We start from the raw sequence: 66,485 nt of genomic DNA, 5'->3' as shown, positions 1-66,485 counted from the left end.
GAGAGGGATGAAGAGGGGGAGAGAGAGGTATGGGAATGAAGATGGGAGGATAGAGAAGGATGTGGATGAAGGGGGGGAGAGAGGGATGGGGATGAAGAGGGGAGGAGAGAGAGGGATGGGGATGAAGAGGGGAAGAGAGAGGGATGGGGGTGAAGAGGGGAGGAGAGAGAAAGATGGGGGTGAAGAGGGAGGAGAGAGAAGGATGAGGGTGAAGAGGGTGGAGAGAGAGGGATGGGGTATTCAAAAAGAATTAATCAAGCTGGGACCTAGTCCCCTCCCACAAGAGGAGGACGTCATCTATATACCTCGCCCCAAAATGTCAAAAATGGGCTACGGTTTTTATAGATGACGTCCTCCTCCCACCTCGCCATAAAAAGGTTCACCAAGCTTGGGGCATACTTGGCCCCCATTGCTACTCCCCGAACCTGTTTATAGTATTTCTGTTCAAACCAAAAATAATTGTGGCTTGCAGCAAACTCGAGTAAATTGATAACAAACTGTTGTTGTTGTACTGGCAAGGTGGACATGGTATTCAAATAGTGTGTCACAGCCGCAACACCCAATTCGTGTGGTATAATCGTGTACAGAGATGTCACATCAGCTGTCACTAATAGAGTCTGTTCACTAGGTCTCAGCTCAGAAAGTAAATTAATCACATGCCTCGTATCTTTCAGATAAGAGGGCATTTCCTGAACTAGCGGCTGAAGAAAAAAATCGATATATTTCCCCACCCGGGACGTAACAGAGTCAATCCCACTCACTATCGGACGTCCCGGGGGGGAAATAAGGCTCTTGTGAATCTTTGCAAGTAGTACAACACCGGAGTCCTTGGTGCCTTAGGGACAAGAAATGTTTTCTCTTTTTCATTCAGTATCTTAGACTGAAACCCTATATCAACCAAAGACTGTAAGGCCCTTTTATACTGAGTAGTAGGGTCTCCTGGCAATATGACATATGTATCAGTGTCATCCACTATGTTATGCATCTCTCTAATATAATCCTGGCGGTCCAGGATCACTATGCCACCACCCTTGTCCGCCGGGCGTATGACTACATTTTTATTATTGCATAGTGAATCCAGACCTTCCTCCATATTTTTATTCATTCTGCATTTAGCAATTTTAATCTGTTCTAAATCTCTCAATACCATGTCTTTAAAGACTTTTAACGAGGGGGCTATTGTTCCAGGGGGATTAAAAGTTGAAGCATTTGATAGTCCCGAGTGCATTATCTCTTGGGATGCTATGTCACATTGTTTAGTGGGCTGGGTTGCAAAATGCCTCTTTATGTTGACCCTACGGACGAATTTATGCACATCCATATAAGTCTGAAACTTATCAAGTTTCTTCGGTGGGGCAAATTTCAGACCATTATTGAGTAAAATCGTTTCTGATTTAGTGAGGGTCTGGGAACTGAGATTAAAAATTCCCTCCCCCTTTACCTCTTTAACCTTTTTTGATTGTACTCTCCTCCCCCCTCTGATTCCTCTTTGCTTTCTACGGGTCTTTTTACTCCTTGGGCACCCCTGGGAAAACCCCAATTTTGTTGTGTCTGGTCCCAGACATTAGACCTCCCATTGGTGTTCCCAAGTGGTTCCCTAATTCGGCCATCCTGTTCAGAATCGTTATAACCCCAACTGGGGGGGCCCACTCTATCCCTTAGTGGAAAAAAACGGTTATGTGTATCTACATTATAATCGTAATCCAACATATCATCTTCCCTATTAGGCTGGGACCTATTGTCATACGTTGGGCCCTGATAGTTTGATACATTGTGCCCATAATTGTCATAATTCCCCCTGGGAGGACCCCTATTAAAAGGGGGATTCCTTCTAGGGTAAGGTGACTGTGTGTACTCATATTGTGGGCCATAACCCCGATCATTACTGGTCCAATTCCCCTGTGGGTACGGTTGATTCCAGCCGGGGTTCGCAATAGGTTGCCCAATTCTCGCTGTTCCTGATGGCCTCCTAGGTGGCTGATGTGTCACATTCTTCCCCTCTTTCCCTATTTTGTTAAACGTTTTTTTAGGGGTCCTTGGGGGTTGTTTCCCGGTGGGTAGATGTTGAATGTGTGTAACACACTCTTCCCGGGGTTCCTCTCCTTGAGTGATAGCTGATTGTTCGCATAGCAATTTCTTTTGCCATTCGAATACCATTGATGCCTGATAATCAGCAAAATCCCTATTATATTTTTTCCTTTTTTTAATCTTTTGCTCCTTCTCCTCTTTATCTAAAACTTTTAAAAGATTATTAGACCTCTCTTTATATTCCTCTTTATCTTTATGTGGAAGAATGTTATCTCTGAGAGCCTTAATTTCACCATCCAATCTTACTAATTTGCTATTTTTTCGAGCAACTAAAAATTGTAGGAACTTAACCCCTGCATCGTTAAAATAGTGGAACCACTCCTCCAATTCAGTTTCTCCTTTTTGAGGGTAAACTTCCCACCGTAGGCTCCTGGGGACCATATTTAATTTAATATATGTCTCCAGGAAAGCCACATCCCACTGTGTGTGAATCTCTGAGATGGTGAGATTTTTCAATCTCATGAACAACCCACTCAGATCACTATCACTTTCTTTATACATCTCAAACACCCCTTCCGTATTGACTATTTTGGATACTCTATATTCAAAGATATCCATAACATTAAATTAATTCTGTGTTCACCTTAATCACAGTTTAAATATATATAATTGACAATAATAACCACAGTGAATGTGTGCCTTGCTGCTATTAATTTTGTATCTCTAAACAATCTATAAAACCTTCGAAAAACAGCGCTGGTCTGAATAAAGTGCTAAAAAAATATACATAAAAAATCAAGTGTAAATGAAACAAAACCTGATATTAGTGTTAATACTGACAATAGTAAGTTCTTGCTGCAACCCAATGCGAGACACACACAATATACAATAATCAAAAAAATATAGCTGCGCTAAAACTTATAAAACAAAATTATAAAGTGACATAATCTATCTGATTTGCAAAAATCCCAAAAACATGCAAAATAGTGCCAAAGTAATGATTTCCAGGCATATAAGCAGTCCAAAGAAAAGGAAAGATGGATAGGATGCTGAATCTTAATCCGTTTTCGGTGACTCTCAAAACCACCCTTTACACATGTAGCAGGTGCACCCAGAGGAGAAAGAGATTATCCACCACCAAATTAGAGGAGGCTTACCAGCTGTCAAGATCTCTTTTTTAAGGAGATCATACGGGCTTGTAAAATGATACGTTCCTGGTCCCCTCACTGGGCTCTGTTGATAACACCAATCTATCTGCTCCCTCTTTATGGTATATCTCGTTCCACCACAATCATTTAGTAGGGCAAAGAAAGAAAGAAAGAGAAGCTCCCATAGCATAATTCCGTAAAGATTTATTAAAATATAAAAAGTAAAGTAACAACTCACGAATTCCCAGCAGAGTATAAGCGTATAGCGTATAAAAAACACGAGCCGGCCGGCTCTCTCTTGTTTGCACTGCCCGCCCTTCCTGGTTAACGTGGAAATGCGGTGACGTCAGCACGCCGCTCCCCCTACGTCGTTTCGTCAAAAGTGACTTCTTCCTGGGGTACGAGCGGCGTGCTGACCCACCGCCATAAAATACTCACTGGTGATTGTAACCGCCCATTTCCGAGCTCTTGGTCACAGTTCCCAATTCGCCATCTTAGGATAGGGCAATGTTTAAGCATCTGCCCATACTGGATCGTCGCCTGTTCCAAAGGGAAAAGGAAGCCATTTCCCAAATGGAAATAGCAAGTTTACACCTACACTGGAACAATATACCTAAGAAACCAATTTGTTTATTTATTTAATTGGTCAACAAAGGCGTCTGTATCCGAACGCGCAACCTCCTTATGCGCAAGCTATTTAACGGTCACATACTTCCTAACTGAATAAGGGGTATGCATCAAGAACCAGTAATTAAATTGTTACACCAGTCCATACAACCAATAAAATCAATAAAAATCTACAACCCATATTAAAAAACATTCCTCCTCCTAGGGTATAGTCAAAAATATACCACTATCGGGAGCTATTAAAAAATAAAGATAAAGATAAATTCTTGTCTTAAACTGTATATTGAATAAGTTTATTTATACCCCCCAAAAATAAAATAAAGGGAATCAGAACACCCCCCCAATTGCCACTACCGTAATTGCCAAAAAGGCAGGGCTTTTACTTACCCATATAGGCAAAGTGTATTACTACATCCATACGGATGTTAATATTACTTAACCTCATCCTAGAGGGAGGAATAGTATTTTTATGTTTAACCGTTACTCCCCCTTAGTAAATAAACCCAGGGATGACCGGACCCATCTCAAATATCGTACCGAGGTCCCTCCGATGGGTCTAACCACACCCCGGGATCAATACCCTATATCCCAAGGGACGTGCATATCTAAATTATAATCAATGCACTGATTCCAAAAGTTGTAAAAATCTCCCATACCACCTCCTCCCTAAAGGCAACATGAGTTAAATGGAAACAGCGACTATCACCTTATAAACCATATGTCTTAACGACACTTATGTTATTAAAGAGTGTATTATAAATAAAGTCGCTTATCAGAATGACTTCAAGATTAATTGATGGATCCAGACCAGGAACTCGAAAATAGTTCACAAAAAGAAGAACAAAAAGAAGAGGCATTTTGCAACCCAGCCCACTAAACAATGTGACATAGCATCCCAAGAGATAATGCCCTCGGGACTATCAAATGCTTCAACTTTTAATCCCCCTGGAACAATAGCCCCCTCGTTAAAAGTCTTTAAAGACGTGGTATTGAGAGATTTAGAACAGATTAAAATTGCTAAATGCAGAATGAATAAAAATATGGAGGAAGGTCTGGATTCACTATGCAATAATAAAAATTTAGTCATACGCCCGGCGGACAAGGGTGGTGGCATAGTGATCCTGGACCGCCAGGATTATATTAGAGAGATGCATAACATAGTGGATGACACTGATACATATGTCATATTGCCAGGAGACCCTACTACTCAGTATAAAAGGGCCTTACAGTCTTTGGTTGATATAGGGTTTCAGTCTAAGATACTGAATGAAAAAGAGAAAACATTTCTTGTCCCTAAGGCACCAAGGACTCCGGTGTTGTACTACTTGCCAAAGATTCACAAGAGCCTTATTTCCCCCCCGGGACGTCCGATAGTGAGTGGGATTGACTCTGTTACGTCCCGGGTGGGGAAATATATTGATTTTTTTCTTCAGCCGCTAGTTCAGGAAATGCCCTCTTATCTGAAAGATACGAGGCATGTGATTAATTTACTTTCTGAGCTGAGACCTAGTGAACAGACTCTATTAGTGACAGCTGATGTGACATCTCTGTACACGATTATACCACACGAATTGGGTGTTGCGGCTGTGACACACTATTTGAATACCATGTCCACCTTGCTCGCTTGGTTCTCCCTATGTACTGGAGCCCGCATGGACATTGCAGGAGGTATACTACACCCTTAGAGCTACATGTTATAAAAGAATCGATTTTATGTTCCTTTTGGGTGCTGGTAGCAACAAATGATTCAGTTTTCTTCTTTTTACTCTTATTTAGTGTACAAATCTGGCACCGTCGGCACTGATGGTATCCAGTTAATTGTTGAAAGAAAGAAACTTTCTTGGTAGGGGGGTCTATTACATTAGGGGCCAACCTATGTCTCAAGGAAGGGACCCCTCTAAAAATGATTTCTGGATTTACTGGAAGAAAAGTACGGATAATTCTATCATTTGATAGAAGATACCAATGTTTTCGTAGCATCTTTCTGACCAGATAATGTTGGGTAGAAAAGGTTGTAACGAAAGGAATGATAGACTTTTTCATTTCCTTACCTGGACCAGCCTTCAACAGGGAGGTTCTATCAACCTCAGCTATTTGTTCTATAGTTGCATCCATGGACTCGACATCATACCCCTTATTTCCTAATCTCCCTTTCAGGATGTTGGCCGGCAGTCTAAAATCCCCAATATCAGAACAATTCCTCCTCATTCTTATAAATTGACTTTTGGGGATCGATTTTAGCCATGAATCATGATGGCAGCTGCCTATGGGTATGAAGGAATTCCTGTCTGTTTTCTTGAAGTAAGACATGGTTTTAAATCCCCCTTCTGATTTACTAATTGTCAGATCCAAAAAGTTGATACTGTCCAAGCTGGCTTCCACTGAAAACCTTATGCCCCTATCATTACGATTAATATTCAAAAAGAATTCATCAAGCTGGGACCTAGTCCCCTCCCACAAGAGGAGGACGTCATCTATATACCTCGCCCAAAATGTCAAAAATGGGCTACGGTTTTTATAGATGACGTCCTCCTCCCACCTCACCATAAAAAGGTTCGCCAAGCTTGGGGCATACTTGGCCCCCATTGCTACTCCCCGAACCTGTTTATAGTATTTCTGTTCAAACCAAAAATAATTGTGGCTTGCAGCAAACTCGAGTAAATTGATAACAAACTGTTGTTGTTGTACTGGCAAGGTGGACATGGTATTCAAATAGTGTGTCACAGCCGCAACACCCAATTCGTGTGGTATAATCGTGTACAGAGATGTCACATCAACTGTCACTAATAGAGTCTGTTCACTAGGTCTCAGCTCAGAAAGTAAATTAATCACATGCCTCGTATCTTTCAGATAAGAGGGCATTTCCTGAACTAGCGGCTGAAGAAAAAAATCGATATATTTCCCCACCCGGGACGTAACAGAGTCAATCCCACTCACTATCGGACGTCCCGGGGGGGAAATAAGGCTCTTGTGAATCTTTGGCAAGTAGTACAACACCGGAGTCCATGGTGCCTTAGGGACAAGAAATGTTTTCTCTTTTTCATTCAGTATCTTAGACTGAAACCCTATATCAACCAAAGACTGTAAGGCCCTTTTATACTGAGTAGTAGGGTCTCCTGGCAATATGACATATGTATCAGTGTCATCCACTATGTTATGCATCTCTCTAATATAATCCTGGCGGTCCAGGATCACTATGCCACCACCCTTGTCCGCCGGGCGTATGACTAAATTTTTATTATTGCATAGTGAATCCAGACCTTCCTCCATATTTTTATTCATTCTGCATTTAGCAATTTTAATCTGTTCTAAATCTCTCAATACCACGTCTTTAAAGACTTTTAACGAGGGGGCTATTGTTCCAGGGGGATTAAAAGTTGAAGCATTTGATAGTCCCGAGGGCTAGTGATGGCCGAACGGTTCGCCCGGCGGTCGTTTCGCGGCGAATTTCCGACATTCGCGGTCCGCACGTTCGAACGCCTTTTTCCGTCGTTCGCCGCGGCGGACTTACGTGTTTAATGTATACAAGAACTTTAACCTTTGGTGACACGTTTATCATGTGATACAGGACAGCCAATTGAGACATGACAGCACATGGACACTTGTACATTCCCCCTAACCTATAAATACACCCGATCCGGTGGCCATTTTACATTCTTTCTTCTGTTAAGATAGGGACAGGTTCCTGTGTGGAGTAGGGAGAGATAAACCACTAGCTATTTGGTACACAAAAGTTCTTTTCAGGACTGGTATAGGTGTTAGGTGTTGATAGGTTTGCTGTGCTGCTGATTCTTGCAGCAGCCTGAGTGTCTTTTGTTAGTTTAGAGAAAGGGAAAGGACGGTGTATGCTACAGGGACAGCCAGATTAGTCTTTCATCATCATCATCATCATCATCATCATTAGCTGTTACTATCAAGGTCCACAAAAGAGCTGTTCCAGTAACCACTAATCGTTCTCTTTTTTTGCCAATTTGTATAGGGACAGGAAGGAAGCAGTGTTGTCAGGCAGTGAGGGTAATTTTAAAGACTTGCTGTTATTATTAGTTCCACAAAGGTTCTTTTCAGGACTGGTATCAGTGGTACAGTAATAGGCTTGTACATGTATAATATTCTTTCTTCCAAATATAGAAAGGATATTATACTTGACTGCTGCCCTTCTGCTGCAGTCTGCTAAACATTCACAACTCACTTGTTCCACAAAAGTTCTTATAAGGACTGGTAACTTGGTATAGGGTGCTACGGTACATAGGCTTGAGTGCGGTACAGTCTGCTGTTCTGTAAGGACCGCTATCGGTCCACAATAGATAGGGTTGACGTGCACCACTGCTGACCGCTCACCTATACTGCAGCAGTCCTTCAGCGGTATAGGGACTGACGTACAGTCTGCTAATCACTAACACACAACCTGCTTGTTCCACAAAAGTTCTTATAAGGACTGGTAACTTGGTATAGGGTGCTACGGTACATAGGCTTGAGTGCGGTACAGTCTGCTGTTCTGTAAGGACCGCTATCGGTCCACAATAGATAGGGTTGACGTGCACCACTGCTGACCGCTGCCCTATACTGCAGCAGTCCTTCAGCGGTATAGGGACTGACGTACAGTCTGCTAAACACTAATACACAACCTGCTTGGTCCACAAAAGTTCTTATAAGGACTGGTAACTTGGTATAGGGTGCTACGGTACATAGGCTTGAGTGCGGTACAGTCTGCTGTTCTGTAAGGACCGCTATCGGTCCACAATAGATAGGGTTGACGTGCACCACTGCTGACCGCTCACCTATACTGCAGCAGTCCTTCAGCGGTATAGGGACTGACGTACAGTCTGCTAATCACTAACACACAACCTGCTTGTTCCACAAAAGTTCTTATAAGGACTGGTAACTTGGTATAGGGTGCTACGGTACATAGGCTTGAGTGCGGTACAGTCTGCTGTTCTGTAAGGACCGCTATCGGTCCACAATAGATAGGGTTGACGTGCACCACTGCTGACCGCTGCCCTATACTGCAGCAGTCCTTCAGCGGTATAGGGACTGACGTACAGTCTGCTAAACACTAATACACAACCTGCTTGGTCCACAAAAGTTCTTATAAGGACTGGTAACTTGGTATAGGGTGCTACGGTACATAGGCTTGAGTGCGGTACAGTCTGCTGTTCTGTAAGGACCGCTATCGGTCCACAATAGATAGGGTTGACGTGCACCACTGCTGACCGCTCACCTATACTGCAGCAGTCCTTCAGCGGTATAGGGACTGACGTACAGTCTGCTAATCACTAACACACAACCTGCTTGTTCCACAAAAGTTCTTATAAGGACTGGTAACTTGGTATAGGGTGCTACGGTACATAGGCTTGAGTGCGGTACAGTCTGCTGTTCTGTAAGGACCGCTATCGGTCCACAATAGATAGGGTTGACGTGCACCACTGCTGACCGCTGCCCTATACTGCAGCAGTCCTTCAGCGGTATAGGGACTGACGTACAGTCTGCTAAACACTAATACACAACCTGCTTGGTCCACAAAAGTTCTTATAAGGACTGGTAACTTGGTATAGGGTGCTACGGTACATAGGCTTGAGTGCGGTACAGTCTGCTGTTCTGTAAGGACCGCTATCGGTCCACAATAGATAGGGTTGACGTGCACCACTGCTGACCGCTCACCTATACTGCAGCAGTCCTTCAGCGGTATAGGGACTGACGTACAGTCTGCTAATCACTAACACACAACCTGCTTGTTCCACAAAAGTTCTTATAAGGACTGGTAACTTGGTATAGGGTGCTACGGTACATAGGCTTGAGTGCGGTACAGTCTGCTGTTCTGTAAGGACCGCTATCGGTCCACAATAGATAGGGTTGACGTGCACCACTGCTGACCGCTGCCCTATACTGCAGCAGTCCTTCAGCGGTATAGGGACTGACGTACAGTCTGCTAAACACTAATACACAACCTGCTTGGTCCACAAAAGTTCTTATAAGGACTGGTAACTTGGTATAGGGTGCTACGGTACATAGGCTTGAGTGCGGTACAGTCTGCTGTTCTGTAAGGACCGCTATAGGTCCACAATAGATAGGGTTGACGTGCACCACTGCTGACCGCTCACCTATACTGCAGCAGTCCTTCAGCGGTATAGGGACTAAGAGTTTTGTCACAGGGTCATTTAAAAAATGACATGCAGAGGAAGAGGCAGGCCCTTCCGCAGGGGTGGTAGGGGTAGGGCAGGAGCAACAGGCTTGAGCCAAAGTGGGAAGTTGCAGAAGGTGCGTTCAATTACTTTAAAGGATGCACCAGACTTGGTTGAGTGGCTCGCTCAGCCTTACTCTTCTGCACCCTCCTCATCCTCTCGATCTGCACCCTCTTCTTCACTCTCTGCTATGTGCACCCCCAAAGACACTACCACCAACAACACGACCACCACCACCACATACCTTCCGCTTGAGTCACTGGAATTATTTTCCGATCCATATCAAGAGGACATTTCTGATGCGCAGCCACTCTTGGTATTGGATCAGGAAGAGGAGGTAGCAACAAGCGCTACTCAGCAGTCTGACGCCAGTACCCAGATCAGCCCAAGGAGGAGGTTGGTCCCCGGTGTTGCTGCCTACTCCGAGATCTCTACTTATAGCGGTGGGGAAGGTGACGTTGATGATGACGTGTCTAGTGATGTCACGTGGGTGCCCACAAGAGAGGAAGAGGAGGGGAGTTCAGAGGGAGATATGGACCAGCAGATAGGGAGGAGAAGCAGCAATGACTTACATTGCACAGCAGGGACAAAGCAGACTGCAAATGTATCAGGAGCGAGTCATCGACCATGTACGGTCACATCTGGCGCTCCCAGGACACCGGCACATGGCTCCGCAGTGTGGGCTTTTTTTAACGTGTCCGCTGCTGACAATAGCGTTGCCATCTGCAATCTTTGCAGTCAACGCGTTAGTCGCGGTAAGCCCAATACTCACCTAGGGACGACCGCCTTAAGAAGGCACATGAGCAGCCATCACCGAGCCCAGTGGGAGCAACGGAACACACAAAGCCACACTGCAGGCTCTCACCGTCCAGCCTCGTCTTCTACTTCTCCTTCTCCTCTCTCCTCACAATTGTCCTCCACTCCACCTTCCATCACGCCAAGCTCACATTTTTCTGCAAAAAGGCAGGCTTCCGTGGGCCTAATGTTTGAGCGTAAAAAAATGATGATGCCGGATAACCCTCTTGCCCAACGGTTGGCGGCTGGCTTGTCAGAACTCATAGCCCGCCAACTACTGCCATATAAACTGGTGGACTCGGAGGCCTTTCGCAAATTTGTGGCCATTGGAACACCACAATGGAAGGTCCCAGGAAGGAAGTATTTCTCAGAGAAGGGCATCCCAGAGCTATATGGCCATGTTCAGCGGCAAGTGAATGTATCTCTGGCACACAGTGTCGGTGCCAAGATACATCTGACCACAGACACGTGGTCTAGCAAACACGGGCAGGGAAGGTATATCAGTTTTACTGCCCACTGGGTGAACCTTCTGACGGCCGTCAAGCATGTAACCCGTGGCACCCGTGTAGATTTGGTTTTACCGCCACGGATTGCATGCAGGCCTGACTCTTCTTCTCCTCCTCCTACTCCATCCTCCTCCCTCTCCTCCTCAGCTGCCTCCTCCTTTTCCGCTGCTAGCGTCTCTTCCACTGCACCGCCCAAGCTCCCCAGAACCTATTCCACATGCCAGGTGAGACGTTGCCATGCCGTGCTGCGTCTGTTGTGCCTGGAAGCAAAGAGCCACACTGGCCCGGCACTCCTTTCAGCTTTGCGTTCACAGGCAGATGAGTGGCTAACACCGCTCAATTTGACAGTTGGTAAAGTGGTGTGTGACAACGGTGCCAATCTGCTTAGCGCATTGAAACAGGGCAAAATCACGCACGTGCCGTGCATGGCACACGTCTTAAACTTGGTCGTGCAGCGATTCCTTGTCAAATACCCTGGGGTCCAGGACATCTTGCGGCAGGCAAGGAAAATCTCGGCCCATTTCAGAAGATCTTACACGGCCATGGCTCGCCTTGCTGACATTCAGCGGCGACACCATCTGCCGGTCAGACGTCTTATTTGCGATTGCCCGACGCGATGGAACTCAACCTTCTATATGCTTGATAGGCTGCTCCAGCAGAAACGTGCAGTTAACGTCTACCTGTATGAACTCTGCGAAAGAAACGGTTCTGGGGAGCTGGGTTTTTTTTCACCGCGCCAGTGGCTGCTCATGCGCGACACATGCAGACTTCTGCGGCCATTTGAGGAGATCACCAAACTGGTCAGTCGCAGCCATGGCGCCATCAGTGACATGGTACCTTATGCCTTCTTTCTGGAGCGTGCATTGCGTCGTGTCATTGATCAGGCTGTGGAGGAGCAGGAGCGGGAAGATGAGGAAGTCGCAATGCTGGATGAATTCCCAGGGGGGGCTACTCTATCTGAGACAAGTCAACAACAGGAGTCTGATGAGGAGTCAGAGGAGGATGGTGCCGGGGCGGATGAGCAGGAGCAAGAAGAGCATGCTTTAAACCTTTCTGGGATCCCTGTTGTGCGAGGATGGGGAGAGGAGAATGAAGAGGACGACATTATCCTGGATGATGAGCAGGAGCCAGGCCACCACACCGCTTCCACTTTAGTGCAAATGGGGGCCTTCATGCTCCAGTGTTTTAATAGGGACCCCCGTATAAAAAGCATGAGGGTCAAGGACCAGTACTGGGTGGCAACGTACTTAGACCCCCGGTACAAACACAAAATGGCGGAAATGTTACCGCCGTCGCAGAGGGCTGTCAGAATGCAGCACTTCCAGGCCTTGCTTCGAGAAATGCTGCATTCTGCTTTTGCGTGCGCTGGCAGAGGAGCAATTCCCACTCCCAGAGAAGGATTTGCGGGTACCAATCCAACAGCGCCTGCAAGAAGAGGCCGGTTTGAAGATGTGTTGGTGACTTCGGATATGAGGTCATTCTTTCAGCCGACCCATCGACAGGTGTCATCCGGATCCAGCATCAGGGAACGCCTAGACCGTCAGGTGTCCGACTACATTGGGTTAACGGCCGATGTGGACGCTCTGAGGAGTGATGAACCCCTAGACTACTGGGTGGGCAGGCTTGACCTCTGGCCAGAGCTTGCCCAATTTGCAATCGAACTGTTGGCTTGCCCCTCATCCAGTGTCCTGTCCGAAAGGACGTTCAGCGCAGCAGGGGGGATTGTGACCGATAAGCGTACTCGCCTAGCTCACCACAGTGTTAACTACCTCACATTTCTAAAAATGAATGAGGCATGGATCTCGGAGGAATTCAACACATGTGACCAGTAGACCATGTATATGTCTATAAACTATTTTTTTAATCAAGCACACAGACCTTCTTAATTCATTTGGCTCACTTCCTTGACCCAAAAAAGCACACCGTACTATATGCCCCTACCCTCCTCTTTGAAGAGGTTGAGCGGTGTCATATTTCTACTGGGGCTGCTTATGATATCCCTGTGCTGTGCTGACTTCCTCCTGGGGGTTCTTATTATGAAGGGATCACACTATCCCTGTGCTGTGCTGACTTCCTCCTGGGGGTTCTTATTATGAGGGGATCACACCATCCCTGTGCTGTGCTGACTTCCTCCTGGGGCTGCTTACGGTGCTGCTGTCAGTGCTGTATGTCACGGTGCTGCTGTCAGCGCTGTATGTCACGGTGCTGCTGTCAGCGCTGTATGTCACGGTGCTGCTGTCAGCGCTGTATGTCACGGTGCTGCTGTCAGCGCTGTATGTCACGGTGCTGCTGTCAGCGCTGTATGTCACGGTGCTGCTGTCAGCGCTGTATGTCACGGTGCTGCTGTCAGCGCTGTATGCCACGGTGCTGCTGTCAGCGCTGTATGTCACGGTGCTGCTGTCAGCGCTGTATGTCACGGTGCTGCTGTCAGCGCTGTATGTCACGGTGCTGCTGTCAGCGCTGTATGTCACGGTGCTGCTGTCAGCGCTGTATGTCACGGTGCTGCTGTCAGCGCTGTATGTCACGGTGCTGCTGTCAGCGCTGTATGTCACGGTGCTGCTGTCAGCGCTGTATGTCACGGTGCTGCTGTCAGTGCTCTGTATTACGGTGCTGCTGTCAGATGCCTCTATCACGGTGCATGTGTCATTCCGGTATGTCACGCTGCTGGTGATCATCTCCTGCACCCTCTTCTTTGCCTACCCTGGTCCCTGACCTTCCCTCTCCTCCATTGCCTTCATTAGCTCCATAGTCCTGAATTGTTAGAACAATTTCCCAAATAAAATAAAAATGCTTGTAGTTATCGATCCCAAATTCACCTCATACATGTATTATGTCATTGTCCAGATGGTGGGACTACGTTTTACCCCCTAATAATTACCACGTGGCCGCAAATTCGACATGAAGGTTTGCAAAGTTCGCCTCCCATTGAAGTCAATGGGGCCCGCGGCGAACGGTCGGTTTCGCGAACGTTTGGGTCCGTTCGCATTTCGCGTTCGCGAAACGTCCCGTCGGAAGTTCGTCCATCACTACCGAGGGCATTATCTCTTGGGATGCTATGTCACATTGTTTAGTGGGCTGGGTTGCAAAATGCCTCTTCTTTTTGTTCTTCTTTTTGTTCTTCTTTTTGTGAACTATTTTCGAGTTCCTGGTCTGGATCCATCAATTAATCTTGAAGTCATTCTGATAAGCGACTTTATTTATAATACACTCTTTAATAACATAAGTGTCGTTAAGACATATGGTTTATAAGGTGATAGTCGCTGTTTCCATTTAACTCATGTTGCCTTTAGGGAGGAGGTGGTATGGGAGATTTTTACAACTTTTGGAATCAGTGCATAGATTATAATTTAGATATGCACGTCCCTTGGGATATAGGGTATTGATCCCGGGGTGTGGTTAGACCCATCGGAGGGACCTCGGTACGATATTTGAGATGGGTCCGGTCATCCCTGGGTTTATTTACTAAGGGGGAGTAACGGTTAAACATAAAAATACTATTCCTCCCTCTAGGATGAGGTTAAGTAATATTAACATCCGTATGGATGTAGTAATACACTTTGCCTATATGGGTAAGTAAAAGCCCTGCCTTTTTGGCAATTACGGTAGTGGCAATTGGGGGGGTGTTCTGATTCCCTTTATTTTATTTTTGGGGGGTATAAATAAACTTATTCAATATACAGTTTAAGACAAGAATTTATCTTTATCTTTATTTTTTAATAGCTCCCGATAGTGGTATATTTTTGACTATACCCTAGGAGGAGGAATGTTTTTTAATATGGGTTGTAGATTTTTATTGATTTTATTGGTTGTATGGACTGGTGTAACAATTTAATTACTGGTTCTTGATGCATACCCCTTATTCAGTTAGGAAGTATGTGACCGTTAAATAGCTTGCGCATAAGGAGGTTGCGCGTTCGGATACAGACGCCTTTGTTGACCAATTAAATAAATAAACAAATTGGTTTCTTAGGTATATTGTTCCAGTGTAGGTGTAAACTTGCTATTTCCATTTGGGAAATGGCTTCCTTTTCCCTTTGGAACAGGCGACGATCTAGTATGGGCAGATGGTTAAACATTGCCCTATCCTAAGATGGCGAATTGGGAACTGTGACCAGGAGCTCGGAAATGGGCGGTTACAATCACCAGTGAGTATTTTATGGCGGTGGGTCAGCACGCCGCTCGTACCCCAGGAAGAAGTCACTTTTGACGAAACGACGTAGGGTGAGCGGCGTGCTGACGTCACCGCATTTCCACGTTAACCAGGAAGGGCGGGCAGTGCAAACAAGAGAGAGCCGGCCGGCTCGTGTTTTTTATACGCTATACGCTTATACTCTGCTGGGAATTCGTGAGTTGTAACTCTACTTTTTATATTTTAATAAATCTTTACGGAATTATGCTATGGGAGCTTCTCTTCTTCTTTCTTTGCCCTACTAAATGATTGTGGTGGAACGAGATATACCATAAAGAGGGAGCAGATAGATTGGTGTTATCAACAGAGCCCAGTGAGGGGACCAGGAACGTATCATTTTACAAGCCCGTATGATCTCCTTAAAAAAGAGATCTTGGCAGCTGGTAAGCCTCCTCTAATTTGGTGGTGGATAATCTCTTTCTCCTCTGGGTGCACCTGCTACGTGTGTAAAGGGTGGTTTTGAGAGTCACCGAAAACGGATTAAGATTCAGCATCCTATCCATCTTTCCTTTTCTTTGGACTGCTTATATGCCTGGAAATCATTACTTTGGCACTATTTTGCATGTTTTTGGGATTTTTGCAAATCAGATAGATTATGTCACTTTATAATTTTGTTTTATAAGTTTTAGCGCAGCTATATTTTTTTGATTATTGTATATTGTGTGTGTCTCGCATTGGGTTGCAGCAAGAACTTACTATTGTCAGTATTAACACTAATATCAGGTTTTGTTTCATTTACACTTGATTTTTTATGTATATTTTTTTAGCACTTTATTCAGACCAGCGCTGTTTTTCGAAGGTTCTATATTTATAGTAGCTGACATCCCCCGTGTTCCTCTATACATCACAATAGTAATTACAAAATGAAATAAGTACTAATAATGGGGCGGAACAAATATGAGGACTGTGAGGTTTCCTTTAGTTGAACTGACAAAAGTGCCCATTCTAGAGCTGGTAACATTGAGGATATTCAGTATAATTTTAAAGAACAGTTTTTGTGGGTAAGAGGCATAGGGGAGGAGTATGGATGGTATACAAGTGGGAAGTATGTGCAGGTGAGGGAGAGGAATGTGGAGGGTCTAACAGTGGACACTATGTACACGAGAGGAGTGCAGAGGGTATGGCAGAAGGCACTTTGTACAGGAGAGGAGTGTGAAGGGTATGACAGTGGGCAGTATGCACAGCAGAGGAGTGTAGAGGGTATGACATTGGGCACTATGTATAAGAGAAGAGTGTGGAGGGTATGACAGTGAACAATATGTACAGGAGTGTGGAGGGCATGACAGTGGGCACTATGTACAGGAGAGAAGTGTGGAGAGTAGGACAGTAAGCAGAAATTACAGGAGAAGATTGTGGAGGGAGGGTATGACGTGGGCACTATGTATAGGAGAGGAGTATGGAGGGTATGACAGTGAGTAGTATGTACAGGAGAGGAGTGTGGAGAGTATGACAGTGGGCGCTATGTATAGGAGAGAAGTGTTGGAGGTATGACAGTGGGTAGTATGTACAGGAGAGGAGTGCTGAGGGTATGACAGTGGGTGCTATGCATAGGAGAGAAGTGTTGGAGGTATGACAGTGGGCACTATGTATAGGAGAGGAGTATGGAGGGTATGACAGTGAGTAGTATGTATAGGAGAGGAGTATGGAGGGTATGACAGTGGGCAATATGTACAGGAGAGAAGTGTATGACAGTGGGCACTATTTACAAGAGACAATTCTCAAAGTCAATCTTTTTTTTTTTTTGGCAAATGGGCCTATCTTGAGAAAGGGGCCTGGAGCTGCAGCTCCAATAGCCCCTATGTTAATCCGGCCCTGGGTGCATCCCTGGAACAAAGTTCCCAAACTTGATGCTCCCTTGGCTAAAGTCTCTAAAAAGACAGATTTGGCCTTTGATGATATGGGTTCTCTCAGGGATCCCATGGATAAGAGGGGAGACGTGCTGCTTAAGAGGGCCTGGGATGCCTCTTCCATTGGGCTTAAACCAGCCTTAGCAGCTACCTGTGTGGCCAGAAACTTAGAGTGTTGGCTTACACAGTTACAATCGCATATTTCAGTGGCACTTCCAGGCAACAGCTGTTGAAGTCCTTTCCGCTACTGTTCAAGGCAGTGGGGTTTTTGGCCGATGCCTCTGCAGAATCAGTCAAATTGGCTGCTAGATCTGCCGCATTAGTGAACGCTGCCAGAAGGGCCGTTTGGCTTAAAACCTGGACAGGCGACACAGCTTTGAAATTCAAGCTATGTGGATTACCTTTTTCAGGGGACCATTTGTTCGGGTCCGGCCTGCAAGAGGCGTTAGAGCGCACGCAGGATAGGAAGAAAGTTTTCCCAGAAAAGAAAAAGAAAGCTGAAGGAAGGCGCTTTTTTCGAGGCTCTTAGGCAGCAGAACCTGCAGGAAAGGGAGGTTCGCCCCAAAAAACATTGGTCGGGTCACAAGGGAAGGGGCAGAGGAGGAATCTTATTCAATCCTCCTCAACCCTCCCCTAAAACCCAGTGACTCCTGTGTCCCGGTGGGAGGAAGGCTGGGGAAGTTCCTTCCACAATGGGATACTTCAACCGAAAGTCCGTTCATACGAGATGTAATAAGGAACGGTTACAGGTTGGAGTTTGGTTCAGAGACCTGGGATTGATGACTTCATGCTTTCCAGCGGTGGCGTGGGCAAGGCATCATCAGCGCCCTTTGCAGAGACTTATGCTCTGTTATTGGGATGGCAGGGAGCAGAGCCTGGATCAGGTTATGCCCCTATCTTCTGCCGTAAGGAAATCACGTTCCCGTACGTGATTTAGTGCACAAGGTTTAGGGGGCGCGCGTGACTCGCTCGCGCTGCGTTTGGACACAGTGGGAGCCAATCATCGGGTCCAACGGGACGCAATGTCCACCGGGACCAGCTGGTTGTTCACAGGAATGGCAGAACGGCAGTCTACCTATGTAAACAAGGCAGATTGCCAATCTGTGAGGGAAAGATAGCATTCTTGTGTTTCTGATCTCTTTCTTTCTCCAGTCACAGCAACCCCCCCAGTTGGAAAGCACCCCTTAGGGAACAAGTTTAACCCTTTTATCACCCCTGATGTTAACCCCTTCTCCTCCACTGTCACTAGTACAGTGACAGTGCATATTTTTAGCACTGATCACTGGACTGGTGTCACTGGTCTCCAAAAAATGTTAAAAGTGTCTGATCTGTCTGCCACAATGTCACAGTCCCGCTAAAAATCACAGATCGCCACCATTACTAGTTAAAAGAAATCTATAAAAATTCCATAAAAATATCCCTTAGTTTGTAAAAGGTATAACTTTTGCTCAAACCAATCAATATACGTTTATTGGGATTTTTTTTACCAAAAATATGTAGAAGACATACCCTCCCCTAAAACCCAGTGACTCCTGTGTCCCGGTGGGAGGAAGGCTGGGGAAGTTCCTTCCACAATGGGATACCTCAACCGAAAGTCTGTTCATACAAGATGTAATAAGGAACGGTTACAGGTTGGAGTTTGGTTCAGTTCCCCTCCCGAATTTTCAGGTAACCAGGTTACCAAGGGACACAGACCGGCCCCCACATCTCCAGACAGGCCCCCGACATACCATTGGCCCCCAACATCCACAGACTGGCCCCCCACATCCACAGACTGGCCCCCGACATACCACTGGCCCCCCACATCCACAGACTGGCCCCCGACATACCACTGGTTCCGATATCCACAGACTGGCCCCCAAAATCCACAGACTAGCCCCCACATCCACAGACTGGCCCCCAACATCCACAGACTGGCCCCCAACATCCACAGACTAGCCCCCAACATTCACAGACTGGCCCCCACATTCACAGACTGGCCCCCGACATCCACAGACTGGCCCCTGACATCCACAGACTGGCACCCGACATCCACATACCATGACTGGCCCCCGACATCTGACTGGACCCCGCCCCGACATCCACAGTGACAGACTGGCCCCCGACATGCCGCCGTTGCGGTGCGGAGATATTTAACTGTGGCGCCGCCCACTGCACTTTACACTGACACACACACACACTGGCAGCGGGGGTGGGCGGCGCCACAGGTGTAGACCAACTTCTGGTCTTCTTAAAAATGGCGGCCGGCGGAGACATCGTCCTCCCATAGACCCATTTCCCGGGACAAACCGAATTTCCCGGGACATTTCCCGGGACAAAATTAATTCGGGACAAATGTCCTAATCCCGGGAAATTCGGGACAGTTGGCAACTATGATATATATATATAATCAGGGGGGGGTGTATGGCCAGGGGGTTTCATGGGATTCTATTGTGCTTTCTTTAGTATTCTGTCCAGTCGCTTTCTGCCCTTGCCTGCCCTGCGATTATGAGTCAGCCGCTGCTAGACCAAGACCCTTCCTTTCTTAGGTAAGGGTTCGTACTTCATGTTTTTTTTTTCGTTTTTTTGTGTTTATCCCAGACTAAAAGAGTGCCTTGCACTATTACTTTCGTTTCAGCCCTATACACAAGAAAACGTCTAATCAGACATCTGGTCATCACAACGGACGCACACGCCCAAGTTTGGCGCACAGCCGCTCAACTAGCTCTCATCATTCTAAGGAAAGAGCAAGATCCAAAAGGCATCGGTCAGCTAGCCCTCCCAGGCAGGTAAAGAGGGAATGTAGGGCGTGATGTGCACCCCCGATGACAGATAAACTGATCTGTAAAGACTGTTTTCAAGCCTGCACGGATCGCGAAAAGGCAGAGGTGGAACAAGTTACAGAGTTGATCAAAAGAGTGGTTAACCACTTGACCACTGGGCACTTAAACACCCTTAATAACCAGACCAATTTTCAGCTTTCGGTGCTCTCACATTTTGAATGACAATTACTCAGTCATGCAACACTGGACCTATATGACATTTTTGTCCTTTTTTTTCACACAAATAGAGCTTTCTTTTGGTGGTATTTAATCACCGCTCTTTTTTTTATTTTTTGTGCTATAAAAGAAAAAATACAGAAAATTCTGTAAAAAAAAGAATTTTTATTTGTTTCTGTTATAAAATTTAGCAGATTAGTAATTTTTTCTTCATACATTTTGGCCAAAATTTATACTACTGCATATCTTTGGTAAAAATAAGTACAAATTGGTGGATATTATTTGGTCTTTGTGAAAGTTATAGAGTCCACAATCTATGGTGCCAATATCTGAAAATTGATCACACCTGAAGTACTGACGGCCTATTTGAATTCTTGAGACCCTAACATGCCAGAAAAGTACAAATACCCACCAAATGACTCCTTTTTGGAAAAAAGACATTCCAATGTATTTAGTAAGAGGCATGATGAGTTTTTTTAGGTTGTCATTTTTTTCCCACAATTCTTTGCAAAATCAAGATTTTTCTAACTTTTTTTTTTCTCACAAAATTGTCATATTATCAGTTTATTTCTCACACACAGCATATGCATACCACAAATTACACCCCAAAACACATTCTGTTATTACTCCCGAGTACGGCGATACCACATGTGTGAGATTTTTACACAGTGTGGCCACATACAGAGGCCCAACATGCAGGGAGCGCCATCAATTTTTCAAATGCTTTTTTTTGGAAAAAAAAACAGTTTCGTACTTAAAAAATAAAAAACACAGTAAAGTTAGCCCAATTTTTGCATAATGCGAATGATGAAGTTACGCTGAGTAATAGATACCTAACATGTCACTCTTCAAAATTGCACACGCTCGTGGAATGGCGCCAAACGTCTCTACTTAAAAATCCCCATAGGCGATGATTTAATTTTTTTTTACTGGTTATATGTTTGAGTTACAGAGGAGGTCTAGAGCTAGAATTATTGCTCTCGCTGTAACGTTCGCAGCGATACCTCACATGTGTGGTTTGAACACTGTTTTCATATGTGGGCGGGACTTACGTATGCGTTCGCTTCTGCATGCGAGCACATGGGGACCGGGGCGCTTTAAAAAAAAAAAATGTATTGTTCATTTTACTTTATTTATTTTAGTTTGACTTTTTTCCCCCCCAAAAAATTTTTTTGATCACTTTTATTCTTATTACAAGGAATGTAAACATCCCTTGTAATAGGAATATGGCATGACAGGTCCTCTTTACAGTGAGATATGGGGTCAATAAGACCCCACATCTCACCTCTAAGCTGGGAAGCCTGAAAAAAAAAAAAGATTCTGGCTTTGATCGTATTGGCGAGTCGGTAGAAGCACCGGAGGGCGGCGGGAGAGGGGGGGGGGGTGTCTATGGGTATCACAGACTATGGCTGGGTATGGCTGGGTATCTCCGAGTATGGCTGGGTATCTCTGAGTATGGCTGGGTATCTCCAATTATGACTGGGTATCTCCAAGTATGACTGGGTATCTCCAAGTATGACTGGGTGTCTCCAAGTATGACTGGGTGTCTCCAAGTATGACTGGGTATCTCAGAGTATGACTGGATATCTCAGAGTATGGCGTTGCAGAGTATTGCATTGCAGGGCATTGCAGGGTATTGGCAGGTGTTGCAGAGCATTGCAGAGTGTTGCAGGGTATTGGCAGGTGTTGCAGAGCACTGCAGAGTGTTGCAGGGTATTGGCGGGTGTTGCAGAGCATTGCAGAGTGTTGCAGGGTGTTGCAGGGTGTTGCAGGGTATTGCAGGGTGTTGCAGGGTGTTGCAGGGCATTGGCGGGTGTTGCAGAGCATTGCAGTGTGTTGCAGGGTATTGGCGGGTGTTGCAGAGTATTGCAGCAGAGTATTGCAGCAGAGTATTGCAGCAGAGTATTGCAGCAGAGTAATGGCAGGGTATGATGGGGCTAATTTTTGGTGAGCAGCGATGTGGGCACTGCAGATGCAGCCCACAGCGCTGCTGACACCGATCTCTTCCCCCTCCGCTGTACCGATCGGTACAGAGAGGAGGAGGGAGGAACCGGCGTCATAACATGACGCCGGTTTGTTTACAAGTGATCACTCCGTCATTTGACGGAGCGTTCACGTGGTAAACGGCCGCGATGAGCAGCCGTTTACCGTGATCCGTGATGCGCCGGGTCCTGTGGACCCCGCGGTCAAGAATGCTCTCGAGTGCGTGCCCCAGGGGGCGTGCAAGAGCGGAATTCTGAGAGGACGTCATATGACGGCCTCCCAGAGTTAAACAACCGCCCTGTAGCCGTCATTCGGCTATGGGCCGGTTGTTAAGTGGTTAAAGACTCATTAGCAGAGCTAATTCATACAACTCCCTCCCTGCAAGACACGCTTAGGGGTCAAACGTCAGAAATGACTAACCAGGGTCAATCATCCGCATACCCAGCAGGCACTTCTTCAACTCCGCCTCCCTTATCTGCTGGGGACAGTGCCGAGTCGGAGGATTCCTTAGATGAATCAGAACCCTCGGGGTTTAATTTTTCATTAGTACAACCTTTTGTCTTAGCGGTTAAACAAGCTATCTGCTGGGAAGAGGTGGAAGAGCCTCCTAAAAAGACAAAAACCTTTTTTCCATTTCTGAAAATGAAATTAATTTTTTTCCCTTTCTAGAAGAATTAAAGGATTTAATAGAAGGGGAGTGGAAGAGGACGGATAAACGCTTCTCCCTAAATAGACTCCAGAAGATGTACCCACTGGCCAAGTCAGATACAGCCTTCCTGGATACACCTCCAGTAGTTGATGCAGCAGTGGTGCGTTTAACCAAGAACATCACCCTACCTATGGAGGATTCGGCCTCTTTTTAAAGATCCTCTGGAAAGGCGTATAGATGGATTTGAAAAAAGCCTATCAGTTGGCTGGAGGAGCATGTAGACTGGCTGTGGCTTTAGCCTTGGTGTCTAATGCCATTAAAGTTTGGACAGAAAACATTGAAGTAGTCATCAGAGAAGATGTACCAAAGGACGACATTATAAAAGCCATTGGCAGCCGATGCAGCATCAAAACAAAACTGGTGCAAAATCCCTTTTGATGGGAAGGCACTCTTTGGAGAAAGACTGGAAAAGGCAATCTCGAGAGTGACAGGAGGGAAGTTGGGGCTACTTCCCCAGGATAGAAGGGTGAGGGATTCACGCGTGGTATCAACAAAATTCCAAGCTTCCAGGAATAGGAATTTCTCCAAATTTAGACAAGGCAGAGACCCCAAAAAGAATTGAAGAAGTACTCAGGCCACGTTTCTAAAGGCAAATAGAGAAGCCTCTCCAATACTCAGGAGGGGACAAAGTCCTTTTGACAAAAGGCCACTGCAGCCAGGTTGAAGTGGTTTGCGGAGGTATCGGGCAGTCATTGCGAAGATCCGTGGGTGGTCTCTACAGTCCATTTTACCCATTTTTGGACCTTCCAAGATGTGCCCCCCACAAGACTCGTTAGTTCTAACAAAAAGTCCAACTTCACAGCAGAAAGCGGAAGCTCTGCACAAATATCTTCACCTTCTTGTAGTACAACAGGCAATTTTACTGGTCCCTCCCTCCGAGAGATTCATGGGATTCTATTCTCCTCTCTTCCTCATCCCCAAGAAGAGTGGAGAGTGGAGACCAGTGGTGGATCTGAAGAGGTTAAATCGTTTCATACGTTTCACAGCTCGACTCGTTCAAGATGTAATCCTTGCAGACGATAATCCAGATGGTCCAACCAGGAGACTGGATGGTATCGGTAGACTTGCAAGATGCTTATTTCCATGTTCCTGTGTTACCAGCGTTCCAAAGATTTTTGAGAGTGGCAATAGGCTCAACACATCTCCGGTTTCAATGCCTGCCTTTTGGCCTATGCACATCACCAAGGATATTCTCAAAAGTTCTATAATTTCAGCCCTGGCACCTTCGAGTCTTTCACTTTTTGGATGACATTCTATTGCTAGAGTCCAATCAAGCCCAGCTACGGAACCACAAGGAGATTCTTCTGAGGACTCTGAGAGAGTTTGGATGGTTAGTAAACAGAGAAGAGCCTCCTAACCCCTACTCAGGTGATGATTTACCTGGGTGCTCTATTCAACACCAAGTCTGGTACAGTGCGCCTCCCTCCCCAGAAGGTGAAGGCGATTGTTCAGAAGCCGGTCCACGTCAGATCTCTCTCCCACCTGTCAGTCTCGAATTGCTTGAGTTTAATCGGGACCATGGCGGCTTGCCTTCCAATGTTACCTTGGGCTCATTGGCATCTGAGGACTTTTCAATGGGGCTTTTTGACGCAGTGGAGGAAGAAGTCCCTATGTCAGAGAATATCAATTTCAGCTTCTATGAAGAGAAGTCTCCTCTGGGGGTCGAAGGAAGACCTAATTTCAAAGCCTTGGCTCCTGCAATGCCCTTCCTGGACCATTCTTACCACCGACGCAAGTTCGAAAGGGTAGGGAGCACACTGAGATTACCTGGCAGTGCAAGAGAAATGGGACGTCCCTGTGGCGGGGGTAGTCTCCAACGTCTTAGAGCTGCGAGCAGTGTATTTAGCTCTGCTGAGTCTAAAAGAACATCTACGGCAGAAACAAGTGCTAGTGCGGCTAGACAACAGAGCAGCAGTTTCATATATTTAACGGCAGGGGTGAACACACAGCATCACATTATTAAAGGAAGTAGAGCCCATTATGTTATGGGCAGAAAGAAATTTGTTGGATTTAAAGGCAGTTTACATTCTGGGCCGTTTGAATCAGCAGGCGGATCGCCTATCACGTTGTTTTCCAGACAGCAACGAGTGGGCAGTGCACCCATCAGAGTTCAGTTGGATCATGAGTCTGCAGAAGCCACCAGAAATAGATCTCTTTGCTTCTCCAATGAATGCGAAGCTGCCGAGATTTCCATCCCGTTTGCCTCATCCCCATGCAGAAGCAGTAGATGCCCTCTCGAGTCCGTGGCGATGCGAGACCGCATATGCGTTTTCCCCCAGACCCTTGATCGCAAAGTTTTTAATCAGATTATCGATGGAGCCAGTCAGAGTGATAGCTATTCTGCCTTACTGGCCGAAGAGGCCGTGGTTCCCTTGGGCAGTGAACCTCAGCGTATGCCCCGCCGTTCAAGATCCCAGTGTTCCCGCAGCTTCTCTCACAGGGGAAATTGGTGCACCAGGCTCCTCACAAACTGAATCTACATCTTTGGATCTTGAGCAGCAGAATTTCCAGTCATTAGGATTCTCAGTGGGGGTGATTTCTACTCTCCTAAAGGCTAGGAAACCTTCCACGAACTTTATCTATTCTAAAATATGGAATACATTTAAAACATTTGCAGAAAGTAAGCAGTGGGACCCCACCACTCCGTCCACCTCAGTAGTTTTGGAGTTTCTGCAGAATGGTTTAGATCTGCGGCTCAGTTTAACCAGTAGAGACCCGCGCTATAGCCAAATGACGGCTACAGCGCGGACCCCCTTTGCCGATCCCGTGCACGAGCGGCCTGTGCGCCCTCTGTCTACGAGACTCACCTGATCACGGATCCGAGCAAGGGGTCGATCCCGACCCCTTACCACGTGATCAGCTATCAGCCAATGACAGCAGTCCCGATCATGGCCAGCTTACCAGTACCCACCTGCCCCCTTCCAGTGCCACCTCTGTAATAAAAAAGGGGCCCCCCATCAGTGCCACCCAGCTGTGCCCATAGTGCCACCCAGCAGTGCCCATAGTGCCACCCAGCAGTGCCCACAGTGCCACACATCAGTGCCCACAGTGCCACACATCAGTGCCCACAATGCCACCCATGAGTGCCCACAATCTGCCTCAACAACGGTGCTGCACCCCAGTGCCACATATCCGTGCCCATCAGTGTCATCTACCAGTGCCCATCAGTGCCGCCCATCAGTGCCCAGCAGTGCCACCTATCAGAGCCACCTATCAGTGCCACCTATCAGTGCCCATCAGTCCCATCTATCAGTGGTACCTATTAGTGCCACCCATCCGTGCCATCTTATCTGTGCCCATCTTTGCCCATCAGTGCCGCCTTATCTGTGCCCATCAGTATTGCCTTATCTGTGCCTATCGGTGCCACTTTATCTGTGCCTACCGGTGCCACTTTATCTGTGCCTATTAGTGCCGCCTTAACTATGCCTATCAGTGCCCACCAGTGCAGCCTATCAGTGCCCACCAGTGCCGCCTCATCAGTGCACTTCAATGAAGGAGAAAAATGACCTGTTTGCTAAATTTTATAACAAACTATTAAACATGATTTATTTTTTATTTTTTTTATTTTGCATCTTTTTTGTTTGTTTAGCAAAAAATAAAACTCCCAGCTGTAATTAAATACCACCAAAAGAAAGCTCTATTTGTGGTAAAAAAATGATAAAAATTTCATTTGGGTGCGGTATTGTATGACCGCGCAATTGTCATTCAAAGTGCATCAGCGCTGAAAGCTGAAAATTGGTCTGGGCAGGAGGGGGGTTTAAGTGCCCAGTAAGCAAGTGGTTAAAGTGGTGCTCAGGCCAAAATTACACTTTTTAAATAAAAATACCCCTATAATACACAAGCTTAAAATGGAAGTAAACCCTTCCAAACAACTTTGACCTACAGGTAAGCCTAGATTAAGGCTTACCTGTAGGTCCAAGTAATATCTCCTAAACCTATATGGTTTAGGAGATATTTGCCCGAAAATGGGCACCGCTGTCTACGGCGCATGCGCCGTAGACAGCGGCGCGCATGCGCACTAAATGCGGCAAGTCCAAGAATGGATTTGCCAAATTTGTCGACTCCCGTGCGCATGCGCGGGAGTGACGTCATCGCGGCCTCGCCGTATGACAGCGGCGGAGCTGCGAGGCGCGACTCCCGTGCGCATGCGCGGGAGTGACGTCATCGCGGCTTCGCCGCTGTCATTGGTCGGAGCTGCGAGACGCCACCAGCAAGATGGACGCGGCGGACTACAGGGATCAGCGGCGACTTCGCTGGCTCCTGTGTCAGGTAAGTGACACATAATGAGCTACTATGCGATGCATAGTAGTCCATTATGCTTTACGTTTGCAGGGAAAAAAAGAGGAAGTAAACCCATCAGGGTTTACTTCCTCTTTAATGTATTCAGTAAAGTTGGTCTGTAAACTAAGGTCCGTTTTGTTAGGTTATTACAGCATTTTGAAAGTTTATAAACTAGCAGCAGACTGTGGCCATCTTAAGTGTGGGCATCTGAAGCCAGACTGTATTTCTTCCTGGATTTCAGCCTTGCAGATCTCGCACATGCTCAATGCTGCACAAGCAGTGTAATAAGTTTCAGGTCAGGTTTCCATGGCAACGGCAGTGTTAGAGGAAGTTGCCACCCATATCTATGCAAACCCCTCCTCCCTCCAGGAACCAGTAAATATACTGCATGTACAAGGAATATTATTCAAGAAACACACACACACACTATATATATATTGTGTTCTGTACATATACTTTTTTCTGTACAGCTTTTCATTTAAAAAGAAAAAAAAAAATATTAAAAAAATAATAATCACAGCAACACAATTCATTTATGCATCTAGACGTATTGAAGACAACTTTATGAAGTTCAAACTGTGCAAATTAATTTTGAAAAATTGTGCTTGTGTTTTGGTGTTAGGCCCCTTTCACACGGGATGGATCAATAATGATCCGCCCGTGATGATCCACTTGCTCAGCGGGGATCGCTCTGTTATCCCCGGTGAGCCGGAGGATAACAGGGCGGTCCCAGCACACTGTGCAGGGACCGCCCTGTCAGCTCTATGCTCTCCTCTATGGGGGATCGTCTGTCCGTGTTCATCCGATCCGCTCTGCAGACGGATAGAAAAATAGGATTTTCCTCCGTCTGCAGAATCGGACAATTGCGGAGGCGGACGATATCGGGTTTTTGCAGATGTTCATCCGCCGACACCCGCTATCCCATAGGAATGCATGTATGTCCGTACTTCATCCGCAAACGGATGGATGAAATACGCACATAATGTCCGCATGTGTGAATGGGGCCTTAGATGGGATGGTGGGAGTATTTAAAAAAACTGCTTATTTACAACTATTTGCACAAACAACTTTCTCTATGTTACATAGATAATCGGGTTAAAAATAAGAAAATTTTGCCCCAGCACATTGCATCACAACGCCCCCAGCACATCGAATCGCATCTCCCCCAACACTTCTCATCGCATCACCCAAAGCACATTGCATCACCCCCGACACATCAAATCACATCAGAACATCGAATCGCGTCGCCCCAACAGATCGCATCAAATCGCATCAACCAAGCACATCGCATTGAATCGCCCCAGCACATTGAATCGCATCTCTCACAGAACATCAAATCACAACACCCCAGCACATTGCATCACCCCAACACTTCGAATTGCATCAGCACATCGAATCGCATCGCCCCAGCACATCTCATCGCCCCTGCAAATCGAATTGCATCACCCCCATCACATTGCATTTCCCCCAGCACATTGCATCACCCCCAGCGCATCGAAATGCCCAAAGCCCATTGCATCACCTACAACACATCGAATCGCATCAGCATATCGAATCACTTCGCCCCACCATATCGCATCAAAATGCATTGCCCAAGCACATCGCATCGCCTCAGCACATCGAATCGCATCTCCCCAGAACATCGAATCACATCTCCCCCAGCACATCGAATCGCCCCCAGCACATCGCATCACCCCAGCACATTGCATCCCCCCAACACTTCAAATTGCATCATCACATCGAATTGCATCACCTCAGCACATCGCATCGCCCCAGCAAATCGAATCGCACCTCCCCCAGCACATTGCATCTCCCAGCACATCGAATCACCCCAGCACATTGAATCGCCCAAAGCACATTGCATCACCCCAAAACATCAGCACATCGAATCGCTTTGCCCCACCACATAGCATCAAAACGCATTGCCCAAGCACATCGCATCGCCCCAGCACATCAAATCGCATAACCCCCAGCACATTGCATCACCCCAGCACATCGAATCGCATCACCCAAGCACATCGCATTGAATCGCCCCAGCACATCGAATCTCATCTCTCCCAGAACATCGAATTGCATCACCCCAGCACATTGCATCACCCCCAACACTTCGAATTGCATCAGCACATTGAATAGCATAGCCCCAGCACATCTCATCGCCCCCAGCACATCACATCTCCCCAGCAAATCGAATCGCATCTCCCCCAGCACATTGCATCTCCCCCAGCACATCGAATCGCCCAAGCGTATCAAGTCGCCCAAAGCACATTGCATCACCCCCAACACATCGAATCACATCAGCACATCGAATCGCTTTGCCCCACCACACCTCATCGAAACGCATCACCCAAGCACATCACATCGCCCCAGCACATTGAATCGCATCTCCCCAGAACATCGAATCGCATAAACCCCAGCACATTGCATCACCCCAGCACATCGAATCGCCCCAGCACATCACATTGGCCCCAGCACATCGAATCGCATCTCCCTAGCACATCGCATTGCCCAAAGAACATTGCATCACCCCCAAAACATCGAATTGCATCAGCACATCGAATCCCATTGCCCAATCGCATCACATCTCCCCAGAACATCGACTCTCCCCAAAGCACATTGCATCGCCCACAGCACATCACATCAAATCACATCGCCCCAGCACATCGCAGGGCCCCCAGCATATCACATCACATTGCCCCCAGCACATAGAATCGCATCTCCCCCAGCACATAGAATCGCATCTCCCCCAGCACATCGAATCGCAACTCCCCCAGCACATTAAATCACCCCCAGCACAACGCATTGCCCAAAGCACATTGCATCGCCCAAAGCACATTGCATCACCCCCAACACATCGAATCGTATTAGCACATCGAATTGCTTCACCCCAACACCTCGAATCCCTTCGCCCAATCGCATCACATCTCCCCAGAACATAGAATCGCCCCCAGCACATCACATCGAATCGTATCACCCCAGCACATCGCATCGCCCCCCAGCACATGGCATCACATCGAATTGCATCTCCCCCAGCATATCGAATCGCATCTCCCCCAGCACATCGAATCACATCTCCCCAGCACATCGAATCACCCCACCGCATCGCATCTCCCAAAGTACATTGCATCACCCGCAACACATCGAATCACATCGCCCCAGCACATCGCATCACTTTGCTCCCAGGACATAGAATCGCATCTCCCATCGCATCTCCCAAAGCACATCGCATCTCCCAAAGCACATTGCATCACCCCAGCATATCGAATCGCATCAGCACATCGAATGGCATCGGCACATCGAATCGCTTCGCCCCAACACATCGAATCCCACCGCCGCATCGCATCTCACCACAACATCGAATCGCCCCAAAGCACATTGCATCACTCGCAACACATCAAATCGCATTGCCCCCAGCACATCACATCGCATTGCCCCAGCTCATCGCATCTCCCCCAGCACATCAAAACGCATCACACCCAGCACATTGCATCACCCCCAGAGCTCTCTCTTCAGTGGAATTTAGGGAAAGGGCGATTGAGGCAGCTCTCGCATTTCCTTAAATACAATTTTTTTCTTTGAAGCAGTACCCACCCTGGTCTTAGCTATTTATTATATCACAGGTATGCTGCCATGGTGGCACCTGGAAAACGGAAAATTGTTTCATACTTACCGTAATTTTTTTTTCTGCTTGTTTGCCGAGGTGACCATCTTGGCGTTTGTCAAGAGGGTTGAGAGTGGCCCGCAAGGTCGCCTACGGCCACATCACCCTGAATTCGCTTTATATCGTCTGATCTCGGATGCTAAGCAGGGTTGGGCCTGGTTAGTACCTGGATGGGAGACAGCCTGGGAATACCAGGTGCCGTAGTCTTTTTTTAATATGTTGTTGGCTTCGATGACCTGTTTTATTTTTCTGTTTGTTTGCCAAGGTGACTGAAAGGTTATGTTAAGCATCCATCTTGTTTCTGTCAGCCATCTTAATATTCACAAACTTCCATTTTACAATATGTACAGTTTGAACACCCCTTTAACTTCTCAGATAACTGTCTCAACATGAGATTCTTCTAACTCATGTGTTCTCACACACTTATCTATAACCTTCACACTGTTTCTCAGCATTCTTTAGCTACAGAAGGAATTATGTATCTTTTCTTATATTAATTCAGCTAGCTTAGAACAAAGAACAATAGCGTTTTTGTCTTGACCAGCTGTAATCGTCTTGATGTCTACTGCGCATGTCTTATTCTGTATGACGTGAAATATACTATATCAATCGCTTTGTAATAACTCAATACAATTAGTTCTCGAAGGACGCCATGGTGTGTGTGTGGTTTTATTTGTCCTTTGAGAATTGATTCCAGAGCGCTCTGAATTTATACAATACATTGGATCTAAGGTCTGAGAGGTTGAAGGGACCACCCTAGACACAGGATTAACCCTTTCAGCACTGGGGGCTTGTCCTGGGATGGATGTTTATTAACCCTTAACGGACTTGGAAAGCTACGGCTCGGTAAGTGAATTCTATTCTTATTGAGTGAAATTGACTTGCCGGGGTCCGGGTGTCAGGTGTGTGACTTGGCTTCATTCCCACAGAGATTGCTGTTGGGTTATAGAACCTCTCATAAGTATACATAAGTTGACCGGTCATGACCTTGGGGGTCATATAGTGTTTTGGGGACACTTGAAAAGATCTTGGCGATCTTAGAAGAATAGGTTTTGGGGACCTAGAAAAATTTACAGAGTACTCTAGAGTTTTAGTTCTGTTCGGGACAGAACTGGTGACTGATGATCAATGTATTGTGTAAACTTTGTGTATGATTGTATAACTGCTTTGCTTTAAATGTATCACGCTGAATGAATTGCGCTGAGTGTGTATATGTGAACTGCTATTTTGTTTCCAGAACCAAAAGGCATACTTGGTGAGTAGTATTCCTGAAGGTTATAAAGTTACAATTTGGGTAAAGCTATTTTGTGAAAGGTAAACAGATTAATGTACATTGCAAGTTAAATTCATCTGTGGTTTAAATTTGTCTGAAACAAAACAGCAGGTCCATGAGCAAGATTGTGTGTTTATTGTATGTCTGAAATACTCTTGAACTTGTTCCAAATTTATTCTGTTACAGACTTGAAGTGATTGTAGCTGTATTAGTATAAAAAAAGTATCTCGGACAGTACTGATTTCTTTTTGGTAAAGGAATCTAGGTTGAGGTATTGTCTAATTGTCTGATTCACACCGTTGTCTGATTGTCTGCACCGCTAGGTGGCAGTCAAGCAAGGTAAATTGTTTTGCTTTCATAGGAAAATGAAATGTGCGGAGCAATACCTAGTTAACCCTTAGGGGGATCATATGGCAGGATGGACAGAAAGCCGGTTTGGGTGTTCTGACAATTTTGGATCCATTATTGATCCAGACTTTCCTGAGTAATCTCAAACCCCATTTAGTGGTCCCAGTCAAACAAATGATTACTGAATGGTCAACACTTTCTAGAACTGACTTTGGCAAAGCTCTTTCACAGAAAGATGCAGCACAACATTTCCAAGGGAATACGAAGGGGAACTTTAGAGGCAGAGGAAATTTTAGAGGCAGATTTAAAGGCAGAAATGGAAGAGGGATGAGTCGCTCTAGAAACAATGGATGTTTCAATTGCGGTGCTGAGGATCACTGGGTGAGTCAGTGTCCTCACCCCACCCCTCCTCAGACTCCCGATTCCAGCTCTGTCCCTAACCAGACACAACAACCACAGGCATCCATCCAACAAGGTCCAACATTTCCAATCAAATGGGGAAATCAACAACAATGATGGGGCCCGGAGGGTAGTGTCCCAGCTTTTCCTTTTGTCTCAGATGATTTTACTGACAGTCCAATGGTTGCTATTTCAATAAATGGGAGACTCCTCCCCTATCTCGTTGATAGCGGGGCCACTAGGAGTACTATTTGTGAAGATCATTTCAGAGGCAAATGGGAACCAGCGGAACCCTCTTTGGGAATTAATGGGATACTGACAAAAACATATAGGACTCCACCCCTACCAATAGAAGATGATGAAGGGTACACCATATGCACACATTCTTTCAGGATAATACCAAGGTGTCCTGTAAATTTGTTGGGAAGAGACTTGTTTGGGCCACTAGGAATCACAATTAGAACCAACTCAGAAGGAGGTCTAGACATTTCCTCAGATAAAATCACTATAGTAGCATGCAAACCAGGTTTTTTGATGCTGTCACAAGAAAATAGTGAAGAAGATTTTGAGGATATAGACCCCCAGGTCTGGTCTACATCAGATCTGGATGTAGGACTTGTTTCATGCACACCATACAAGGCCACTCTCAAAGAAGGTGCATTTCCTATCTATCATAAACAGTATCCACTTTCTAAAGAAAAAATGGATGGCATAGTGCCAATGGTGAAAAAGTTTCTGCAGGATGAAATCCTGGAAGAAATTATTTCTCCATACAACACACCTGTTAACCCTATAAAGAAGCCGGATGGCTCCTTCAGATTTGTACAAGACTTGAGGGCCATAAATGACCTCATAGTCCCAATAGCACCCATTGTACCTGATGTTCCATCTCTACTGTCCTCCATTCCAGCAACAGCCAAATGTTTTACTGTAATTGATTTAAAGAATGCTTTTTTTCTCTGTCCTTGTAGACAAGGAGACAAGGCCACTCTTTGCTTTTACTGTGTCGATTGACCAACACAATCGCCAGTTTACCTGGTGTAGAATGCCCCAGGGATATATAGACTCACCTGTGGTCTATTCTATAGTACTCCAAGCCACCCTCAGGCCTTGGACTGCCCCTCATGGTTCTGTACTGCTGCAATATGTTGATGATCTTTTGATTTGTAGTTCTTCAGAGGAGGACTGCCGAGCTGATAGCCTATCCTTATTGAAATGGTTACATACGTGTGGTCACAAAGTGTCTAAGAAAAAATTACAATGGTGTAAACAGGAGGTTGAGTACCTAGGGTTTGTGCTGTCTCCAGGAGTTAGGAAAGTCAGTCACAAAAGAACTGTTGCTATAGTGGGTCTGCCCCGCCCACTTACCAAGAAAGACCTGCTAACCTTTCTTGGAATGATTGGTTACTGCCGCCAATGGATACCTGACTGTTCTTTCTATGACAATATATTGAGACAAGCAACCCTCTCTGAAATGTCTGACATTGTAAAATGGTCTGATGAAATGTTAAATGCTTTTGCCATGTTGAAAAGTGCAATGGTTACCAGCCCGAGCCTCGGCCTCCCTGATTTTAGCAAAATGTTTCACTTGTTTGCTAGGGAAAATTGCAGAACCATGGCAGGAGTACTGGCCCAGGAACATGGTGGGAGACTGCGCCCTGTAGCTTTTTTCTCAAAGATGGTTCCAGTACAGGTGCAAGGCATGCCTGCTTGTCTCAGAGCATTGGCTTTTTGTTCTATGGTTGTAGAGTTGACAGCACCATTTACCTTGGGCCATAACAATACTTTACACACCTCACACAACGTTACCACACTCCTCAAAACTTTACATACTCAGCATATGTCAGCACAAAGATTGAGTGGGTATGAAGTCATCCTCCTGTCCAATCCAAACCTGAAAATAAAGAGTTCAAACAAACTCTGGCCCAGCTCCAATTTTGAATGCCTTATTAGGTCTTAAAGGAGAACAGGGTGACTTACCACCACCTCATGACTGTATACAATCAATACATCAGGACACTTCACCTAGAGCAGATATGCTTTCAGTACCAATTCCTACTGCACAAACAGTTTTTGTTGATGGCTCTTGCAGCAGACCAAGTGATAATGTCTATCATGCAGGATATGCTGTTGTCCAACTGCCGGATACTGTCCTCGAGGCCAATCCAATACCCTATCAGTCTGCACAAGCTGCTGAATTGATAGCATTAACCCGTGCATGCCAGCTGTTTGCAGGAAAAGAGGTAAACATTTACACCGATTCCAGGTATGCTCATAGTGTGGTTTGGGACCATGGTGTAATATGGCTTCGCAGAGGATATGTGGCAGCAAATGGAAGGAGCATCTCACACTCTGACCTAGTCACAGCATTACTAGATGCAATTCAGTTGCCTTCAAAACTAGCTATCATGCACTGTAAGGCACATACAGGCCAAATGACTGATATAGCCAAAGGTAATGCACTAGCTGACAGAATAGCTAAAGAAGCTGCATCTACACAAAAGGCAAACATTCAAATGCCCATGCTAACACCTCAGCCATATTCCCTGAAAGAGACACATTGGCTCACGGAACTACAGGCTTTTGCCACCCCTGATGATATTGCGCAATGGAACTGTGATGGGATGGTACAAAAGGATCATAAAACAGGATTAATCTGCAAAGAGGGGAAGCCGTGTATTCCTGTTGCTAGCGCCCCCCTGTTCATTGCACAATACCATGGACTGGGTCACAAGGGATGGCAGGCCACATGTGAACTTCTAGATGCAGATTTTTTCATTGCAGGATTACCTAATCTAGTCAAAGCTTTTGTAAGGAGATGTGTCACTTGCATTAGGAACAATCCAACAAACCCAAAGAAATCAAAGCATGAACATCTTGAATACCCAACAACACCTTTTACCTATTTACAGATAAACTTTGCATATATGCCTAAAGAAGGAAAGAAACAACAATATCTTTTAGTCATAGTGATCATGATGTCACGCTGGCCAGAAATTTTTGTCACCAACAATGAAAACGCACAAACTGTAGTGAAGATCCTCACACAGGAAATTATTCCTAGATGGGGGTGTCCATTGCAAATAAATTCAGACAATGGCCCAGCTTTCACAGCTAAAATCTGCCAAGATCTTGTAAAAGTACTAAAAATAGACTGGAAATTTCACCTCCCCTACCATCCACAGAGTTCAGGAATTGTAGAAAGAATGAATAGAACAATTAAAGACAGGATAAGGAAAGCTATGGGTGGGAATTTTGGCAAGTGGAAAAAAGTTCTCCCAGCTGTATTAGCTGAAATCAGAATGACCCCTCACAGTTTGACGGGTTATTCCCCCTTTGAGGTACTCATGGGTAGGCCATTCCCCACACCGTGGGCTAATCATCCCTTGATGGTAGAGAGAGGTGATTTGGAACAAATACAGGAGGAATATGTAAAAAAAACTGATTGAAACTCTTGATATTGTTGAAAGAAGAGTTGCTCGCACCTCTCCTTCTTCTTCACAGGTACCAACCCACCCGTTCCAGGTCGGTGATCAAGTTGTGGTCCAGAGGCTTCAGAAAGGTCGAAAGCCGCAAGAGGTTCCATTCGGACCAGTGACCAAAGTGGTAGCCGTCACCAGGACCGCCATCCTTACAGAGGAAAGTCCTACTTGGATCCATGCCAGCAGAGTAAAGAAGATTGATCTAAGCCCAGGAATTCAAGAAAGGCTGAAAAGAGGTGAAGCAGGTGTTTTAAGTCCTCAAAAGACAAGCACAGACATAAAGGACAGTGATGTCACTCATTTCACCACAGACTTCTGGGAAGGCCTTTTGCCTTCTGGTGATGTTTCTACTTCTGATCTTTGTCCCAGTGTGGATAATAACTAACTGTATCTTTCATCCTGAAGACTTAGGTGCCTTGAAACTCATATGTGGTAAAAGCGAAATACACACCAACCATACTGACTTTCACCTCAGAAATCGCAGTAAAAGAGATGTCTCTAATGAATTGATCAAAGAAACAAGTTTTTTCTGAAAATTTTTTACTGTTAAAATTTAAATATGCTTATGCTAGAAAGTCAGGATATGAAAAATGCTGGATTTGTAGTAAGTTGCACCCAGAAACTGCTAAAATCCCACTTTTAGCTGTCCCTCTGAACCTCAAGTCATTATTGGAAAATACTCTAGTCTTAAGTATTAAGAATGTCTCGGAAGGGTACCGCAATCAGAGTATTATGTTTTACACTTTAGGAAAGACACATGAACCTGAGTGGTGTGTTCAGTTAGGCAATACATCCAACGGAATAGGTATGTGTTCCAAGTCTGTATTTAACATTTCAAAGGGTATTCCCTTCCACACCAGTAACATTATCATAGGTCATATGTGTAGTTACAAAAATCAATCCCTTAACAACACCATTAGTGAACTTACTACATACAGGAACACAACATCTGGGATACTTGTGAGTAAACTTGTAAGTGCTGCATTTGAGGCTGGAACTGAGCCCCAACGTAGTTCTCTAAGAAGTTTTTCATTGGGAAACAATACATATGTATGCTGTGCTAAAATTTGTTACCCATGGATCCCCGCAGGAGTGAAAGGATGGTGTTATTTAGCACAGTTGGTACCAGTCATGTCAGCCCTAGGCCAGAATCAGGAACATCACATACAAGTTACTTCAAGTCCAGTACATAGGTTAACTTATAAATACAAGAGAGAAAACCCACCTATGTTTTCTACTTCAGATAAGTCATGGACATGGTTTCCATCCTGGACAGGATGGGGCATAACCATGATGGACAAATTAAATAACTACACTAGTTTAATAAATGATGTTATGGAAAAAAACTCCCAAGATATAGGACTGCTCAATGTCGAGCTCAAAGCAATTAGAAGACAACTAGAGTTACACGAATTGGCTATTGAAAGCATGAGTGCAGCTCTGACTGGTTTATGCGAAATGACCCAAGATTATGAATGTTGTACATGGTTTCACAATACCAGCCTGGAAATCCCAGACTACTATGATGTTATTAATCAACACCGAACACAGGTAAATGAATTAATGAAACAAGCAAGGGACATAGGTAATTATGGATGGAACCCCTTTTTTAGTTTGGGTTTAGGTGGAATGTTTTCATGGTTAAAGGACATAGTGATTATGATTATCATAGTACTATTGTTAGGATTGATAGGCTACCTGATTTTCAAGCTTATTCTACTTTGTATTAGCAAGTGTACTACACCAGACCAACCTTCTCACGCATATACACAATATCTGCAGCTTTATGTAAATGAATATAACAAACGTAGCAAGAACCGTAGATTTCAGGAGGCTGCGGATATGTAGAAGTCATTCCATGACTTAAGAGGGGGTTGAAAGGTTATGTTAAGCATCCATCTTGTTTCTGTCAGCCATCTTAATATTCACAAACTTCCATTTTACAATATGTACAGTTTGAACACCCCTTTAACTTCTCAGATAACTGTCTCAACATGAGATTCTTCTAACTCATGTGTTCTCACACACTTATCTATAACCTTCACACTGTTTCTCAGCATTCTTTAGCTACAGAAGGAATTATGTATCTTTTCTTATATTAATTCAGCTAGCTTAGAACAAAGAACAATAGCGTTTTTGTCTTGACCAGCTGTAATCGTCTTGATGTCTACTGCGCATGTCTTATTCTGTATGACGTGAAATATACTATATCAATCGCTTTGTAATAACTCAATACAATTAGTTCTCGAAGGACGCCATGGTGTGTGTGTGGTTTTATTTGTCCTTTGAGAATTGATTCCAGAGCGCTCTGAATTTATACAATACATTGGATCTAAGGTCTGGGAGGTTGAAGGGACCACCCTAGACACAGGATTAACCCTTTCAGTGACCATCTTGGCGTTTGTCAAGAGGATTGAGATCACCACAGTGGTGTAGTGGTTAGCACTCTCACCTAGCAGTAAGAAGGGTCGCTGGTTTGAATCCCAACCACGACACTACCTGCCTGGAGTTTGCATGTTCTCCCTGTGCCTGCGTGGGTTTCCTCCGGGTACTCCGGTTTCCTCCCACAATCCAAAGACATGCAGGTAAGTTAATTGGCTTCAGTCAAAAAAATTGGCCACAGTATATGAATGGGGACCTTCGATTGTGGGCTCCTTAAGGGTAGGGACCGATGTGAGTGTGAAATGTACAGAGATAGGGACAATTGTAGACACTCAGGTTGAACTTGATGGACTGGTGTCTTTATTCAACCTAACTAACTATGAACTATGGACCTCGGCAAACAAGCAGAAAAATAAAATCTGGTCGTCTACACAAACAACATATTACAAAAAAGCCTATGGCACCTGTTATTCCCAGGCGGTCTCCCATCCAGGTACTAACCAAGCCCGACCCTGCTTTGCATCTGAGATCAGACGAGATCGTGCGCATTCAGGGTGATATGGCCTTTGGTGACCTTGCTGGCCACTCCCAACACTCTTGACAAACGCTAAGATATTCACCTCGGCAAACAAGCAGAAAAATAAAACTTTGTCGACGCCAACAACATATTAAAAAAAATCTATGGCACCTGTTATTACCAGGCGGTTTCCCATCCAGTTACTAACCAGGCCCGACCCTGCTTAGCATCCGAGATCAGACAAGATAAGACAAGATCGGGAACATTCAGGATGATGTGGCTGTACGCGATCTTGCTGGCCACTCTCAACCCTCTTGACAAACGCCAAGATGGTCACCTCGGCAAGCAGCAGAAAAATAAAAGCCTATAGCACCTGATATTCCCAGGCGGTCTCCAATCCAGATACTAACCAGGCCCGAGATGGTCACCTCGGCAAACAAGCAGAAAAATAATACAGGTCGTCAACGCCAACAACATATTAAAAAAAAAGCCTACGGCACCTGGTATTCCCAAGCGGTCTCCCATCCAGGTACTAACCAGGCCCAACCCTGCTTAGTATCCGAGATCAGACAAGATTGGGTGCATTCAGGGTGATGTGGCTGTAAGAGATCCTGCTGGCCACTCTCAACCCTCTTGACAAACGGCAAGATGGTCAGCTCGGCAAACAAGCAGAAAAATAAAACAGGTCGTCGACGCCAACAACATTAAAAAAAAAAGCCTACAGCACCTGGTATTCCAAGGCAGTCCCCCATACAGGTACTAACCAGGCCCAACCCTGCTTAGCATGCGAGATCAGGCGCATTCAAGATGATGTGGCCATAGGCGATCTTGATTGCCACACTCAACCCTCTTGACAAAAGCAAAGATGGTCACCCCGGCAAACAAGCAGAAAATAAAACAGGTCGTCGACGCCAACAACATATTAAAAAGAAGCCTATGGCACCTGGTATATCCAAGGCAGTCTCCCATCAAGGTACTAACAAGGCCTGATCCTGCTTAGCATCCGAGAACAGACGAGATCGGGCACATGCAGGATGATGTGACCATAGGTGATCTTGTTGGCCCCTCTCAACCCTCTTGATAAACACCAAGATGGTCACCTCGGCAAACGAGCAGAAAAATAAAACGGGTCATCGACGGCAACAACATATAAAAAAAAAGCCTACGGCACCCGGTATTCACAGGCGGTCTCCCATGCAGGTATTAACCAGGCCCAACCCTGCTTATCATCCAAGAATAGACCAGACCAGGCGTATTCAGGGTGATGTGGCCGTAGGTGATCTTGCTGGCCACTCTCAACCCTCTTGACGAATGCAAAGATGGTCACCTCTGCAAACAAGCAGAAACACAAGACATGTCGTCGACGCCAACAACATATTAAAAAAATATCTATGGAACCTAGTATTCCGAGGCGGTCTCCCATCCAGGTACTAACCAGGCCTGACCCTGCTTAGCATCCAAGATCAGATGGTATCGGGCTCATTCAGGGTGATGTGGCCATAGGGGATCTTGCTGGCCACTCTCAACCCTCTTGACAAACGCCAAGATGGTCACCTCGGCAAACAAGCAGAAAAATTAAACAGGTCGTCGATGCCAACAACATATTAAAAAAAAGCTTACGGCACCTGGCATTTCCAGGCAGTCTCCCATCCAGATACTAACCAGTCCTTACCCTGCTTAGCATCCGAGATCAGACGAGATCGGGCGCATTCACAGTGATGTAGCAGTAGGCCATCTTGCTGGCAACTCTCAACCCTCTTGACAAACGCCAAGATGGTCACCTCGGCAAACAAGCAGAAAAATAAAACAGGTTGTCGACGTCAACAACATATTAAAAAAAAGCCTACGGCACCTGATATTCCCAGACGGGCACCCATTCAGGTACTAACAAGGCCTGACCCTGCTTAGCATCCGAGATCAGACGAGATTGGGCGCATTCAGGGTGATGTGGCCTTAGGCAAACTTGCTGGTCACTCTAAACCCTCTTGACAAACGCCAAGATGGTCACCTCGGTAAACAAGCAGAAAAATAAAACAGGTCGTTGACGCCAACAACATATTAAACAAAAAGCCTACGGCACCTGGTATTCCCAAGCGGTCTCCCATCAAGGTACTAACCAGTAGGGATGGCCGAACTGTTCGCCCGGCGGTCGTGTCGCTGCGAATTTCGGCTGTTCACGGTCCGCCCGTTCGGCCGACTATTGCCGCTGTTCGCCCGGCGGACTTATGTGTTTACTGTGTATAAGAACTTTGACCTATGATGACACATCCATCATGGGGTACAGGACAGCCAATTGAGACATTACAGCACATGGACACTTGGACATTCCCCCTAACTTATAAATAGACCCGATCCAGCGGCCATTTTACATTCTTTCTTCTGTCACTATAGGGAGAGGTTGCTGTGTGGAGCAGGGAGAGACTGCAGTGACCCAAATCGCTAGCTATTAGGTCCACAAAAGTTATTTTAAGGACTGGTATTGTATAGGTGTAGTTCAGGATATAGGTTTGAGGCACTGCTATTCAAGTCATTGTTGCTGCAGATTGTCTTTTGTCAGGGCTGAGAGAGGGACAGGACGCTGTGTGCAGCAGGGACAGTCAGTTTCATCATTAGCTGTTACTATTAGGTCCACAAAAGTCCTTTTCAGGACTGGTATGGTAAAGTAGTACAGGATATAGTTTTGAGTGCTATTCAAGTTATTGTTGCAGGAGCCTGTGTTTTGTCAGTTTAAATAGGGACAGGCAGGAAGCTGTGTGTGGCAGTGAGGAACAGTCAGTTTAATCAGTAGCTGTAACAAAGGTTCTTTTCAGGACTGGTATGGTAATAGGCTTGTACACGTATAATATTCTTTCTTCCAAATATAGAAAGAATATTATACTTGACTGCTGCCCTTCTGCAACAGTAGTCCTTTATGAGTATAGGGACTGAGGTACAGTCTGCTAATCACAACCTACTATTTGCACAAAGGTCCTTCTAAGGACTGGTAAGGTATAGCGTAATACAGTATATAGGGTTGAGTGAGGTACAGTCTGCTAATCCTTAAGGACTGGTATAGGTCCACAATATATAGGGTTGAGGTGCACTACTGCTGACTGCTGCCCAATTCTGAAGCAGTCCTTTATCAGTATAGGGACTGAGGTACAGTCTGCTAATCACAACCTACTAGTTCCACAAAGGTCCTTATAAGGACTGGTAAGGTATAGTGTACTACAGTATATAGGGTTCAGTGAGGTACAGTCTGCTAATCGCAACCTAAAAAGCACACCGTACTATATGCCCGTACCCTCCTGTTTGAAGAGGTTGAGCGGTGTCATATTTTTGGGGCCCAGCAGCAAGTTGCTGGTATCAGTGCTGCTGTTAGTGCTCTCTATCTCGGTGCTGGTGTCAGTGCACTCTATCACGGTGCAGGTGTCAGTGCTGTATATCACGGTGCTGGTGATCATCTCCTTCACCCTCTTCTTTGCCTACCCTGACCTTCCCTCGCCTCCATTGTCTCAAGAGTCCTGAATTGTCAGAATTTCACATATAAAAAAAGAATGCTTGTAGTTGTCGATCCCAGATTCACCTCATACATGTGTTATGTCATTGGCCATGTGGTGGGACTATGTGCGCACAGCTAGTAATTATTTTGTGGCTGCAAATATGACCTGTAGGTTTGTAAAGTTCAACATCCCTGTGCTGTGCTGACTTCCTTCTGGGGCTGTACCTCTGCTGTGCATATTATGAGGGGCTCCCACCATCCCTGTGCTATACTGACTTATTCCTGGGGCTGCTTATTATGAGAGGCTCCCACCATCCCTGTGCTATGCTCATTATGAGGGGCTCCCACCATCCCTGTGCTGTGCTGACTTCCTCCTGGGGCTGCTTATTATGAGGGGCTCCCACCATCCCTGTGCTATGCTGACTTCCTCCTGGGGCTGTACCTCTGCTGTGCATATTATGAGGGGCTCCCCCCATCCCTGTGCTATGCTCATTATGAGGGGCTCCCACCATCCCTGTGCTATGCACATTATGAGGGGCTCCCACCATCCCTGTGCTATGCGGACTTTCTCCTGGGGCTGCTCATTATGAGGGGCTCCCACCATCCCTGTGCTGTGTTGACTTCCTCCTGGGGCTGCTTATTATGAGGGGCTCCCACCATCCCTGTGCTATGCTGACTTCCTCCTGGGGCTGTACCTCTGCTGTGCATATTATGAGGGGCTCCCACCATCCCTGTGCTATGCTCATTATGAGGGGCTCCCACCATCCCTGTGCTGTGCTGACTTCCTCCTGGGGCTGCTTATTATGAGGGGCTCCCACCATCCCTGTGCTATGCTGACTTACTCCTGGGGCTTTACCTCTGCTGTGCATATTATGAGGGGCTCCCACCATCCCTGTGCTATGCTCATTATGAGGGGCTCCCACCATCCCTGTGCTATACTGACTTATTCCTGGGGCTGCTTATTATGAGAGGCTCCCACCATCCCTGTGCTATGCTCATTATGAGGGGCTCCCACCATCCCTGTGCTGTGCTGACTTCCTCCTGGGGCTGCTTATTATGAGGGGCTCCCACCATCCCTGTGCTATGCTCATTATGAGGGGCTCCCACCATCCCTGTGCTGTGCTGACTTCCTCCTGGGGCTGCTTATTATGAGGGGCTCCCACCATCCCTGTGCTATGCTGACTTACTCCTGGGGCTTTACCTCTGCTGTGCATATTATGAGGGGCTCCCACCATCCCTGTGCTATGCTCATTATGAGGGGCTCCCACCATCCCTGTGCTATACTGACTTATTCCTGGGGCTGCTTATTATGAGAGGCTCCCACCATCCCTGTGCTATGCTCATTATGAGGGGCTCCCACCATCCCTGTGCTGTGCTGACTTCCTCCTGGGGCTGCTTATTATGAGGGGCTCCCACCATCCCTGTGCTATGCTGACTTCCTCCTGGGGCTGTACCTCTGCTGTGCATATTATGAGGGGCTCCCACCATCCCTGTGCTATGCTCATTATGAGGGGCTCCCACCATCCCTGTGCTATGCACATTATGAGGGGCTCCCACCATCCCTGTGCTATGCGGACTTCCTCCTGGGGCTGCTCATTATGAGGGGCTCCCACCATCCCTGTGCTGTGCTGACTTCCTCCTGGGGCTGCTTATTATGAGGGGCTCCCACCATCCCTGTGCTATGCTGACTTCCTCCTGGGGCTGTACCTCTGCTGTGCATATTATGAGGGGCTCCCACCATCCCTGTGCTATGCTCATTATGAGGGGCTCCCACCATCCCTGTGCTGTGCTGACTTCCTCCTGGGGCTGCTTATTATGAGGGGCTCCCACCATCCCTGTGCTATGCTGACTTACTCCTGGGGCTTTACCTCTGCTGTGCATATTATGAGGGGCTCCCACCATCCCTGTGCTATGCTCATTATGAGGGGCTCCCACCATCCCTGTGCTATGCTGATTTACTCCTGGGGCTGCTTAGGGTGCAGGTGTCAGTGCTGTATATTACGGTGCTGGTGTCATTGCTGTATGTCACGCTGCTGATGTCAGCGCTCTCTATCGCGGTGCTGGTGTCAGATGACTCTATCACGGTGCAGGTGTCATTGCTGTATGTCATGCTGCTGGTGATCATCTCCTGCACCCTCTTCTTTGCCTACCCTGACCTTCCCTCTCCTCCATTGCCTTCATGTGCTCCACAGTCCTGAATTGTCACAATTTCACATATAAAAAAAGAATGCTTGTAGTTGTCGATCCCACATTCACCTCATACATGTGTTATGTCATTGGCCATGTGGTGGGACTATGTTTGCATAGCTAGTAATTATCTTGTGGCTGCAAATTTTACCTGTAGGTTTGCAAAGTTCGCCTCCCATTGAAGTCAATGGGGCCTGCCGCGAACGTTACGGTTGGCGAACTATCGGCCACGTTCGCGGTCCGCGTTCGCGAAACGTCCCGTCGGAAGTTCGTCCATCACTACTAACCAGGCCCAACCCTGCTTAGCATCCGAGATCGGACGAGATCGGGCGCTTTTAGGGTGATGTGGCCATAGGCAATCTTGCTGGCCACTCTCAACCCTCTTGACAAACGCCAAGATGGTCACCTCTGCAATCAAGCAAAAAAATAAAACAGGTCGTCGACGTCAACAACATATTAAAAAAATAGCCTATGGCACCTGGTATTCCAAGGCGGTTTGTAAGAGGGGGTACTGGGGGGTAGGTTTGGGTGGGCATAAAAATCATATAAATCATGGCTCCTGTATATCCTGGATCAGGGATAAGGCTAGTAAGGGGGGTATCACTTGATAAATTGACCACCCAATGCCTGCAATATTGTATGGTAGTGAACGGGCCCCTGCTTTCAGGGTAGTATGATGTTTAGTAAAGTATATGGAATTACTAGCTCCCCTATGATGATATGAGGTCTGCAATATGAAGAATAGTTTATATAAGGCATAGAGGTAAGTGCCAATATTAATGTCGCAGCAGGGCACAAGATCGGATCAGTCACTAAAATATACCAAGTGCTCCGTTCGATGTATACTTTACCGATAGGTGTCTCGGGTCCTTCTGGGCGCTCATTCGGCCGTGGTAATGTTCAGTTAGAGAGTAAAAGGCTACAACTATATGGGATCCGAGCAGGAATAGAGTCTAGTCGAGTGCGTGCGTTGAATGCTCTCTCGTCTGACAGGTTGGAGGCCCAGAACTGCTCCAGGTAGAAATCATGGTGGTAACCGGAGTCAGGGAAATGGAAGCTAGTGTAAGTGTCTGTAGTCTTTCAAGGCAGGTGAGTAAGGGAATGGTCCATATGCACGGCAGAGGAAAGGAGAGCGGCACTAGGCAGGGTATGAAGCATGTAGGCTAATCCACCATCGCATGGGTGTCCCGGAGCTCTCGTGAGGCGACAGGTCTAGCGGTCCCTGTGTGCTCTGTGAGGTAGCGGGGCCGAAGTCAGGCTCGTCGGTGGGTGGCGGGGTCGGTGTGTCCCCCAAGTGGTCTGAAGGTGGATGGCGACCTATGTCTGCGAGATCTGGACAGTTGAGTTTCCATGAGATCTTCAGTGCTGTGGGTGTTGGGTGAAATGTGGACCCGAAAATCAGCATACCAATTAGGTACTTCAACCAGTGGCAGGTCCAGCATTTTGCAGAAGGTTTCTAGATCTTCTGGCACTTTTAAGATGGCAGTGCGGCCCTGGTAAGAGGCTTGCAGAGCGAACAGAAACTTCCAGCGATAGCGGATGTCTCTCTGCCTTAGCACGTCAAGTAATGGGCGCAAGTCTCTTTGATATTTCAGCGTGATCGCCGAAAGATCCTGATATATCTGGATCGAATGGCCTTCAAATGTCAGGTTCGGATCGCTCCTAGTTTTTTTAAGAACCTCTTCTTTGAGGGTATAGTCGTTAACATAACAGATGACATCCCGTGGGGGATCAGAATCTTTGCCCTTAGGCCTAAGGGCTCTATGTATCCGCTCCATAGCTATAGGTGTACTGGAGGATTGGACTAGCAGCTGGTTGAATAGGGATGTGACCGCTGGGAGGATTTGCTCAGGCTCGATCGACTCCGGGAAGCCTCTCATCCTCAGATTGTGTCTTCGTCCCCTATTGTCGATATCTTCAACATGGCGCTGGAGGTCTCTGAGCTGCCAGGTGTGTGTGTCGACTTTGCCTTGAGCCATCTGCAATTCATGCTGTTGTTGCGCCGCCATTAGCTCCATGGAGTTTACTCTCCCTGTGATTGCTTGTATCTTGTGGCGGAGGTCCGAGATGGCCGCGGTCAGAGTGCTCTTTATATCAGCCGCGACAGTCCTCAGGTGGTGGATATTTAGTTGTTGGTGATGGGGAGATGGACTGTCTGCCATGGTGTGCTGTGGATCAGTCAGCGTCAGGGTAATCCTGATGTGGTTAGTGGTGGGAGAACAGGCCACCATGTCGGCCCCCTGCTTCCTGAAGAGATCCGGTATTGTCTGGGTATTACGGGATCCCAGGTCCCTTGGTGAGCGGGATCTAGAAGCAGAGGGTCCGAGTGAGGAGATCCCCATGTGACAGTGTTTTTCAGGTAAAATCCTCGGTGATCGATCTTTTTTAGGCTGAGGTAAGACGGAGCAAAAAGCTTAAGCAGCCATCCTCTCTCTAGGCAAGCCACGCCCTACCGGCTTTCTTTTTTATATGTTGTTGACGTCGACGACCTGTTTTATTTTTCTACTTGTTTGCCGAGGTGACCATCTTGGCGTTTGTCAAGAGGGTTGAGAGTGGACAGCACGATCACCTACGGCCACATCACCCTGAATGCACCCGATCTCGTCTGATCTCTGATGCTAAGCAGAGTCGGGCTTGGTTAGTACCTGGATGGGAGACAGCCTGGGAATACCAGGTGCCGTAGGCTTTTTTTTAATATGTTATTGGCGTCGACGACCTGTTTTATTTTTCTGCTTGTTTGCCGAGGTGACCATATTGGCGTTTGTCAAGAGGGTTGAGAGTGGCCAGCAAGATCGCCTATGGCCCCATCACCCGGAATATGCCTGATCTCGGATGCTAAGGAGGGTTGGGCATGCTTAGTACCTGGATAGGAGACCGCCTGGGAATACCAGGTGCCGTAGGCTTTTTTATAATATTTTGTTGACTTTGACGACCTGTTTTATTCTTCTGCTTGTTTGCCGAGGTGACCATCTTGGCGTTTGTCAAGAGGGATGAGTGTGGCCAACAAGTTTGCCTACGGCTACATCATCCTGAAACTACTCGATTTTGTCTGATCTTGAATGCTAAGCAGGGTCAGGCTTGGTTAGTACCTGGATGGGAGACCGACTGGGAATACCAGGTGCCGTAGGCTTTTTTAAATATGTTGTTGGCAACGACGACCTGTTTTATTTTTCTGCTTGTTTGCTGAGGTGACCATCTTGACGTTTGTCAAGAGGGTTTAGAGTGACTAGCAAGTTCGCCTACGGCCACATCACCCTGAATGCTCCCAATCTCGTCTGATCTTGGATGCTAAGCAGAGTTGGGCCTGGTTAGTACCTGGATGGGAGACCGCCTGGGAAAACTAGGTGCCGTAGGCTTCTTTTTTAATATGTTGACGTCGACGGCCTGTTTTTTATTTTGCTTGTTTGCAGAGGTGACCATCTTGGCGTTTGTCAAGAGGGTTGAGAGTGGCCAGCAAGATGGCCTATGGCCACATCACCCTGAATGCACCCAATCTCGTCTGATCTTGGATGCTAAGCAGGATCAGGCCTGGTTAGTACCTGGATGGGAGACTGCCTGGGAATACCAGGTGCCGTAGGCTTTTTTTTTTATTTGTGCTCTGAGACTCTTATAACTGATTAAATGGGAATGACAGATACTGAAAGAATGTGACCTGAAGTTGTGCCGTGGTCACGTGGTCAGTATGCCTAAAAGGGGGCATTCCCAAGTAGTACTAAAAAAGAAAACGGGATAAAAACAAAAAGGGGGAAGGGAGGGTGGGACAACCTCCGGAAACATCCGACAGGGCAGGGAGGAACCGAGGCCGTCTTATAACGACGAGGCTCCTCCCACAAATGACGGCGGGCCTACGTTCCGCCTCCCCACTTGTCCTCAGAGACTCTTATAACAATGATGAAATGGGAATGACAGCTACTGAAAGAAAGTGACCTGAAGGTGTGCCGTGGTCACGTGGTCAGTATGCCTAAAAGGGGGCAAAAAGTACATCAGACAGGGAGATGAAAATACAAAGTTTATTCATCCTGAACCAATCAATCAGTCGAATGAAGAAACGCTTGGGACATCTCTGTTACTGGCTCCGGGATGTACCTGGCATAGCATTAATACCTCTACCTACCCAATCTCTTATTGATATGCACGGGGACCCCCTGACGTGAAGCTGCAGAGGCTGCCCCGATCCTAAAGGAGTGACCCGAGTTGGACTTGGGGTTGAGCCCCAAATTCCCCAAAAGTGTGCGGCAGTATTTGATGAAAAGTGATGATGTGAGCGGGGCCCCGTTAAAGGGCAAAAGAGGACCATCCCTGGGTTGTCCTGCCAACTGCAGCAACAACAGATCAAAAACCATGACCGGGCACCAACTAGAATTGATCCTGAAAAACCTGATATCTGTGCCGGGCCCAATCTGTTGCGTCTTACAAACCTCTAAATGTAATAAAAAATTATCAGGATACCTAACTAATTGATTAATGATCAGAGTGTGGCAGAGTGCCCCCTTACACATACACTATATTGTCAAAAGTATTGGGACACCTTCACACATGAACACACACGAACTTTAATGGTGTATAGAGTACAGGGATTAAGAGCAAGCAATAAACAAAACAGAAGCAGAAAAATAAAACAGGTCGTCGATGCCAACAACCTATAAAAAAAATCCCACAGCACCTAGTTTTCTCCGGCAGTCTCCCATCCAGGTACTAACCAGACCCGTCCCTGCTTAGCATCCGAGATCAGACGAGATAGGGCGCGATAGGGCGCATTCAGGGTGATGTAGCTGTAGGCCATCTTGCTGGTCACTCTAAACCCTCTTGACAAATGCCAAGATGGTCACCTCGGCAAACAAGCAAAAAAGAAACAGGTCGTCGATGCCAACAACATATTAAAAAAAAGCATACGGCACCTTGTATTCCCAGGTGGTGTCCTATCCAGGTACTAACCAGGCCTGACCCTGCTTAGCATCCGAGATCAGATGGTATCGGGCGCATTCAGGGTGATGTGGCCATAGGGGATCTTGCTGGCCACTCTCAACCCTCTTGACAAATGCCAAGATGGTCACCTCGGCAAACAAGCAAAAAAGAAACAGGTCGTCGACGCCACCAACATATTAAAAAAAAAAAGCCTACGGCACCTGGTATTCCCAGGTGTTGTCCTATCCAGGTACTATCCAGGCCAGACCCTGCTTAGCATTAAAGATCTGACAAGATCAGGTGCATTCGGGGTGATGTCGCCGTAAGCAACCTTGCTGGCCTCTCTCAACCCACTTGACAAACGCCAAGATGATCACCTCGGCAAACAAGCAGAAAAATAAAACAGGTCGTCGATGCCAACAACATATTAAAAAAAAGCCTACGACACCCGGTTTTCCTAGGCGGGGAGATAGTCTGCCCAAAGACGGTTGGTGGAGACCAGGAGGTTTTGGTTTCGGGCTTATGATTTGGGTGTAAGATAAGAAGCTCTGTCTTTGATTCGTTCAGCTGGAGTGAGTTAGTGGTCATCCAGTCCTCTATTGATTTGAGGCAGTTTTCAAGTTGTTGTTGGTGATCTTTTTTTCCATTGATCCGGAAATAAAGTTGCGTGTCGTCAGTGTAAGAGTGGAAGCAGAGATCTGAGCATCTGATGATTTGAAGGAGTGGGCGAATGTAAATGTTGAAGAGAACGGGTGACAAAGGAGAGCCTTGAGGGACTCCGCAGGTGACTGCCTGAGTTTCGGAGAGGAAGTTTACTAGTTTCACTGTCTGTGATCGATTTCCTAGCAAGGACGCGAACCATTGGAGATCTATGTCTTGGACTCCTAGGAGACACGGCTCTCCGTCATCTGCTGCTTCAAGAGCGTCGTCCGAAATCTTGAGGAGAGCTGTTTCTGTTCCATGACCCGGACGGAAGCCTGATTGCAGCGGGTCCAGGAGTTTGTGAGTATCTAGGTGGAGTTGTAGCTGATGTACTACAGCTTTCTCCATGATCTTAGAAATGGTGTTGAGGCTTGTAATTGGCCTACGGTTGTTTGGATCCTGAGGGTCCAGGTTTGGTTTCTTGAGTAGAGGTTTGAAAATGCCTTGTTTGAGGATGCTGGGAACAATCCCTTCGTGAAATGATCGGTTTCTAAGGTGGGTTATGGTTGGAGCCACGATGTCGGAGCATTCTTTCAGTAGTTTTGTGGGGATGATGTCAATAGGTGAGGTACTGTCACGCAGTTTATTAATGATGTTTTTTGCGGTGTCTACGGTAATTGGGGATAGTGAAAATTTTGGTGGTTGTGGTATGTTGGTGCAGACATCCTCTTTATGTATTTGCTGGCTGAGGTTGGATGTTTTCTTCTGACAGATTGTTTCCCAGATGGTTTTGACTTTATCAATGAAAAAATCCGACAGTTTGTCACAGTAATCCTGGGATTCACTTTCTGGGGGTTCTAGGCACACCGGATTCATTGATTGATTAACCAATTTAAACAGTTCCCGTGGTTGGTTTGCGGCCGTTGAGATTGTATATGAGAAGTGGTCCTTTTTGGCTTTGAAGATTGCTTTCTGATAATTCTCTGTGAGACCTCTTGAGAGCCTTTTAGCGTTACCTCCAAAACCACAATTCTGCTCCCGAGTCAGACTCCCCTATTTGACACCTATCCTACCTAAGTAAATCTAGCTACTTGTATCAGCCATGCCAATCAATCGTAATAGTGCCACCAAGCTGGCCACCAGTCTAACTGCAAAAATTATATCACTGAATGTCAAAGGCTTGAATACCCCGGAAAAACGCTCCCAAACCCTCCTTAAGATGCAGAAACACAAAGCCAATATCGTATTCCTTCAAGAAACTCACTTCCGCTCTAATGCCATTCCTAAACTGTTTAGTCGCCATTTCCCTATAGTATACCATGCTACGAACCTATTAGCCAAAACAAAACAAAACAACAACAAAGGGTGTGGCCATTCTGATACACAAAAATTGTCCATTCCAGTACACCGACATGCAATCCGATAAAGAAGGCAGGTTCCTCTTTCTAAAAGGCTCCTACGCAGGCCGAAACATTACCCTTGCAAACATACAGGGCCGGATTAACATAGGGGCTTGTGGAGCTGCAGCTCCAGGCCCCTCCCTCAATATAGGCCCATGCCAGTGGCTTATCAATATCTGTGTGCCTTCTTGAAAGAAGAGGAGCCCTCTGTGCACTGCACACATGGAGGAGACAAGTGTTAGTCACTGCAGCCAAGGCTTGTCTCTGCAGATGTCTGACTCCTATCACAAGATCTGTTACATTTAGTGATGTCCAGTTCATGAACGAATCGTTCTTTTGAATCGATTCTTTTCAGTGAACTGGATGAATCGATTCATCTGAGTGAACTGATTCGTTTGAAACAGTTCACTATGCACTCAGTACACAGTAGAGCAGGCCTGGTAATATGATTCTAGAGTGAGAGACCTCAGCCCCTCCCTGCAACCAATCAGCTGGCTCACAGCACAGTGACACTCAGGAACTGGATACAAACTTAAAACAAGAGTCAGGAGTACACAGTACACCGAGTTAAATAATCATACAAGTTACCGAGTTAAAGAATCATACAAGTTACCGAGTTAAAGAATCATATCAGTTTTTAGAACCCAGTACACTGAAAGAACCACAAGTCACCACCAGTAAAACAATACACTAAACCAATGAGGTAGCAGCAGTGATAAGGTGGTACGGACAGCCTAAGGCCCTTTCACACTCGTGCGACTTGTCCTGCAACTTGAGACTGCAAAGTCACATGACAAGTCATAACCCGTGATTTCCTACGACTTCAGTTCATATCTGTGCGACTTCAAAGTAGTTTTTGTACTACTTTTGTCCGACTTTGATGCGACTTGTGGCAGAGACCTCAAGATTACACAGACATTGCTTCAAGTCATGGCAAAAATCATGGCAAAAGCACTTGACTTTCATGTCGCACAAGTGTGAAAATAGCCTTAACGATTGAATTTTATTACCAGGGGTACTTCGCCCATGGTAGTGGTAGTAAAATCTGATCATCATTACTGCGCATGCGCTGTAAAGGCTACGGGCAAATCTGATGGCTATCAATGTTAACTGTGAAGTTGGCACATCAGAATGCAGTTCACATGCACAAAAACCCACTTTTCATTTAGGCTCCATTTCCACTTGTGCAACTTGTCCTGCGACTTTGTACTCTATGATTTCGAATGAGTATTATTCATATCTGTGCGACTTCAAAGTAGTCCCTGCACTACTTTGGTCCCACTTTGATGCAACTTGAGATCCATAGACCTCCGGAATACACAAGCATTGCTTTAAAGTCGCATCAAAATTGCAGCAGAATTGTGCAACTTTCAGGCTGCGTTAGCCTAAAAAGCCTGAAAGTTGCACGATTCTGCCGCGACTTCAAGCAATGCCTGTGTATTCTGGAGGTTTAGGGACCTCGAAGTCACATTAAAATGGGACCAAAGTAGTGCAGGTACTATTTTGAAGTCGCTGTGACTTGAAGTCGCACAGATATGAATGGTACTCATTGGAAATCGGGTACTTCTTGTCATGCAACTTTGCAGTCCCAAGTCACAGGACAAGTTGCACAAGTGGAAACAGAGCCTAAATAAAAAGTGGGGTTTGTGTGCATGTGAACTGCATTCTGGGGCAACTTCACAGTTAACATTGCTATCCATAAAATTTGCGGAAACCTAGGCACAGGGCCAGTTCACACTGCTGCATCGTGCAAAATCGCATGCAATTTGCACTGCAGTGCAAATCACAGGCGATGTCCGTGCAATGCGATTTCAGCCATACAGATAGTATGGCTGAAATCGTATCGCATTTGGACTAAACACGCACAGGACCCTTTTTTTGGTCCGCACCAGAATCGTATCGCATTGGCACCCATGTAATGCGATTCATGTCCAAACTGACACTTTTGCAGTGCAACATGCGAGCTGAAATGGGGGTGTCATTAACATTGTATGACATTCCCCAGCAGTTCGCATATGTCATTGTAAACTGTCGTGCAAGTCGGGTGCGATGCAGGAACCCGTAGTGGAATCGCAGGGTTCCCGCATCGCACAAGTGTGAACCCAGCCTAACACAGCTGTTTGAGTATCACCAACATTCATGACACTGAGCTAATGTGACAACAATAGGCTTGTGCTCTGCGCCAATCAACTAAATCAAAGTAAACCTCCCCAGGACCTGCCAACCTTCTGTGTGAATCACTCTTCTGATTTTAATCATTTAATGTGGTTGAATCAGAGCTTCGGTTCACTTGCTTGTCAGTAGACTCAGCAAGTGAACCGAAGAATCGATTCATTGAATCGGTTCATTTCAGTGAGCAGTTCGAAATGAACCGATTCACTTTAAAGATCCGGACTTCCCATCACTAGTTACACTCACACAGATCCTCTGTGTTTGGGAGCTGTCTGGGGGAGGGGCGCTAATGTTGGCCTAACCAGCAGGAGCCTGGGAGGAAGGACATCTCCCATGCTGTTGACATAAGGTTAGTAAATTTGTTAGGGAGGTGTTGTGTAATTATTGTGCTAGGGGATGCACTGCTGATTCCCCCCATGTCATGTGCTCTCTTGTACCCACTACCCAGTTCCCACCATGTCATGTGCTGTGCAATGCAGTGCCCACTATGTAATGTGCAGTGCCCACCATGTCATGAGCACTGCCCACCTTGTCATGTGCAGTGCCCACCATGTCATGCTGTGCCCACCATGTCATGTGCATTGCAGTGCCCCCATGTAATGTGCTGTGCCCAGTATGTAATTTGCTGTGCCTTGCAGTGCCCACCATGTAATGTGCTGTGCCCACCATGTCATGTGATGTACCATGCAGTGCCCGCCATGTCATGTACTGTGCCATGCAGTGCCTGCCATGTAATATGCAGTGCCCACCATGTCATGTGATGTGCCACCCAGTGCCCACCATGTCATGTGCAATGCCCACCATGTCATGTGCTGTGCCATTCAGTGCCCACCATGTCATATGCTGCACCTTGCACTGCCCACTATATAATTTGCTGTGTCCACCATGTCATGTGCTGTGCCATGCAGTGATCCCACCATGTAATGTGCTGTTCCATGCAGTGCCCACCACATCATGTGCAGTTCCCACCTTGTCATGTGCTGTTCTGTTTCCACCCTGCCATGTGTTGTGCTCAGAATGTAGTGTGTTGTGCCCACTGTGTAATGTGCTGTGCTGTTCAGCAGTGCCCACCATGTAATATGCCATTCCTAACATGTAATGTGCAGTTGCATTGCCCACCATGAAATGTGCTATGCCATGCAGTGCCCACCATGTAATGTGTTGTGCCCACAATGTAATGTGATGTGTCATGCAGTGCCTACCATGTTATGTACAGTGCCCACCATGTAAATTGCTGTGCAGTGCCCACTTGTAATGTGCAGTTCTCACTATGTAATGTGCTCAGCTGTGCCCGCCATGCCATGTGCTGTGACCACCATATAAGGTCCTGTGCCCGCCTTGTACATGTGCTGTGTTGTGACCACCATGCAATGTGCTGTGTTGTGCAGGGCTCACCATGTCATGTGGTGTCATGCAGTGCCCACCTTGTCATGTGCTGTGCAGTGCCCACTATGCCATGTGCAGTACCCAACATATAATATGCTGTGCCCACCATATAATGCGCTGTGCAGTGCTCACTTTTAATGTGCAGTGCCCACCATGTAATGTGCTTAGCTGTGCCCGCCATGTCATGTGCTGTGCCCACCATATTAGGTCCTATGCCCACTTTGTGCATTTTCTGTGTTGTGCAGTACCAACCATGTCAAGTGCTGTGCCAACCATGTCATGTGCTGTGCCTACCTTTAATGTGCTGTATTGGGCAGTGCCAACCATGTAATGTGCTGTGCCCACTATGTAATTTGCTGTGCTTTGCCCACCATTAAATGTGGCCAATCATAGCTCAGGCTGTGTAGTACACGCCCCACACTATATAAGGCCGCCAGCGCGGCGACCTTGTGTAGTGTGTTGGCGTCTGAAGCAGTTAGTGGGTGTTCTGTGTACCTTCAACACAGTATACACTGATCGTTATCGGCCGATTTTGCGTTCTTGCTCTTCTGTAGTGGTTGTTGTCTGCGTGCCCTGACCGCAGTATACACCATTATATCCACCTATATAGCTAGCTATATTTCTCTTTTTTAATAGAGCTTGCAGTCAGTTGTAGGAGATTGTGCGTGCTGTCTGCGTGCTCTGAACCCAGTATACACCGCTATATCCACCTATATAGCTAACTATCTTGCTCTTTTTAAATAGAGCTTGCAGTCAGTTGTAGGAGATTGTGCGTGCTCTGAACCCAGCATACACCGATATATCCACCTATATAGCTAACTATCTTGCTCTTTTTAAATAGAGCTTGCAGTCAGTTGTAGGAGATTGTGCGTGCTGTCTGCGTGCTCTGAACCCTATATACACCTATATAGCTAACTATCTTGCTCTTTTTAAATAGAGCTTGCAGTCAGTTGTAGGAAATTGTGCGTGCTGTCTGCGTGCCCTGAACCCAGTATACCCCGTTATATCCAAACATAGCTCTTCTCTAATTAAGCCATCTGCCATCTGCAGGAGTTAGTGGATGTTGTGTGTGCCTCCAGCACAATATACACTACCCAATTGCTGGTTTTCCCATCTCCCTTCAGGCCATTACCATGTCTGAAACGCCAGCAAGGAGAGGCAGACAGGCGCGGGCCGATAAAAGAGGGCAAGCAGGCTCTGTGTCTAGAGACAACAGTGCTGGTCGTGGACGCGGTGCATCGTCCTCATCAGCACGTGGCCATGGGACACGCTTGTCCTTCTTTTCGGCAGCTGGACATGTTGAGCCGCAACATGCCAACGACTTGGTAGAGTGGATGACCAAGCCCTCTTCATCCTCCTCATCCTCTCTCACCCAGGCTCAGGGTACTAGCAAAGCAGCTGCCAACGCATCGTCTTCCCTCCTCTCAATGTCATCATCAGTGACTCCTTCCCTAGACCCACCACGTCCTCCTGAGGAGTCTCCTGAACTCTTTGAGCACAGTGTTGGGTACATGCTCCAGGAGGATGCCCAGTGTTTTGTAGGCTCTGATGATGCTACTCAGCTAGAGGAAGGCAGTAGCATGAATGCAGAGAGAGGGGATGCTCAAGAAGGACAGCAATCTGGCAGTCATGTTCCACAAGCTGCAGCATACGGCCAGGTTTGCTCCAGCGATGAAGAGGGAGGGGATGATGAGGGCACTGACTCCACGTGGGTGTCTGGTAGGATAGAGGAGGAGGAGGAGGAGGCACATGTCCAACGAGGCAGGATGCCCTCCGGGGGCCAGCTTAGGGGCAGCACACCGACTGAATCACACCGCAGAGCTCCGCCTGTGCAGGGTGCTGCCTCTGCGCGTTATTCTAAAAGTTCTTTGGTGTGGGCCTTTTTTGAGACGAGTGCATCAGATCGCACTGCTGCTATTTGCAACATATGTCTCAAGCGTATCTCGCGTGGCCAAAACATCAGCCGCTTGGGCAACACATGCTTGACCAGACATATGTTGACCTGCCATGCAGCTCGTTGGCAAGCGTACCTCAAAGACCCACACCAAAGAACAAAGCGGACCTGTCCTTGCTCCTCATCAGCTGGGATCTCCAACCCCACTAGACCTTCAGTCCTCTCTGAAACCTGCTCTGAGAGGAATGAAGGTGTAGAATTAGGTGTGTCACAGCCAAGTGCTTCCGGGCACTCTGCTAGCAGTACACCCACGTCCGATTATAGCAGGCAAATGTCTCTGCCCCAGCTGCTGGACCGGCGAAAGAAGTTCACTCCCAGCCATCCACATGCCTCAGTGGCAGGTCCCCAAACGCCACTTTTTCTCACGGAAGGCGATTCCGGCTCTCTACTGGCATGTGGAAGGCAATGTCCTTGCCTCGCTGTACAGGGCGGTCAGCGGTAAGGTGCATATTACCGCTGACTCATGGTCCAGCAGGCATGGACAGGGGCGTTACCTGTCTTTCACGGCCCATTGGGTCACTCTACTGGCAGCTGGGAAGGATGCAGGACAAGGTGCAGTAGTGTTGGTAAAATGCTACTATTGGTTGTGACACACCTCTCTCCTCCACCCCCCTCCTCTTCTTCTTCCTCCATGGCCTCTTCCATTGCTCTGTCCTTAGAACCAGCGGTGCTCCGTAGGCGTTCCAGGGGCTACGCAAGTACGCAGGCAAAACGATGCCATGCCGTGCTTGCGCTGGTTTGTTTGGGGGACAGGAGCCACACTGGGGCGGATGTTTTGTCAGCTCTGCAGGGGCAGGCCGAGAGGTGGTTGACGCCACGCCAGCTTAAGCCAGGAATGGTGGTTTGCGACAATGGCACCAACCTCCTCTCCGCCCTCCGACAGGGACAACTGACCCATGTGCCCTGTGTGGCTCACGTCCTTAACCTGGTGGTGCAGCGGTTCTTGGGCAGGTACCCGGGCTTACAGGATGTCCTGAAGCAGGCCAGGAAAGTCTGTGTGCATTTCCGCCGATCATTTAATGCCTGTGCTCGGCTGGCTGAGCTCCAAAAGGAGTTGAACCTGCCCAAGAACCGCCTTATATGTTACATGCCCACCAGGTGGAACTCAACTTTGGCCATGCTGCAGCGGCTGCACATGCAGCAGAGGGCCATCAATGAGTGCCTGTGCGACTACGGCACCAGGACAGGGTCAGGGGAGCTCGGTTTTTTCTCACCACGCCAGTGGGGCATGATCAGGGATGCATGCACTGTCCTGTCAACGTTTGCCTCTCAAGGCCCCCTTTATCCAGACAGTGTTCCTGCTGGTGGCTTTGTTACCAATCACAGGGTGCGCCTGTCCACCGACTCAGTTGATCGACTGACCTTCATCAAGATGAATCAGTCTTGGATCACCCACAGCTACCAAGCACCTGAAGCTGATGTAACCGAATAATTTTTTTAGAAATATCACATCCCTTCAAGACTGCCTATGCTGATGCTGAGTGACTGTCCTGTTATGTTGATTGTCTATCCTCTTCCTCCTCTGCTGATCTGTTGGAAGAACATTTTTGGTTCTGGGTGATGCCACCAGCCCAATTTTTCTGCCCCTGTTTAACAGGGGCGTTTAATTACAATTTTTGATGCAATGCTTTGCAGCAGGGCTCATTCCTGCACTACAAATAGAGTATATGGGAGAGGTTACAGTGTCGTGGCACCAGCACCAGTGCCTAAGGCCCAATTTTTCTGCCCCTGTTTAACAGGGGCATGTAATTACAATTCTTGATATAATATTTCACAGGAGGGCCCGTTCCTGTGCCCATCCAGAGTAACTGTGAGGACTTACAGTGTTGTGGCACCAGCACCACAACCACCAAAGGTAAATTTTTCTACCACTGTTCAACAATGGCATGTAATTACAATTCTTGATATAATCTTTCACAGCAGGGGCGCTCCAGCGCCCACCAAGAGTCACTTTGAGGGCTTACAATGTTGTGGCAAAACCAGCACCTTGTTCCGCCATTTCTGCAGATTACTGGGCTGGACAGATTCTTGACCTCAACCCAATAGAACACCTTTGGGATGAATTAGAGCAGAGAATCCCGAGCCAAGCCTACTCGTCCACATCAGTGCCTGACTTCAAAAATGCTCTCCCTGGAAGAATGGTCAAACATTCCCAAAGACACACACCTAAACCTTGTGGTCAGCCTGCCCAGAAGAATTGAAGCTGTTGTAGCTGCAAAAGGGTGGGCCAACTCAATAGTGAATCCTCATTGACCACCAAGGGGAGACGTGCTGCCCATCATTGAACACCAAGGGGAGACGTGCTGCACATCATTGACCACCAAGGGGAGACGTGCTGCCCATCATTGACCACCAAGGGGAGACGTGCTGCCCATCATTGATCACCAAGGGGAGACATGCTGCCCATCATTGACAACTAGGGATGAGCTTCGTGTTCGAGTCGAACATACGTTCGACTCGAACATTGGCTGTTCGTCCGTTCGGCGAAGTCCGCACATTTTGGTTCGTTCGTGCCAAATTCGCGTGGCGCTCACGGCCCTCAATGCACTGCGATGGTGCAGTGCATTGCTGGCTCATGATTGGCCAAGCATGCACTGTGACCCCGCATGCTTGGCCAATCGCAGCGCCAGCAGCGAGGAGAGCCATGATTGGCCACAGGCAGGATGCCTGTGGCCAATCATAGCTCAGGCTGTGTAGTGCACGCCCCACACTATATAAGGCCGCCAGCGCGGCGGCCTTGTGTAGTGTGTTGGCGTCTGAAGCAGTGGGTGTTCTGTGTACCTTCAACACAGTACACACCGATTGTTTTCGGCCGATTTTCGATCTTGCTGTTGTGTAGTTGTTGTTGTCTGCGTGCCCCGACCGCAGTATACACTGCTATATTCACCTCACCTATATAGCTAGTGATCTATCTTTTATAATAGAGCTTGCAGTCAGTAGTGTTAGGAGCTAGTGCGTGCTGTCTGCGTGCTCTGTACCCAGTACATACCGCTATATCCACCTACATAGCTCTTCTCTATTTGAGCCCACTTGCCATCTGCAGGAGTTATTGGAAGTTGTGTGTGCCTCCAGCACAGCACAGTATACATCTGTATATACCCCTTTATCTCTGGTGTTCTATAATAAAGGCATCTGCAGGAGTTAGTGCGTGTTCTGTGTACCTTCAACACAGTACACACCGATCGTTTTCGGGCAATTTTCGATCTTGCTGTTGTGTACTGGTTGTTGTCTGCGTGCCCTGACCGCAGTATACACCGCTATATTCACCTCACCTATATAGCTAGTGATCTATCTTTTATAATGGAGCTTGCAGTCAGTAGTGTTAGGAGCTAGTGCGTGCTGTCTGCGTGCTCTGTACCCAGTACATACCGCTATATCCACCTACATAGCTCTTCTCTATTTGAGCCCACTTGCCATCTGCAGGAGTTATTGGAAGTTGTGTGTGCCTCCAGCACAGCACAGTATACATCTGTATATACCCCTTTATCTCTGGTGTTCTATAATAAAGGCATCTGCAGGAGTTAGTGCGTGTTCTGTGTACCTTCAACACAGTACACACCGATCGTTTTCGGAACGATTTTCGATCTTGCTGTTGTGTAGTGGTTGTTGTCTGCGTGCCCTGACCGCAGTATACACCGCTATATTCACCTCACCTATATAGCTAGTGATCTATCTTTTATAATAGAGCTTGCAGTCAGTAGTGTTAGGAGCTAGTGCGTGCTGTCTGAGTGCTCTGTACCCAGTACATACCGCTATATCCACCTACATAGCTCTTCTCTATTTGAGCCCACTTGCCATCTGCAGGAGTTATTGGAAGTTGTGTGTGCCTCCAGCACAGCACAGTATACATCTGTATATACCCCTTTATCTCTGGTGTTCTATAATAAAGGCATCTGCAGGAGTTAGTGGGTGTTGTGTGCCTCTAGCACAATATACACTACCCAACTGCTTTTTTACCCAACTCCCTTCAGGCCATTACCATGTCTGAAAGGCCAGCAAGGAGAGGCAGACAGGCGCGAGCCGATAAAAGAGGGCAAGCAGGCTCTGTGTCTAGAGACAACAGTGCTGGTCGTGGACACGGTGCATTGTCATCAGCACGTGGCCATGGGACACGCTTGTCCTTCTTTTCGGCAGCTGGACATGTTGAGCTGCAACATGTCAATGACTTGGTAGAGTGGATGACCAAGCCATCTTCATCCTCCTCATCCTCTCTCACCCAGTCTCAGGGTACTAGCAAAGCATTTGCCAACGCATCGTCTTCCCTCCTCTCAATGACTCCTTCCCTAGACCCACCACGTCCTCCTGAGGAGTCTCCTGAACTCTTTGAGCACAGTGTTGGGTACATTCTCCAGGAGGATGCCCAGTGTTTTGTAGCCTCTGATGACACTCAGCTAGAGGAAGGCAGTAGCGTGAATGCAGAGAGAGGGGATGCTCAAGAAGGACAGCAATCTGGCAGTCATGTTCCACAAGCTGCAGCATACTGCCAGGTTTGCTGCAGCATACTGCCAGGTTTGCTACAGCGATGAAGAGGGAGAGGATGATGAGGGCACTGACTCCACATGGGTGCCTGGTAGGAGAGAGGAGGAGGAGGAGGAGGAGGAGGAGGAGGCACATGTCCAACGAGGCAGGATGCCCTCCGGAGGCCAGCTTAGGGGCAGCACACCGACTGAATCACACCGCAGAGCTCCGCCTGTGCAGGGTGCTGCCTCTGCGCGTTATTCTAAAAGTTCTTTGGTGTGGGCCTTTTTTGAGATGAGTGCATCAGATCGCACCGCTGCTATTTGCAACATATGTCTCAAGCGTATCTTGCGTGGCCAAAACATCAGCCGCTTGGGCACCACATGCTTGACCAGACATATGTTGACCTGTCATGCAGCTCGTTGGCAAGCGTACCTCAAAGACCCACACCAAACAACAAAGCGGCCCTCTCCTTGCTCCTCATCAGCTGGCATCTTCAACCCCACTAGACCTTCAGTCCTCTCTGAAACCTGCTCTGAGAGGAATGAAGGTGTAGAATTAGGTGGTTGGAATCGGAAGTTCTGGATCTGCAGTCATTTCTTTCTTCCTTCTGACTGCTTGTGTTTTTTAATGTTACCAATATCTCGTTGCAGATGACTGGAATGAGCACAAGATGTATGTGTGAAATGCGTCCACATGACCATAGTTTGGTGTCTTTGGTGTTATCTTTGTGAAACAATATAAAAGGCAATCGGAAGTTCTGGATCTGCAGTCATTTCTTTCTTCCTTCTGACTGGAATGATCCAGTATGGCTGGGCTGCTGTTCATTCTAAAGTAAGTGAAGGCTACACATTTTTTCTTCATTTTATACATTTATTTTTCTTTAAAGATGCATTTAGCCTTTAACTCCAGGGCACGTTCAACCCATTGGTGATCAATGGGCAGCATGTCTCCCCTTGGTGGTCAATGATGGGCAGCATGTCTCCCCTTGGTGGTCAATAGGGATGAGCCGAAGACCCCCCTGTTTGGTTTGCACCAGAACTTTCGAACGGACCCCAAATTCATACGAACGTTAGAACCCCATTGAAGTCTATGGGACTCGAACGTTCGAAATTAAAAGTGCTAATTTTAACGGCTAATATGCAAGATACTGTCCTAAAAAGGGTTTGGGGACCTGGCTCCTGCCCCAGGGGACATGGGTCAATGTAAAAAAAAGTTTTAAAAATGGCTGTTTTGGCGGGAGCACTGATTTTAATGACGATTAAGGTAGAAAAAAAAGTGAAACATTCCTTTAAATATGGTGCCTGGGGGGTGTCTGTAGTATGCCTGTGAAGTGCCACGTGTTTCCCGTGTTTAGAACAGTCCCTGCATAAAATGACATTTAACGGAAATAACGTCATTTAAAGCTGCTTGCGCTTTTAATGTTATATCTGGTTCCTGCAATATGGTTGAAAATCATTGAGAAAAATGGCATGGGTAGCCCTCCCTGCCCATTACCAGCCCCTTTGGGTCTTGTACGCATATTAAGGGGAACCCCGTACCCATATTAAAAAAAGGAAATGCGTGTGGCCCCCAGGCCCTATATACTCAGAACAGCAGTATACAGGCGGTGCAAACAAGACAGGGACTGTGTAGGTTTGTTGTGTTAAGTTAAATCTGTTTGTAATTTTCAACTGGTACATTTTTAAAGTGTAACTGCAGTCAAAAAAATTTTTTTTAAGCTTTTTGGAAAACATAGGGAAGGGTTATCACCCCTGTATAATTTGTTTTGTCGTCCATCTTTTTCATCTCACTTGCTGTTGTCTCCTTCCGTTTGCAAGTAGGAGAAGTTTGTAAGTTGGATGTTTGAAAGTAGGGGCCTGCCCTATATGCTCTGCAGAAATGGCGGAACAAGGTGTTGGTTTTGCCACAACATTGTAAGCCCTCAAAGTGACTCTTGCTGGGCGCTGGAGCGCTCTGCTGTGAACGATTATATCAAGAATTGTAATTACATGCCATTGTTGAACAGTGGTAGAAAAATTGACCTTTGGTGGTTGTGGTGCTGGTGCCGCAACACTATAAGTCCTCACAGTTACTCTGGGTGGGCACAGGAACGGGCCCTTCTATGAAATATTATATCAAGAATTGTAATTACATGTCCCTGTTAAACAGGGGCAGAAAAATTGGGCCTTTTGTGCTGGTGCCATGACACTGCAACCTCTCCCATATACTCTAGTTTTATTGCAGGAATTAGCCCTGCTGCAAAGCATTGCATCAAAAATTGTAATTAAACACCCCTGTTAAACAGGGGCAGAAAAATTGGGCCTTAGGCACTGGTGCTGGTGCCACGACACAGCAACCTCTCCCATATACTCTTGTTTTATTGCAGGAATTAGCCCTGCTGCAAAGCATTGCATCAAACATTGTACTTAAACGCCCCTGTTAAACAGGGACAGAAAAATTGGGCCTTAGGCACTGGTGCTGGTGCCACGACACTGCAACCTCTCCCATATACTCTTGTTTTATTGCAGGAATTAGCCCTGCTGCAAAGCATTGCATCAAAAATTGTAATTAAACGCCCCTGTTAAACAGCTGACTCATGGTCCAGCAGGCATGGACAGGGACGTTACCTGTCTTTCACGGCCCATTGAGTCACTCTTCTGGCAGCTGGGAAGGATGCAGGACAAGGTGCAGTAGTGTTGGAGGTTGTTCCGCCACCACGCCTCCAAAATGCTACTATTGGTTGTGACACACCTCTCTCCTCCACCCCCTCCTCTTCTTCTTCCTCCATGGCCTCTTCCAGTGCTCTGTCCTCAGAACCAGCGGTGCTCCGTAGGCGTTCCAGGGGCTACGCAAGTACGCAGGCAAAACGATGCCATGCCGTGCTTGCGCTGGCTTGTTTGGGGGACAGGAGCCACACTGGGGCGGATGTTTTGTCAGCTCTGCAGGGGCAGGCCGAGAGGTGGTTGACGCCACGCCAGCTTAAGCCAGGATTGGTGGTTTGCGACAATGGCACCAACCTCCTCTCCGCCCTCCGACAGGGACAACTGACCCATGTGCCCTGTGTAGCTCACGTCCTTAACCTGGTGGTGCAGCGGTTCTTGGGCAGGTACCCCGGCTTACAGGATGTCCTGAAGCAGGCCAGGAAAGTCTGTGTGCATTTCCGCCTATCATTTAATGCCTGTGCTCGGCTGGCTGAGCTCCAAAAGGAGTTGAACCTGCCCAAGAACCGCCTTATATGTGACATGCCCACCAGGTGGAACTCAACGTTGGCCATGCTGCAGCGGCTGCACACGCAGCAGAGGGCCATCAATGAGTACCTGTGCGACTACGGCACCAGGACAGGGTCAGGGGAGCTCGGATTTTTCTCACCACGCCAGTGGGGCATGATCAGGGATGCATGCACTGTCCTGTCACCGTTTGAGGAGGCCACAAGGATGGTGAGCAGTGACAGTGCATGCATCAGTGACACTGTACCTCTTGTCCACCTCTTGGAGCATACGCTGCATGGAATAATGGACAGGGCACTTGAGGCAGAACAAAGGCAGGAAGAGGAGGACTTCCTTGCCTCTCAAGGCCCCCTTTATCCAGACAGTGTTCCTGCTGTGCCACCCATCACACAGGAAGAGGAGGAGGAAGAGGAGGAGGAGGATGATTGTGTCAGCATGGAGGTGGAGGCTGGCACTCAGCATCAGCAGCAGCAGTCTTGTAGGGATGATTTACAGTCCCAAGAAACACGTGGACTTGTACGTGGCTGGGAGGAGGTAGCTGTGGATCATGTTGTCCTTAGTGACCCAGAGGACTCCGGACTGAATGCCTCAGCTAACCTACGCTGCATGGCCTCCCTGATCCTGCAAAGCCTGCGGAAGGATCCTCGTATTCTTCGGATCAAGGAGAGGGACCATTACTGGCTGGCCACTCTCCTTGATCCACGGTACAAGGGTAAGGTTGCCGACCTTATCTTGCCATCGCAGAGGGAGCAGAGGATGAGACATCTCCGGGAGGCCTTGCAGAAAGGTCTGTGCAACGCGTTCCCAGAGACTGGGAGGTTACAAACTCCTGGTCCTGGACAACGTTTTGCTGAGGCATCGGTCAGAAGGAGCGGTGGAGAAGGTGGCCATCTGACTGATGCTTTCAGACAATTTTTTAGTCCGCAGCCCCAAGGTATGATCGGTTCCAGCAACCATTGCCAGCGTCTGATTTACATGGTGCAGGAATACCTAGGGGCAAGGTCAGACTTGGACACCTTTTCCACAGAAAATCCTCTGGCTTACTGGGTCTTGAGGATGGATCACTGGCCAGAGCTTGCACAGTATGCAATTGAGCTACTGGCCTGTCCTGCATCCAGCGTTCTTTCGGAACGCACCTTCAGTGCTGCTGGTGGCTTTGTTACCGATCACAGGGTGCGGCTGTCTACCGAATCAGTTGATCGACTGACCTTCATCAAGATGAATCAGTCTTGGATCACCCACAGCTACCAAGCACCTGAAGCTGATGTAACCGAATAATTTTTTTTGAAATATCACATCCCTTCAAGACTGCCTATGCTGATGCTGAGTGACTGTCCTGTTATGTTGATTGTCTATCCTCTT

General features: G+C 47.0%; 1 non-coding gene and 9 pseudogenes across 1 annotated transcript; 5 read left to right on the top strand and 5 right to left on the bottom strand.

Moving 5' to 3' along the window:
- The first annotated feature begins 31,016 nt into the window (after window positions 1–31,016).
- On the top strand, window positions 31,017–31,135 carry LOC143936550 (5S ribosomal RNA; annotated as a pseudogene).
- An 8,129-nt stretch (window positions 31,136–39,264) lies between these two features.
- Window positions 39,265–39,383, bottom strand: LOC143937681 (5S ribosomal RNA; annotated as a pseudogene).
- A 434-nt stretch (window positions 39,384–39,817) lies between these two features.
- Window positions 39,818–39,936, bottom strand: LOC143937334 (5S ribosomal RNA; annotated as a pseudogene).
- Window positions 39,937–40,942: 1,006 nt separating this feature from the next.
- Window positions 40,943–41,061, bottom strand: LOC143937063 (5S ribosomal RNA; annotated as a pseudogene).
- Window positions 41,062–41,169: 108 nt separating this feature from the next.
- LOC143936393 (5S ribosomal RNA) lies at window positions 41,170–41,288 on the bottom strand (annotated as a pseudogene).
- A 6,276-nt stretch (window positions 41,289–47,564) lies between these two features.
- LOC143936524 (5S ribosomal RNA) lies at window positions 47,565–47,683 on the top strand (annotated as a pseudogene).
- A 325-nt stretch (window positions 47,684–48,008) lies between these two features.
- LOC143936337 (5S ribosomal RNA) lies at window positions 48,009–48,127 on the top strand (annotated as a pseudogene).
- Window positions 48,128–48,234: 107 nt separating this feature from the next.
- Window positions 48,235–48,353, top strand: LOC143937492 (5S ribosomal RNA). The gene has a single exon (XR_013263659.1). It is a non-coding gene; the product is annotated as a 5S ribosomal RNA (ribosomal RNA).
- A 105-nt stretch (window positions 48,354–48,458) lies between these two features.
- Window positions 48,459–48,577, top strand: LOC143937243 (5S ribosomal RNA; annotated as a pseudogene).
- Window positions 48,578–49,883: 1,306 nt separating this feature from the next.
- On the bottom strand, window positions 49,884–50,002 carry LOC143936565 (5S ribosomal RNA; annotated as a pseudogene).
- Between the last annotated feature and the right edge of the window lie 16,483 nt (window positions 50,003–66,485).

This window comes from Lithobates pipiens, unplaced genomic scaffold, assembly GCF_037356315.1.
Source record: "Lithobates pipiens isolate NorthernLeopardFrog02 unplaced genomic scaffold, aLitPip1_a1.2 Scaffold_28, whole genome shotgun sequence".
Classification (NCBI taxonomy): Eukaryota; Metazoa; Chordata; class Amphibia; order Anura; family Ranidae; genus Lithobates; species Lithobates pipiens.
This window is presented reverse-complemented; position numbering and strand designations above follow the sequence as displayed.